At 43.4% G+C, this 72089-nt stretch overlaps 1 protein-coding gene across 1 annotated transcript; it reads right to left on the reverse strand.

Moving 5' to 3' along the window:
* Positions 1 to 3678: 3678 nt before the first annotated feature.
* Positions 3679 to 51036, reverse strand: GOLPH3 (golgi phosphoprotein 3). Its single transcript, XM_009902860.2, has 4 exons — positions 50555 to 51036; positions 21510 to 21641; positions 7586 to 7700; positions 3679 to 4313 (listed from the first exon to the last, which is right to left on the reverse strand). Exons 1-4 carry the CDS (start codon positions 50765 to 50767, stop codon positions 3889 to 3891), a joined length of 885 nt encoding a protein of 294 aa, XP_009901162.2. The 5' UTR covers positions 50768 to 51036; the 3' UTR covers positions 3679 to 3888.
* Positions 51037 to 72089: the final 21053 nt, after the last annotated feature.

The following is a 72089-nucleotide window of genomic DNA, read 5'->3' on the forward strand; positions in this document are numbered from 1 at the left end:
CAATGTGAGGAAACTCCTGATCTTATTCAGATTAACATGGGTAGCAGCTTCTTCCCCATCCAAAGGTTCCTCTCCTCCTACTCAAGAAGGCCACCTCCTACACAGAGATCATGCTTTGACACTCAAAAAGCTCTTGAGAGCATCTAATTTCCTGAGTAATTAAACCATTTTATACATTATGCATTACCACAGAATTAATTTTGTTAACTTTTCCAAGAAATCTGTACTTCTCTGCAACTGGAAACCCCCTTCCATAATGAAAGATAGATGGACAATAAGGGAAACCAGGACATAACAGGCTTTGACTAACTGAAGTGCCTGAAGTCCAGCAGAGGCTTTAATGGAAATCTTAACAGTTCTGTTTTCCAAACTGGTGACAGACAGAGTGTTGGGAAACACTGGAAATTACTTAGCAAAAAAATATATTAAAAATATACATATATATGAATATATTTAAATATACACACATATACATGTCTATAAATTCCTTCAGGTATTGCATGCATATGATACACAGTAACTGTATGCAGCCCACAGCTTGAAAGGGTGCTTTATTTTGTTTCAGTATAGATTCAGTCCAGTTCACAGAGAACACATCAGTTAATACGTATCTTTGTAGGAGAAATGGGCATGAACACAAGAGCACTCAGTCACCAGGCTTTTATGGGCAACTTCAGCAATTTTTTGCCTTGAAAGTATCATGTGTGGCACACAGGTATTACTAACATCCCTTACAGGAGCACTGTAACATTTTTCTATAAACACAGGAGGATGTAAATTTCAAGGACTATAAAACCATATATATGCACTACTGGAGGATTTAACTTTCAAACTCCTGGTTTGACATTAGCTTCCAAGTTTGTTTCAGAAAACTGTGACCCTGAACAATATACTTTCTTCCTTGAGGCACACATGAATTCAGGCTACAGATAGGAGTCTTTGCTTCAAGCAGCCATTGAGAGATCAGGACTTGGAGCAGACAAAACTATCTTAAAACCAGGTCTCCATGAGCTGCAGCAACAGCTGACAGGAAGAAGGGTACCTGAATCTCAGCAGGACAAAGCAGTTTCCCATGTTTAACCACCTGAAATAGCAACAAAGGCAAGGATGTTAGCAAAATCAGTTCCTGTTAATCTACCAAACTTATCCTCCTTGCTAGATGGTAAGGTCTGGGAGCACTCACATGGCTTTGGTTTTTTAAAGCATGTAACATAGGGCTCAAAGACTCCAAAAGACTCCCCTGCATCCAGGCTTATATCCAGGTGATCAAGAAAAAGACACTGCTGCTATTCACAAACCTGTCATTACTTGCATTAGAGTTCTTTGACACAACTGCTCATCACAGAGGTTCTACGTTTAACAAAATAAAGCTTATAAATACTGTAGGAGAGGGGAAAATTCAACCACAAAATCCAAAATTCTCTTTCTGGGGGAAATTTCTTTTTAACGACGTTGCCTGTTAAGGGTGACAAAACCACAGTACTCTGTACAACCTAACATAAAACCAGCAGGAACGTAGAAAACAATCTCAGCAGGAACATGAGAGGATAGAAAAGGAACTATGAAATATACTTCTGGTCTGAAGCATGTTTCAAAGCCGTTTAAAGTTTTGTGCTCTTCACTTGCTCCTGAATACTATTGCTTTTCTGATCTTTAAACCTAATTACTTTTCCTCTCCTCTCAAAGTGCAAAGCAGTGAGACAGCAATACTATTGAGTACATAAACTATTCTATAAACTGTCAAATATAAGACCAACACAGCAACTGATTTTTTTCCTCCACTTAATCACATTTTGTGATGTTTAAAAGATGTTCAAAGTCCATGCCCAAGCTCCTCAAAGTTTGTAATGCAGTATCTTACAACCGAGAGAACTTTGTTTCTTTTTATTAGTAAACTGAGAGTTCAAAATATCTTACAATATGCTTTTAGCTTCATTTTTTTCTGAAGAAACAGCATTTAAGAACTGAGAGAACAGCGTGTCGTTAAATGATAAGGACCATATTTTAAAAACCTTTATTAAGAAAAAGGTTATATTGGTATGACAAATTTAAGTTGCATTTTAAAGTCAACTACTTAAGTGTCTATAGGGTTGAAAATGAAGTGTAAAATTGGAAGTCCAGTCACATATGAGGCTGTAGAGTTGTGCTCAAGAGAAAAGTCTACCCACAGCAGGCACAGCTGCACACTCACAAGCTAACTCTGAGATTCCCGATCTGCAGATCATTCAGTTTGATCTGATATAAACTCTTCCTTTCTAATAAGAAGGATATTAACTAAAGCTTTCAGTTAAGCAATAAAACATTTCTAATTAGCAACAAAAAAACAAAAATGACATGCTTGCTTTGTTTCAGGCACTTTCAAGATCATAGTTTATTTACTGTAGGTAAAAAGCTAGTATACAGATTAAGGGATCCCTTAAATTTCAACTCTACAGTTATACACCATCTAGTATTCTTGCTCTGAATATTAACCAAAGAGATTTCTAAACACCTGTAAGCCCCATTGTCAATCTGCATTGTTATGAGGAAGAAAATAAAATCTAAACCAATGCTTAATTTTTTTCAACGTATATTATTTACACTGTGAAACCAATAGGAGGTAACAAGCAGTGGCAAAGAGGCAATAAATTTTAAAAAGCCAAAGTTATATATATTTTTTTTTGTTTTACAATAGTGTGCTAATCAGCATAATTGTATATATAAACAAAAATATAGCAGAGCATCCCATTACAGAAATCTTAATCATCTGGAGTCATTACTTGCTAACTGTTCACATGCAACACCTGCTAGGAATGACTTTTTGTTTCTGAAGTGTAAAATAGATTGAGGTCTAAGAGATAAATATTAATTTGTGTGCAAAATTAAAGACTGCACTCAAGAATTGTACTGGTCATGAGCACCTTCCATACAGGAGTGAAAAAATAACCTAAACAGTGACAGAAAATGGTTTCTTTCAGCACATTAATTATCAAAGGCAATGCATAGACTGAGAATACCTGAAACACTGGCAACAAACAGCTTTCAGATAAACACTCCTTACAGGAGGCCTTTCCATCAAAAGACAATGGCTGACAGCAAGTAAGGGGCACCAGGTGTACAACTAAGTAGATCTTGCAAAATACTAAGATGGGGTAGTAGTTAATATACATTTGAACGATATATACAGTACAATGGAATGTATCCCATCCCCAAACTGGTTTGTGAAACAATTGGACCTTTCTATACTAGCCATATGACTCAGCTATTGTTCTAACAAAAATGTAAGTACAGAAAAGACTTGCATGAAAAGTAAGATTTAAAGGGCATTTTACAGGAACTACTGACAAAGCTGCTTAATGGCATTTCTGTTTTTAAAGTAATTTTGTGAGATAAAACTGAAATGACATCTATGTATAAAATGTCCTGACAGACACTTCAGCACAGAGCTTTGGTGATTTTAAAAAGGCCCTTTTTGACATGTTATGAATTGTACTGCGGAAGTATTAATGCATGCACACATCTGTGTCATCTGAGACTAGTGATCCAAGTGCATGCACATTTCCTCCTTGAGGTGCTTTCCATGTTAGACCACTTCAGTAACAATACGATGAAAAATAGATTAAACAAAGTATTTCAGATAACTCAAACTGAATAGGAAATGGAATGCCAATATGGCAGGAAAACCTTTTTCTGTTTTTTTTTTTTTTTTAAACAGGAAGGTCTCTTGTACCAGCAGAATCCTGTATATAGATACACAGAGAAGGAGGGAATACGCCACTTAAAACTCCCATTAAACAAGAGCCAATTCATCATGTGAGAAGGTACAAATTACAGGAAACATGAATAGTCAATAGAAGAGAAACAACTGGTTCACATGAAAGAGGAGAGAACACTTCAGTCTGAATGCTGTTATTTTGTGAAAGCTGCTACAACAGCCCACAGCACCTCATTCGTGTTGGCTTTCATACATTCAACCTCAGGGTCTAAATCCAGAAGCTGCCGCACTCTCTTTGTGGCTAAATCATACTGCTCATCCAAAAGGGGGGCAAAAGCGTTCTCCAGAACATCTGAAGCATGGGCTAAATAAACAAGTGCTAGCAAGCGCTTGTCCATGCGGTGAGGGTCATTCACCCATTTGTCAAGAACGGCTTCTTGAACCTTCTTGATGAGGCGCTGTTTGATGTTGTTGTTGGTGAGAGGGTGTGTAGTCATGTCAAAAAGAAGGAAGTTCTGTTTCTCTGTTGTCAATACACCTTTCTCAACTAGATTTTTAGCTAACCGTTCACGGACATTTCGTAGTTGATAGTGCAGCTTCAGAGGGTTCCACGTTTCACCTAAAAGGCAATAAAAAAACCCAAGTAAGGTGAGCTGTCAAAGTCACATAGCTGACTATTACACCAGGATACTGCGCTGTCAGGACTTCTCTCGTACCTGACCTACCCAGACGTAAGCACAGAGACAGAGACCATGAAAGACATCTTGAAGGAGCTTCCATGCACGTGTACTGTTTGGATAAAACACTCTCTAAGCCATATCCTAATTAGGGACATGACAATCAAGCAGTCTTGTACTGAAGAAAAAAGGAAAATAACCCCCAAACCAGTCATGAAAAATGATAAAGGCTTTTACTTTTAATAATAAAAATAAGCATTCCCTTCAGTCTTGTGCATGTCTGCCTCCAGCCTTTTACTACTTTGGAGGCTGAAAGAAGCATCACTGGCTTGCTTTCTGACACACAGACAAGTTAACACACACCTACCCAGTAACACTTCGCTTTTTTTTCAGGTTTTGATTCTTCTCTCCCTTTCTGCCCCCACCAGGTGATAGGGTGGCCATGCACTGAGTGAGTATGTGTATGCAGGGGCTTTAATGCTTTCATTAAAAATATTTCTAACTATTTCTGTTTATGTGGAGGAACTGGGACCTTTGGAGTGCATGACTGTGCGTGCATAGAGGAGGGAACTAGAAAAAGCACAAAATCAGCATCAAAAGCTACTGACAAAGGCAAGACTGTTAAGCACTTAGAAATCTACCTCTTTGGCTTTACTTAAGAAGCCAAAAATTTTAAGGCCCAGCCTAAGTATTTATTCTAAGTATTAAACTGCCCCCCCCCCCCCCCCCGCTTATATTAAAGAGCGTATGCATTTTAAGAGGCAAGAAATAACAGGAAACATTCTTTAATTGGATGGGAGTTTTCTACAGATTATATAAAATTTTCTGTATCAATTTATTTCTATAATCAGAAAGCTCTTTAAAAAAAATCATTGGTTAACATGTAATAATAATATCACTAATAATAAACCCCACAGATGGCTTTAAGGTATCTCCCTCTGAGTAACAGCTAGGTTTAAGTAAACAAATGAGGTGACACCAACTACACGGTGAAAGGCAGAGAACCCACCTAGGGGTGAACTACTCAAGTCCCTGTAGGTCCTCACTTCATGGAATGTGGTTCTCCCAGTTTGACCATACATGAAACTATCACACACTCCACCGAAAAAGAATAGTTTCCTAGAGTTTGCTACATTTGTTAGGCGAATGCCACTATCTGGTAGTAAAAGTCAGTATTGTGGTGACACCTTGTGACCGATTCCCTCAATTACACAGCCAGCCACTTGCTTAACTAACCACAGACAGATCTTTGTTACATGTACAGAAGACCTGACATCCAAGCTTCTGTATTCACTACACTTCACAGAATCATAGAATCAAAAAGGTTGGAAAAGACCTCAAAGATCATCAAGTCCAACCTGTCACCCAAGACCTCATGCCCACTAGACCATGGCACCAAGTGCCATGTCCAATCCCCTCCTGAACACCTCCAGGGATGGCGACTCCACCACATCCCTGGGCAGCACATTCCAATGGCTTCCTTTCCTTAGAGGCTGTCTTAGAAACAACATCACTCTGGCAAACATCACCTTGTATGTCCATAGAAGTATTTCCATGATGGCTTTGAATTCATATGCACGGTAACTCCACATCACGGATAATTACAGATAAAGTAGCTATCTTCCAAGATCAAGCCCTAAAGCAAAATTCTTTTAAAAGTTTCTAAAAATAACAACCCAAACAAAACACAAAAATATTTTTATTCAAAAGCCAGTCTTCTAAACCATGGGAAATGCAAAGAACCCTTGTCATCCAAGAACTAGTAATTAACAATCATATGTAAAAATGATTGACTCAAATCTTAGTCACAGCACTGACCATAACTATCTTCCCAGAGCCAAAGCTCAGAAGGTCAGGAAAACCTCTGCTTAACTCAAAGAAAACCTACAACACTGTTCATTTATTAGCTGACCTTTTTTGAATCAGCAATAACTTGTGCTCCACACTGGGAAAGAAGGTGAAATGTCAGCACAAATTGTGTATTTAGGACAAGAAAAATGAATTGGTTTTGCAGGATGCAAAAACTGAAGTGGAGCTGAGCAAGAACTGAACTTACTGACAAGGCCTGCTGTTCTCTCTTGTCTCCCCCCCTGCCTCACAGCCAAGGAACAAAAGAGGAGGGATGGCAAGGACAGGCGTATTAATTGATGTGCAGGGAAGTCTGTTTAAGGTGATACAGGACAAGTGCAAAGAACATAAAAACAAACAAGAAGGCAGGGGAAAGTGAGAGATTCTGCTACATTTTAAACTCTTACTTCTCTAGCTGTTACAAGTAACAGATTCAGATAGATGACTTCAAGTCTCATTACCCTCTACCTCTCACAGAGTCATGTTGTTGACAAAACAGTGGGTTTTTTCTCCTGTACTGTTTGTGCAACTGAAGTACAGCTCTGATCTACTCCAAGGAAGCTGCATTTTATGTATTTTGTAAAAACAGTCAAACCCTGGTGATGAATTCTGCTATAGAAGGAAGAAAAGTCAACAATACAATAAAAGCACACTACATTCTAAAAGATGGCCACTTAATTTCAGTTGAATTTATGCATCCTGAGGATACAGCTGTTGGTGAGGTATATGGAAAATGTTAACTGCAGCTGTAAAGATGCACTCTAATTGCTCTTTTTTTTTTTTAAGCTAGCTTTACAGAAGAGCCATGTGCAAAGAACCTACGTTGACAATACAAGAAGTGAAATGTTTGAAAAGATTTACTATGTTTCTCCAGTTAATGGAAAAACAGAACTCCTGACTCTTTATTGTTTCTTTATGGTTTATAGATCTAAAACATGAGGATGATTTGGCTAAGTGGTGAGCTTTTTATCTTCTTTCTTCATAAAAAATTCTGAATACTGAATCCATATACCTATACTGCAAACTTCCACTAACTCACTTCCAATTACAGAGGAAGGCTGTTGTATGTCCAGGGTGCAACCCTGATTGACTTTAGTCTATGGAGGGCACCTCTTCCACAGAGCTGAGATGTCCTCTGACACTTCCATATAGATCCTTTCTGTACCAAGTTAAGTCAAAAGCAGAAGTTACTTATATATGATTAAAGGCTACAATTAACAAGAGACTACCCTAGAGGACAGACTAAGCAATATTTTTGCATACTTTCTCCAAAGAAACCTTATAGTATAATCTTTAGTGATGTCAAATAATTCTTTCTATGGGGGGGTAGGGGATAGAACCCAAACACATTAGGTCCAAAGCTTACCACTAAGCAGTTCAATCCAATTTTGTACTGTTTCAGGAGGTTGGGTCTCTTTTATGTGTTTCAGAGCTTCATCAAGCAGAACATCCCCTGTAGGAGCATCTGACTTGCAAATCACCTAGGACAGAATAAAATGCAGACACAGTGTTTTCACATAATTCATGTATCACAAACATGCACCAATAAAACCTACATAAATGTACCTGTTAGAAAAACAAAGAACATTAAAAAACAAAACCAAACCATCTTTAAACTATGAAACTTTAAAAAAACAAAACACCTAGTTGTTCAAAAAGACTATCTAGGATTTTAATTTCAAAACTATGTTAAGTCTTAGGTTATACTTCCCTCTCTACTCTGCCCTAGTGAGACACATCTGGAGTGTTATGTCCAGTTCTGGGCTACCCAGTTCAAGAGGGACAAGGATACATTAGTGAGAGTCCAACAAAGGGCTATGAGGATGACTAAGGGACTGGAACATCTGTCTTGTGAGGAAAGGCTGAGAAGAGGCCATTTAGTCTGGAAAAGACTGAGAAGATATCTTACTAATGTTTACAAATACCTGAAGGGCAGGTGTCAAGAAGAAGGTGCCATTTTCACCATTGTCCTGTGACAGGACAAGGGGCGATGGTTACAAACGGCAACACAGGAAGTTTTACCTCAACGTGAGAAAAAACTTTGTTTACTGTGAAGGTGATGGATCACCTGAACAGGATGCCCATAGAGATGGAGTCTCCTTCTCTAGAGACTTTCAAACCCCATCTGGATGTGTTCCTAGGTGATCCTGCTTCGGCAGGGAGGGGTTGGACGATCTCTGGAAGTCCCTTCCAAGTCCCCCATTCTATGATCTATAACTTAAATTATCCTTAACTGACTAAAACAATAGTATTAAAAATATGCTTAATAACTAAACTCTTCATGAAGGTAATCCACTAAACCAGCCAGGTCCTTCACTTTCTCCCCAAAACAAAGTATAGTACTGTGTTAACTTACACTCAGATGGCAATCTGTGTTACTGGGTTTGAGCTCTTCCCTCAAGAAAGCATAGCACAACAAAAATAATTTACAGTAACAAAATAAAATTTAAGAATTTGTGTGAAAGTAACTGAAAGCTCTTCTTTTTCATAACACTTCACAGCTGAGAAAGGTGTCCCAGGAAAACTTTGACTACCCTATTGAGGAGCACCCCAAGTTTAGTCTGGTTTCATAGTTCTAATAGCTCTTACTACACACAATAGAGGGGTACAACAGATTTTCACAGATGACACTGAAATAAGGCACAATGGTAAGACAGCGTCAATACTGGCAAGATGATCCAAAACTGGAGATGTGTACAAAATCAACACAATGAAATTGAAAGGAAAATTGCTGGAGAGAGTCACATAATTATTTGGACTGGAAGGTACATTGGAAATCCTCTAGTTTCAATCACCCTGCCATGGGCAGGGACACTCTCCATTAGACCAGGTTGCTCAAGACCTCATCCAACCTGACCCTGAACACCTCCAGGGACAGGAGCACCCATGACCTCCTTGGGCAACCTGTTCTAGTGTCTCACCACCCCTACTGAAAAGAATTTATTCCTAATATACAGTCTAAATCTGCCCTCCGCAAGCTTCAATCCATTGCCTCTCATCCTACCGCTACAAAGCCCTTGTAAAAAGTCCCTACCTGGCTTTCTGCTAGGCCCCCTGCAGGTACTAGAAGGCTGCTACAAGGTCTCCCCAGAGCCTGCTTTTCTCCAGGCTGAACAGCTCCAATCCTCACAGGCTGTCCCCAAAGGGGACATGCACCAGCAATCTGATCATCTTCGTGGCCCTGCTCTGGACCCATTCCAACAGGTCAATGTCATTCTTATGCTGGGTGCACCAGAATTGGACTCATGTGGAGGGCTGAAAATTCCCCCCAACATTAAACTGCCAGACCAGCCCAGTTGGAAGCAAATGAAGCTGCATTTACAAGCAAAACTACAATGTACAATGAAATGCAATGAATATGTACAAAATATACAGTATTTACAATATTTACAGGTACTTACAATTTCTAAGCAGCACAGAAGCCCCCTGGCCAAAACCAGGGGAGCTGCTAATAGCTTCCCACTCCCTGCCCCCCTCCTTACCCCTCTGGACACAAAGGGAGAAGAGAAAAGAGCAGAGAGTTATTTTTGTTAGGATACTCAACCAAAACAAAGAACATAGCCAAGGCTGAGGAAGTTCAGTATTCAGTATCACTAAGGTTGGAAGAGACCTCAAAGATCATCGAGTCCAACCTGTCACCACAGACCTCATGATTAGAGTAGGGAGGACAATAGTGCCCCCTGCAGGCTTGAACTCACAAGCTTCCCATTAAGGGTCTTATGTGCTACCAAAAGGCAAGTTAGTGTCACCAGAGAAAGGAAGCTGAAAAGGGAGAAAGCTTACATTACCAGCCTTACAATTTATTAACTATACAATGGAGTTGTTTAGAACTGATCATTACTTTCCTTTTTACACCCACTGGTGATTTATTGACATTCTATCACTTTCTGTTCAAGATCTGTGGAAAATTTTGTAGGTACAGCCTAAAAATACTACAATGCAGTACACCAGGAGGGACCTCGCAAGAACAAATTAGAAGGGAGAACCGCCTCACTGGTCCTGATGGTCACATTTCTTTTTGAAGCCCAGGACACAGTTGGTCTTCTGGGCTGCAAGGGCACATTGCCAGCTCATGTTGAGCTTTTCATCAACTGACATCCCTAAGTCCTCCTCCTTGAGATTGCTCTTGAGCGACTTCTTGCCCAGGCTGTATTTGTGCTTGGGATTTCCCCAACACAGGTGTAGGACCTTGTACTTGGCCTTGCTGGACTTCACGAGTGGCTTGGGCCTACCTCTCCAGCCTGTCCCAAGTCCCTCTGGATGGCATCTCTTCCCCCCAGTGTGTCAACTGAAGCACACAGCCTAATTTCATCTGCAAACCTACTGCAGGTACACACAACTCCACTGTCCATATCACCCAAAAAGAGGTTAAACAGCACTGGTCCCAGTACCAACAGCAACTCTGAGTGTGACCATCCAGGCAATTCCTTATGAAGTGAATGGTCCACCACTCAAGTCCATGCTTTTCCAATTATGGTGACCAGAATGTCACGCTGGACAGTGCCAAATCACATCATTACACAGAATCAACCAGGTGGGAAGAGATCTCCAAGATCATCAAGTCCAAGTGATCACCCAACACCATCTAATCAACTAAACCATGGCACTTACTGCCTCATCCAGTCTTTTCTTAAACACCTCCAGGGACGGTGACCCAACTACCTTGCTGGGCAGCCCATTCCAATGGCCCATCACTCTTTCTGTGAAGAACTTTTATTCTGAGAGTAAACCTAAACTTCCCCTGGCACAGCTTGAGACTGTGTTCTCTTGTGCTGGTGCAGGTTGCCTGGGAGAAGAGACCAACCCCCACCTGGCTACAACCTCCCTTCAGGTAGTTGTAGAGAGCAATAAGGTCTCCCTTGAGCCTCCTCTTCTCCAGGCTGAACAATCCTAGCTTCCTCAGCCTCTCCTCATAAGGCTTGTGCTTGAGACCTCTCACCAGCTTTCTTGCCCTTCTCTGGACACATTCCAGCACCTCAACATCTTTCTTGAATGGAGAGGCCCAGAACTTGACACAGGGACTCAAGGTGTGCCCTAACCAGTGCTGAGGGGCACAATGACTTCCCTGCTCCTGCTGGCCATACTATATCTGATGCAGGCCAGGATGCCATTGGCCTTGTTGGCCACCTGGGCACACTACTGGCTCATGTTCAGCCTACTATCAACCAGTACCCCCATGTCCCTTTTTGTCTGGTCACTCTCCAGCCACTCTCTCCCCAGCCTGTAGCACTGCATGGGGTTGTTGTGGCCAATGTGCAGAACCTGGCACTTAGGTGCCATTGGACTCTGCCCATCTGCCCAGCCTGTCGAGATCCCTCTGCAGAGCCTCACTACCCTCCAGCAGATCAACTCCTGCCCCCAGCTTGGTGTCATCAGCAAATTTCCTGATGATGGACTCGATGCCCTCATCCAGATCATCAATAAAGATGTTAAAGAGCACAGGGCCCAGCACTGATCCTTGGGGCACACCACCAGTGACTGGCCGCCAGCTGGATGTGGCACCATTCACCACCACTCTCTGGGCTCAGCCCTCCAGCCAGTTCCTAACCCAGCACAGAGTGCTGCTGTCCAAGCCATGGGCTGACAGCTTGGCCAGGAATTTGCTATGGGGAACAGTGTCAAAGGCCTTGCTGAAGTCCAGGCAGACTACATCCACAGCCTTCCCCACATCCACCAGGCAGTCACCTGATCATAGAAGGAGATCAGGTTGGTCAGGCAGGACCTGCCCTTCCTAAATCCATGCTGACTGGGCCTGATCCCTTGGCCATCCTGTAAGTGCTGTGTGATTGCACTCAAGATGACCTGTTCCATGATCTTGCCTGGCACTGAGGTCAGGCTGACAGGTATGTAATTCCCTGGCTCCTCCTGCCAATCCTTCTTGTGGATGGGTACCACAGTGGCCAGCTTCCAGTCATCTGGGACCTTGCCAGTGGCCCAGGTCTGCTGAAAAATAATGGAGAGCGGCTTGGCCGGCTCATTGGCCAGTTCTCTCATTACCCTAGGATGGATCCCATTTGGTCCCATAAGCTTGTGGGGATCCACGTGGCTGAGCAGGTCTCTAACTTCTTCCTGAATTACCAAGACTGCTCCCTGATTCCATCTGCCAACTCAGGAGGGCCAGTTGTCTGGAAGACAACATATCCTACTATTGAAAATTGAGGCAAAGAAGGCATTAAGTACCTCTGCCCTTTCCTCATTTCATCCATCAAATGCTTTACACAAGTCCAGGTACATGATATCAGTTGCTGTTCCCTTATCCACTGATGCTGTAACTCAATCACAAAAGGCCACCAGATTCATCAGGCATGATTTACCAGTGCTGAACTCTTGTTGGTTACCACAATCACCTTTTCTTAATTTTCTATATGCTTTTTTAAAGCCTTCAGGATGATGGTTCCACAATCTTGCCAGGCACATAGGTGAGACTGACTTGCCTGTAATTTCTGGGGTCTTCCTTTTTTCCCTTTTTTGAAGAAGGGGTTATGTTTCCCTTTTTCCAGCCAGCAGGGACTTCACCAGATATATGTGTGTGACTTTTCAAATATGATCTAACAGCTAGAATACTATTTCCCATTTAGATGTTATGCATAGCACAGAAATTAAAATTTCCAATAAAAATCCGTAAGTCCATGATGCCAGGCTAAAAAGGACAAAGTTTAGACTCTGAAAGAAAGCATAGAAGATATTTTTACCAAGAGGGTATCAAACAGTATTTCAGAATATTTACTCTGAGAAAAATAAAGATGCCCACTTATTCTGAAAGTATGGAAGATGCAGGATGTACAGATCAACACTCAGGCAGCTGCTGCATTGCATTCAGTAGAGAATTTTAAGACTAAGCGTGTGCCAGAGAGGGACCAGAGAAACCCCATTATCTGGTATTGCATCGAGATTACATTGTCTCTTGAGATACTGCCCATGACTCCATTTTGGGGTCCTGAAGACCAATCCAACTGTAAAAATTGGAATTTTGGTTCTAAGAACACAACTACATTTTAATCCTGATAACCTGTACTTGAAACTAAACACACAGCAATGCATATGATTTACAAGCTTGCACACCACAGCATCACTCACAAACTCTATTGACCAGATAAATGGCAACACCCATCTTCCAGTTTTACCAAAAGATTCTTAGGTTTTTGAAGTTTCTGTCATCTAATTACACAGGTGAGTACTTCAAGTTCGTTTTATTTAAGATGTTAGATCGTGGCTATTAATAGCCACCTTTCAGATATTCCTTTAGTAAGCACGAATCCAGCTTATTTATTTTTACGTCTTTTTAGAACTGACACTCCAGCAGTATTTTAGTTTCTTTGAAGTGTCCCATATGATTAGTATCTCAGTAATATTAGCTATATAGGATAGCTCCAGCCTACTGCAGTTAGTAACCTACTACTTGCTAAGAGGTGAAGTCATCTTTTTGATCTATTTTTAAGAAACCAAGCAAACAAACCTCACTTGAAGAGATTTAAAAAACGCTTTTAAGTGTAGGACATTCATAAGGGCTTTTTGTTTGGTTGTTTTTTTATTTTTTAACTTTTTGGTGGGGGTGTTTCTGGGGATTTGGGGGGGGAGGGGGGAAGAGGGGGAAGAGGCACTGTTTGCCTTTTTTTTTATTTAGAAAACATATTTCCTTGCTTATTTGGGCTTAAGATACTTTTCTGTACCACTGAAAAGAAGGTAAGAAGCTAGCCTGAATATAAGGCACCATGACCAGGGCATTAGCAGCCTAAAAACTTAAGCATTTAGAGGAATGAAGTGTAAGGACCATAGATGCTCCCACTCAACTCCACTGAGACCTCATAAGCTCTTGAGAAGCCACAATGCACAGTGATTGTGTTTCTAAGTTTACTGTTCTCTGCAGCCAGGCATACAGCACCTTCTTCTCACTTCTCTGATACACTGAATTTTCACTGCACAGATTATCCTTGCCCTCAAACAATAGTAGTTTGGTTCACATTTCCATGGTATTTCTCTTCCTCTCCCCCTTCACAACACATGGAGACAGGCAACAACAGAAACCCAGCAATGAAACCCAGACATCTCCCTCTTCACAACCTGGTCTTTCCTGAAGTATTTACTGGTGAATTCTACTTGCCTAACTTTCTTCTTCTTCATAAAAGCACAGGAAGAGTGGGAAATCAAGTGGGTAGGGGATTCTATGAACTGAATAACCACAGAAGATTAAGCATCCACAAAGAGAATTTGTTTTCTTTCTGATAGAGGACCCAAGGTAGAGAAAGAAGCTCAGAGGTTGGCTTTTCAGAGATGATGGATGGCCTCTAGCCCTTTTGCAAAAAATCTTTCTTTCAAATTTGCAGTGATTTCTTTGCATCCAACCACTAAGGAAATTTTATTACACAGAATACTTAATTTGCATTTACCACCATGCAGCTTTATGATTAAGCAATGGTAAAGATTAAGAATATTTTTGCACTGACATTTAAGTGGATTTATAGAATCATAAAATTGTTTCAGTTGGAATAGACTTCCAAGATCAATGAATCCAACTGTCAGCCCAACACCACCATGGCCAGTAAACCATGTCCCAGATTGCCATGTCCACATGTTTCCTTAATACCTCTAGAGATGGTGACTCCACCACTTCCCTGGGCAACCTGTTCCAATGTCTGACCACTCTTTCAGTAAATAAAGTCTTCCTAATATCCAATCTAAACCTCCCTTGGAACAATTCCAGGCCATTTACTCTTGTTCTGTCACATGATACTAGGGAGTCCACCTCACTCCAACCTCCTTTCAAGAAACTGTAGAGAGCAATGAGGTCTCCCTCAGCCTCCTCGAAACAATCCCAGTTCCTGCAGCTGTTCCTCATAAGACACTTTGTTGTCCTGCAACGTAACAGAAGTTCTTCTGTTACTGAGTATTTATGGATGACAAACCCCACTCAGTTTAAGGAGACATCACCAAAACCACTGCAGCCTTTTGCAGATAGAATAGAATAGACCAGACCAGGTTGGAAGAGACCTTCAAGATCATCACGTCCAACCCATCAACCAATCCAACACCACCTAAACAACTAACCCATGGCACCAAACATCCTGTCAAGTCTCCTCCTGAAAACCTCCAATGATGGTGACTCCACCACCTCCCCGGGCAGCCCATTCCAATGGGCAATCACTCTCTCTGTATAGAACTTCTTCCTCACATCCAACCTAAACCTCCCCTGGCGCAGCCTGAGACTGTGTCCTCTTGTTCTGGTACTGGCTGCCTGGGAGAAGAGACCAACATCCGTCTGTCTACAACCTCCCTTCAGGTAGTTGTAGAGAGCAATAAGGTCACCCCTGAGTCACCTCCTCTCCAGGCTAAGCAACCCCAGCTCCCTCAGTCTTTTCTCATAGGGCTTGTGTTCCAAACCCCTCACCAACATCGTTGCCCTTCTCTGGACTCATTCCAGCAAGTCAACCTCCTTCCTAAACTGAGGGGCCCAGAACTGGACACAGGACTCAAGGTGTGGCCTAGCCAGTGCAGTGTACAGGGGCAGAATGACTTCCCTGCTCCTGCTGGCCACACTGTTCTTGATGCAGGCCAGGATACCATTGGCCCTCTTGGCTGCCTGGACACACTGCAGGCTCATGTTCAGCCTACCAGTGACCAGTACCCCCAGGTCCCTCTCCACCTGGCTGCTCTCCAGCCACTCTGACCCCAGCCTGTAGCTCTGCATGGGGTTGTCGTGGCCAATGTGCAGAACCCGGCACTTGGATGTGTTGAATCTCATGCCGTTGGACTCTGCCCATCTGTCCAGCCTGTTGAGGTCCCTCTGCAGAGCCTCTCTACCCTCCAGCAGGTCAACTTCTGCCCCCAGCTTGGTGTCATCAGCAAATTTGCTGATGATGGACTCAATGCCCTCATCCAGATCATCAATAAAGATGTTAAAGAACACAGGGCCCAGTACTGATCCCTGGGGCACACCACTAGTGACTGGCTGCCAGCTGGATGTGGCACCATTCACCACCACTCTCTGGGCTCGGCCCTCCAGCCAGTTCCTAAGTGTGCTCCCGTCCAAGCCATGGGCTGACAGCTTGGCCAAAGATAGCACCAGACAGGTGGTGGAGTCTCCATCTCTTAAGTCACTGAAAAACCCTGCCTCCTCCTGCTTAGTCCCCTTGGGCCTCCTCCTGTTGCAGCTTGGCCTGTGACCACCTGAGAGGCTCAGTTCTGTCATTCAGGATCACCCAGAGCTGGCCAAGGCCTGCCTAGGAAATAGCATTTACAGACACCTTTCCAGGAGCTTGGGCACATCTCTCTCATTTCACCTTCTCAGGTCTTGAGATCTCCATTATAATGTATGTCAAAATGGAGGATGCCACATACCCAGTTCTTTACATCTCCTTACTGATGTGGACATAGATGATGCCACCTCCCCAGAACTTGATATCAGCCTGGACACAGATGTTGCTATGAATGATGGCACCACCCCAAGCACAGCCACCTCCTGGGTGCAACTGGCATTAATTCACATCAGCTCATCCACCAAAGATGATGGCCACTACAAAGCCATACAGAGCACAGATCAACTCACAACCACCACTAAGAAGCTGGAACATCCATGGCAGCATCCAAGGAAAAACCAACCACCAGCCCTGATCAGTATGTCCCAGTACAACAGGCAGCAGAAGCATAGCCAGGGGCACCACAACAGCTCCTGACCAACAACCGGCCACAAGCAACCAGTGCTGGAGCATGAGGTAGGGGTTAGGGTGAGGGATTAGGCCTGTTACAGGGATCAGATGTTTTTAGGGAGAGTGGGTGGGATTGTTGATGCTATATTCACTTTGATGAATGTTTTGTTCTCCCTTTTTTCATTAAATCTGTTGTCCAGGCCCCCTCTGTGCCTGCCTAGGACGGGGAGGAAGGGCAGGAGGCAATAGGGTACAATCACCAAGGGAAAATAATTGAGCTTATGCCAACATCATGGGTCCAACAAGACCAAGTGCAGTGTCCTGCATCTGGGTCAGGGCAATCCCAGGCACCAATACAGGCTGGGCTGTGACTGGCTTGAGAGTAGCCCTGAAGAAAAGGGCTTGCGCAGGTGCTGGTGGATGTGAATATAAGCCATCAGTGCACACTTGCAGCCCAGAAAGGCAACCATATCATGGACTGCATCACAAGAAGTGTGGCCAGCAGGTCAAGGGAGGTGATTCTGCCCTGGAGTACTGCCTCCAGTTCTTAAGCGAAATTGTGTCAGCTTTGTGTCTGGTGGGATTTTGGTAGCAGGGTAGGCACTAATGAATGATAGGATGAATGGATTTGGATGATAGGTTGGACACAATGATCTTGAAGGTCTCTTCCAACTGGGTTTATTCTATTCTATTCTAATGAGGCAGCTCCTATAAGGAGCTTCTAGAAGTACTCCTGAGTCCAAGTTGGACGACTTCTGGCCTCTTCAAGAAACACATTTAAAAGGAGAAAAACCTACTGGGCAAATTCTTGGAGAGGAGAGGGATGTGAAAGAACAAAACTACATGGACACTACGATGAGTGAGTAAGGAGGGGTGGAGGTGTGCAGAGCATCAACTCCCCTACACTCTTGGCGAGATGTCAGGCTGACCCTCCGCAGCCCACAGAGATCGAAAGTGGATCAGAACCCCACCTGCAGACTGTGGAGGATAATGGTGGGGTTGATGTCCACCTGTAGCTCATGGAGGATGCTACTCCAAAACAGGTAACTGTGCCCAAAGAAGACCATGACTCTGAGGGAGGTCTGCACTGGAACGGTCTGTTCCTAGGAGGACTAAACCCCGCAGAAGGGACTCATACTGGAGCAGTTCATGAAAAGCAGCCCTTGGGAAGAAGTAATTTGTGGAGGACTGTCTCTGGTGGGAGAGATATGTTGAAGCAGTGAAAGAGTGTGAGGAGTCTTCCCCCAGAAGGTGAGGGAGGGGCAGAGACAAAGTGTGATGAAATGACTGCAATCTCTATTTCCAGTGTCCCACTTACACCATGCTGCTGTGGGGAGGGAAGTAGACAAGGCTGAGAGTGATGCTGAGACAGGGAAGAAGGCAGGGGTGGGGCCAAAGTGTTTGTACTATTTGGCTGTGTTTCTCATTACCTACTCTGATGTGATTGGTAAATTGCTGGTGCTGCTGTTATTTAAATTAAATTGATATTATTACCCCAAGTAGAGTCTGTTCTTTGTTCATGACTAACTGGTGACTGTGCCCTTCCTGTCCTTTTCTCACCCTCTGTTATAGTGCTGCCTCTTCATCCCACCACAGGGAGGCAGGTGGTGTGGCTTCATGGTGCTTTGTTGCCAGCTGGGTGGGCCTAAACCATGACACAAATTTATGAGGATATGGCAGCACAAAATATATTCAGAAGATTCACTAGTATCCTTGTCTGCCATTTTTCAGTCTCATTCTCTCTACGGCATTCAATCATGGGCTTAATGCGTCTTTATCTGAAGTTCTATCCCAGAAACTGCAGAAAAATTTTCTGCAAAGATCCACCTGATTTAAGGCTTGAAGTGAGAAACACTGTAGCTAGCAGCTTTTCAAGTCAGTTGTATGACCAAGGCCACAATTAACTGGTTATAAAATTGTACTACTTCCCAAAGCATTAGGTTCTACCCTCTTCTTGTTCTTTCCTTATTGCTTGTGCTAGCAGTCCCACTTGATCCCCACCTGATGACAAGATCAAAAAAGTGGTTCAAGTGAAAACTAAACTGGTCAAATCGATGAATTAGTTTTAAGACAGAGAGATTATGTGACAAGGCTAGTAACAACCCAAGAGAGACTTCAGTAAGTCTTTTCACAATGTAGGAATATCCTTGTTAGCTGCTACATGGGCTGAAGGGATAGAAACCTTAAGTCCTCCCTTCAGACCATAGCTTGAAGATACAGGGTTGATTCACAAATCAAAACTTGTGAAGTTTTAAGGAGGTTTTTATCTTCCCACAAAATCTGAGGATGGACATGGTGCAAGGAAAAAAGAAGGGCTAATCTGAGAGGCAGAAACTACAGAAAATAGTTTGCCACTGAATCACAACCTTGTACATCTCACTCAACTCACTAAGCACAGTATTGAATGCACAGTGAAAGCTGAGGGCAAGACGAGCAAAGCCTGCAAAAGGGGGGACAAGAAGAACAGAAATAAAACTGGAATTTGGTGTTAATGCACAATTTCAAACAAGGTACAAAACAATGAAAGTCATTCATGAGAATGTTTTCTAAATTGAGATGGTACTGGGGGAGAAGAAACCTCATCTGTATCAGCTATGTATCAGTACTCAGGGATTTTATTTGCAAGAAATTACTTAAGCAGAAACCAATCTTAATTTGAATTTCAAATTAACATCTTTTTCATAGAATTCTCCTGTCTGGAAAGAAATCTCTTGATTGCCTTATAAGAGCAGAAAAGACAAATTCTTTAATATTGGGTAATTTTCAGATCTTCTTTAATGAGGGGCAGGGGAAGGGTGTGTATGATAAACTAGCCCACACACATCCCTCCAAAATTATATGATCAAATCTAACTAAAAGACCCAAACAAACAAAAAACCAAATAAAACAACCAATAAAAAACTACCACCAAAACAAACCAACACAGACAAAAACAGAACACAAAACAAGCCACCATGAAAGATGGCAATAATTTTGCTTGTACTTTACTGAAGATACACACAAGTTATTTTAATTGTCCTAAAAAAACCTCAGTCACAATTTCAGGTGGTTAGACCAGGTTTACACAGAATGAAATTAACTGCTGAAGAATATTCCTGAATGTCTAAGCCACCAAAAGCTCTGGAGAGAAAAAAAAAATAAATTAATTGTGTACACTAATCAATGATGAATATGCTTAAATGGAGCTAAAAGAATTAGGAGCTGTTTTGTCTGAACAGAGGTTGATTCTTTAGCAGAGGAGGAAGCAAGAAAAAGCTTGGGGAATCTGTAAGTTTTCCTTTAAAAATGTGAGCAAAAGATAATATTGACAGGGAAATGTGTCATAAGAGAATTTATCTATGGAGGATGGACAACACTTGGTCACATTTTCAATAAGCTTACTTAGAAAGTAACCTCTAATGCTGAAAAAGTAAAAATTTTTCAAGCAGTGTGATTTTGCACATTTTGTAGTAAGCAAAAATCCAGCAACAGAAGTAATAACTTACATTCTCAAATCTCCAGTGTAATTCAGTAAAGGACCTTAAAAGTGTGCCGATCTTAAAGATCATTGAGTGCAGCCAATTTAATACACTGGTGGCATTCTTAAATTAGATGTGATTTTGTGTTCTCAGGAGCCTACAGTACAAGGATCCCTGCCTTTTCATGTGCTGCAAAAACAAACTGTAACACAGCAGAGCAGGGAATTAAACTGGAGGCTTGCTGGATGCACCTGGAAGGCTCTCAGCCGTTCCTTTCACTCTCATCCTACATCTCACCACCACTGCAAAAGCCAGTTCCTTCTGCAGACTACAACTGGTGTTACCGGCTCTCTGCAGCAATTGCTGCCAGTGCACCCTGGCTGGAGGCACTGCCAACTGTTTATGCAAGGTTCCCAACAGCAGGAGGAATGTGTCAAGAGAACAAACAGCGCAGAAAACAAGTACAGAAGATTTTCAAAGTAACTTCAGCTCACCATCTTAACACTTGTCTACCTTTTGCCTGTATCCAGGGCTAAACTATAGCAGCTGCTGTATCACCCAAAGAGCCCTCCACAGCTAGGAAGGTAAAATCATGAAAAGGAGAGGAGACCCTTGGGTTGACATGAAAACAGATTTCATAAAACAAATATTAATTCTAATACCAATATAAGTATGCAAAGTTATCCTTAGCCCAGTGAATGAAAGTCAGTTACAATAAATGGGAAGGCAGCTCTCAGGAGCAGAACAGTAAGTGAGCCCCTTCAGGGATGGGGATAAGCAGAAGGAAGAGGAGCCCAGAAAAATTTCTCAGAAAATTTCTCCCTTTATAATGAGCATGATATTTATGGTATGTGATGTAACTGTGAACCATCTTCGGTCAGCTACCCTGGCTTGTGTCACAGTCATCATCATTGCTGTGTCCACTTGTGCCCCCTGCCCAGCTTAAGCTCCTGGCTGACTCAAAGCTGATAACAACCTGTGTACCGTGATGGGACTATGATTCTATCCCAGCAAAACCAGGACAATGCTTTTAACTCTGTATATACATAACTTAGGCCGCTACTCAGAATCCTTATCTTCACGTAAGAAGAAAAAATAAACCTGTCTTTTTCTTGCAATTGGCTGCAATTCAGAACTACCATATTGCCTGGATCATGACACTAAGTAAATGTGATTTCCCTCCACTTACCTTTCTTGTTAATAGACTTTTGCGCCTCATTCCACAAGCCTCTAGCTGAAGACGCCCTCGCAATGCCAATTCGATTAACATACAGCCACGCAATCCTGAGGAGATGCAATCATTCCAGAATGATGTGTAACCCTGTGAAGAATTAAAGGCAGTTAAGATATCTCCATCTCCACCTGAACGTAAATAGAAAAAGTCCACTACATTCTCTAAGCAGCTCTCCTGCCTTTATACACTTCTGAAGTAGCATCACCAACCACCACTCTTGTACTGAGAACATGGGAGAAGAATACCTGCCCCCTACTATTTCTGACACCTAGTCTCTGTTCTTTGAAGAACAGGGAAACCTCAGGAAAATGAAACAGTGATGTTAACATTTCAAATATGTTGGTTTCTGTGATTAGAAAAGTCATGGCAATCTGGTGAAGCTCCAGCTGGCTGAAAAAGGAGAAACACAACCTGCTTCTTCAAAGAGGGAGAAAGGGAAAACCCCAGAAATCATAGGCCAGTGAGTCTCACCTGTGTGCCTGGCAAGACCATGGAGCAGATCATCTTGAAAGCTTTGCAAAAGCATGTGGAAATGCATGAACTTGAGGGATGGCCCACTCACTGGATGAGGAATTGGCTGTATGGCCATACCCAGAGGGTTGTGGTCAATGGCTCAATGTCCAAGTGGAGCCCAGTGACAAGTGGCATCCCTCAAGCATCAGTACTGGGACCATGCTGACCTCTGTTGATGATGTGGACAGTGGAATTGAGTGTACCCTCAGCAAGTTTGGGGATGACACCAAGCTATGTGGTTTGGTTGACACACTGGAGGGCAGGGATGCCATCCAGAGGGAGCTGGACAGGCTGTAGAGGTGGAGCCAAGCCAATTTCATTAATCAAGCAACGCCAAGTGCAACGTCCTATACCTGTGCTGGGGCAATTCCAAGCACAAACACCAGCTGGGTGAGAAGTGGCTTGAGAGCAATTTCAAGGAGAAGGACTTTGGGGTGTCAGTTGACAAAAAGCTCATCATGAGCTGGCAATATACACTTGCAGCCCGGAAGGCCAACTGTGGCCCGTCCTTCATCAAAAGAAATGTGACCAGCAGGACAAGAGTAGTGATACTCCCGCTCTGCTCTTGTAAGACCCTATCTGGAATACTGTGTCCAGTCCTGGTGCCCTCAGCATAAGGAGGACATTGAACTCCTGGAATGGGTCCAGAGGAGGGCCGTGAAGATGATCCAAGTACTGGTTCACCTCTCCTTTGAAGACAGGTTGTATGTGTTGGGGTTGTTCAGCCTGAAGAAGAAAACGCTCCAGGTAGACCTTGTAGCAGCCTTCCAGTACATGGAAGGGGGCCTACAAGAAAGACGATGAGGGACTTTTCAGTAGGGTTTTGTAGAGGTAGGATAACTGGGAATGGATTAATACTTGAGGAGGGCAGATTTAGACTGTATATAGACTGGATATTACAAGTTCTACAGAGCATGGGGGTGAGACACTGGAACAGGTTGCCCTGGGAGGTTATGGGTGCCCCATCCCTGGAGTTGTTCAAGATCAGGCTGGATGAGGCCTTGAGCAACCTGGTCTCCTAGACGTCCCTGTCCATGGCACAATGGTTGGAACTAGATGATCCTCAAGCTACCTTCCAATCCAAACCATTCAATGAGTATCAAGAACTGTGAGAATAGTACACAGTCAAAAATACACTTACTATATTTTTAGGACCACAGGGGGCTGTCATTACCAACATCACACAAGCTTACTTGAGTTTTCCAGCAAATACTTGCAACTAACTATTTTGTCATTGAAATTCTTTGAATACACATGTTCTAAAGTTCATACTGATCTTACGCAAGCTCAGAACTGCAAACCACATGCGTTTTATGAACCACACAACTACCATTTCTGTCTGTTTCAGTGGCAAAGCACTGCATTTGACTCTACATTTGCTCATTAGCTGGAAATACATGTATGGACTTTTTACTACACTGCTTATTACAATAACAACAACAAAATCTTATAAAAAGGTATCAACAAAGTAACCAACGCAGCTCACGCATATTTTTTAATTATCTAAGACAAAACAAAATAATTCAGAAAAATGTTTTGGCTTTTGAGAAATGACTGCAGAAACACTTGGTATGATCCAGAAAGACCTCCCAAAATATACCTCCTTAGTGATGCACTTCTGAAAATACCCACTTTGGAACACTTTAGAGAAAACTGCTGCAAACAAGAGAACAAAAAGGAAAAAAGAAGAGAAAGCACTCCCTCTTATAACACTTATCTTAACCATTAACAAAGACTAGCTTAAATCAAGTGCAATTCAGTATTACTCTATTTCCAGATAAAAGGTGCCAATGTACAGAGATATAAGATACACATCTGAACTCCACAAACCTTACAAACCAGTCCCTAACAAATGCATGTCATTAAATATAGATTTTTCAGAAACTCGATATGTTTCTATTTAGCACTTAACTATTTTCAGGAACCATATTATATAGGTAACCAACACTTCTGCAAAGTCTACAAAAGCTCAGAACTCAACAAAGTAATTACTGAAGTATGTCACAGATATGATTCTGTGATATTTATTTAAAATATCACAAATATATGGTTGGAATGGCATTTGAGAAGTTATCTAATCAGCCTTCTACTAAGAGAGATACTTTGCAAGTATCAGCTCTGAAGTCAGCCATTCTGTAACTTAAGGTTTTGATTGACACTAGACATTTCTTTGATGAAGAACAAACAAGATATGGTACAGTGTATGCTTGATAAATAAAAAAGAGATTACTCCTACATACCCCCATTTCAAATCAAACAATTTCTTTACACAGTGATTTTTAAATCAAACAACACATACACAAACTAAAAATCTACTCCACGAACTTATGGCTGTGGCATGACAAATACACTCTTCTTTCTATTCACAAGAATAATCATTTTGCAAACAACTGAAGCAACCTTTGGCCCACCTTGTTTAGTAATAAATACATACTTTAAAAATAAGTTTGGTTTTCATCAATGAAGTGACACGAACTACACTGCTCATGGCAACAATTACCAGATGTAAGCTCGCCTGCTCCAGCAGTTATTCAACATACATTGCAACAAGCTGTAGATTGCAGAGAAATGAGGACCGTTGAATAATTCAGGTTGGAAAGGACCACAGGAGACATCCAATTCAACCCTTTGCTAAAAGCAGCTATGAAGTCAGGTCAAGCTGCTCAGGCTTCTATTCAGGCAAGCCTTGGAAACCTCCAAGGATGTAGACTGCACAAATATCCATGAGTTTTTATTAAAGTGATTGTGAAAGATTGTATTTTTCATAAATGGAACTGCTTGCTCTAGTGGGGTAGATGACATTAAAGTCGTGAGAATGTATACTGTGTTACCACATTTCAAGTTTGCAGGTGATCCAATAGAGAAGGAACCTTTCAATACACTGAGATTATACTGCTGCTAACACAGTGAGGAGGGAAATATTGTAGAGTATTTGATGTTAGGCTGAACATTTTTCAGTCCATTATATGGGCCTTTCCAGGTAGTTCAGGTAGATGTATTCATTGTATTTGGCACTTACTACCAAAAAATAAAAAAAATGAGGGAATGTTCACAGAAGGTTAGTTTAGCACACAGCAACAGTGTAACTAAAGCATCCTTTAAATCAACTCGAACCTCCTGGTGTTAATGAAAATTGCTAGAAGCAGTTATTTATCTTCAACGATGCAAACAGCTTCTTGACACATATTTTAAATGGCATAAACCATGACCAGAAAAAGGTGCACTAAAGAGCAACAATAAGGCTCAGATTTATAAAGTTAATGCCTGTGAAAGAGCCTATAGATAGACAGTGAAGAAAATGAATGAAAGGGGTAGAGAGATTAATAATATATGGAGAGGAAGAACATCAATATGAAATGACATACTATTTGCACAGAAAATATTTTTTCTTTTTTTCCACACACATGGTCTAAAAGGAGGTCAATAGTGAGCTCACTATGTCAGAAACATCAAAAGTCAGCTTCTTTTCTATGTTACTATTAAACTGCTTTTATGGGCAAGCAATTTTTAAAAATTCATTTTAAAAAAGAGTAAGAATAATACTTACATTCATAGGAGACTAATAAAGCAGTCTGACAGATAGCAATGGATCTGTAAACTACACATGGCCTGGAAATTCCCACCCTGCTGAAGTCAAGTGTATACTGAAGGAGGAGTTTTAATTCTGTGCACACCCACTCCCTGAACATTCCCTGGCTATTGCTTGTTACAGGTTATGGAACAAGAACTTCATTTGACCTGTTCTTACTGTCATTCCAAACACCTAACAGTCTCAAAACACTGAGATTGAAGATGCTGTTTAGATATACACGTCACTGCACTATTTAATGCTCTCAAACCACACTGGTTCTCTCACAAATGCAACATCAAATATTTTCACTTTATCCATCTTCCTACAGGTCTTTCATAACTGCAACCATCCTAATCCAATGAAATACTTATTTCATGAAAGTTGCTAAGCAGTGTATGTGTGGGGAAGTCTTACATGGCAGGGAATTATTTTTAAGCTATTAATAGCCTGGAAGACAAGATCAAAAGAATGCTTACAACTTTCATGTCTATTTACAGAAACACATTACAAAAGCATTTTTCATCAGAGCTGACCTAGAAATTTTCAGGTAAAACCCAGTTTTGCTAGACAAGCACAAAGGAAAATGAGAAAGTTTGTAAAGGAAACTTACGACCACGTTAACTTTGAAACTTCAGGCTTCCCATCCAGTCATGATGAAGCATAGAGCTAAGTCAAAGATCCTCTTTCTGTTAAGTTATCCCAAATCCACGTTTATTTGGCCTTCTCTCTCCCACCATCTCCTGCAGCATTTATTCTTTCTCCTCTTCCCATGTCCCTTACCCAGTTTCCAGCCCACACAGGCCCTTCTCTTCAGTTAGCCATTAACTGCCTGAAACTCCATCTCCTTACAATGGATTTCTGCCTCAGTGCTCATTTTCCAGTCCCTGCTTTTACCATGCCCTTTTAATTGTCCTTGTTGAACTCTGACACCGTCTCTCCTACAGTGCCATTTTCCTCACCTCATTTCACTGTGACATACGGTGCATTAACTTACCACTTCCAGATTTATAAAGAACTGAATTTCAGTGACCGTCATGGACTTCCTTGGATCTGTTCACACAGATGGTGCAGACAAGATAGCATAAATATGGTGAACAGCCATCTTATTCTTGTCTCTGCTCCAAGAGTCAGACAAAGCCACATGATGGATGAAGATGAACCAACAACCAATCCTTGCTAACATGCTGGGTCTAGCTCTGCTGAGCAAAGCACAAGCTCTCACAGCTTCTTCCCTACTTAGTGTAGGAATACCCCAGCTCAGATCTGAGTACAAAACATCAAGAACTACTAGTCTCCTACGGATGCTGGCATGCAGAGTGCAACAGCAGGCAAGATGCATACATGTACCCTGCAAAGAAAGAAGGGACAGGGAAGAGACCCTGAGTGAAAACATCCAAATGCTGTCCCTTAAAACTGGAACTTAACATTATTCCCTAACAATGCCTTTTCCCAGCTTGCCTCCAAGACCCCAATTCTCAAACTTTTCAAAGCTATACTTACAATGGAATAGAGCCCTAAGACTTTCAAAAAGTGTTGGTAAGGATGGCTGGAAACTATGGGAGCTCCTCACAGACAAAGAAATAATGTCATCCAGCAACTTAAAAATTATTACCCAAGCTGCAAAAAAACCTAACAGGATCATCTGTTTATACCATAACAAAGATATAGGTAGGTGGGAAAACGAGAGAGAAAATGCACGTACACATTAGTGATGATAATAAAACAGTATTCTGAATACACTAATACTCCAATATTATTGCTGAAGCACTCAATACTAAGCATGGCAGAGCTAGGGCTGCTGCAGAAGTATTAAGATACACTTCTACAGGATACATTGATACCCAGCTTTTCAGGACACTCAAAATTTAAATTTCTGGATATTTAAAATCATAAGCTACTCAACAGACTTTATTATTCTAAGATTATTTGTAAAACTGTCTTTTAAAAAAAGACAAATAAAACTTTCTCCATCTCTGATCCAAAAAGCCACTGCAGTAATTCCCACTATAATTTACTAAGTATGCAAACAAATATGTAAAACATAAGCATGAGGCTCTAATGCTTCCAGATGTAGCTGAAGGTATGTATATGGCAAAGATCAGTCCCATGTATGTCAGCAATTTCTGCACAACTGATGCTGCTTTTAAAACTTGCACAAAACTTTCAAAACATTTCTCTTAAGCACAGACCAACCAACCTTCATGGAGCAGTCATTCAGAAGTTAACCTATAGCTTTGCCCTATTCAGCTTCCAGGCAATTGTCAGGATAGCTATAGAAGCAAAACAAACCAACCAACCCTCCCACCCACCCCCCAAAAAAGCCCCAAAACCCCAAACCCAAACAACCACCACCCAAAGAAAAACCACAAACAAAAACTACACAACACCACAACTCCCACATTTGCACTACCCCTCCCCAGCAAACAAACAAAAAGACCCCACACAAACAAACCTCATTCTTTTTTGTTTCTCAAGTGCAAATTGAAGTCACCAAGGAGAAACAGTGCAAAAAAACCCTACAGATACCATTCTACCTACGTGGCCAAGAAGGCAAATGGTATCCTGGCCTGCATTTGGAAAAGTGTGGCCAGCAGGAGCAGGGAAGTCATTGTACCCCTGTACTCTGCATTGGTTAGGCCACACCTTGAGTACTGCATCCAGTTCTGGGCCCCTCAGTTTAGGAAGGACATCGAGACACTTGAATGTGTCCAAAGAAGGGCAACAAGGCTGGTGAGAGGCCTCGAGCACAAGCCCTAGAAGGAGAGGCTGAGGGAGCTGGGATTGTTTAGCCTGGAGAGGAGAAGGCTAAGGGGAGACCTCATTGCTCTCTACAGCTAACTACCTGACAGGTGGTTGTAGCCAGGAAGGGGTTGGTCTCTTTTCCCAGGCAACCAGCACCAGAACAAGAGGACACAGTCTCAAGCTGTGGCAGAGGAAGTTTAGGCTGGAGGTGAGGAGAAAGTTCTTCACAGAGAGAGTTGTTCGTCATTGGAAGGGGCTGCCCAGGGAGGTGGTGGAGTCAGCATCCCTGAATGTGTGCAAGAGGGGACTGGACGTGGCACTTGGTGCCATGATCTAGTCATGAGATCTGTGGTGACAGGTTGGACTTGATGATCTTTGAGGTCTCTTCCAACCTTAGTTATACTGTGATACTGTGATCTAGAGCCACAATCTAGGTTAAAGACATCTTTGTCTTTAGTAAAAAGTAAATTCTGATTTTACAGGTAATTTTCCATTAGAAGAGTATTTCAGAAGAAATATTTCAATCAGCTCTACTTGGATGCTGAAAAATAGGAAAACACGACTTCCCAAACTCTGATGGCCATACTAGTACTTAATTTCTACATGGGTGACATTCAAAGTGTGCTTTATTTATACACAAACAAATGTCTACATTTTCTAAACAGGTCGTCTTCTTTGCCATCTATTCTTTCCAGTATGCAGCAGACTGTTTTTATGGTATACTCCCTAAATCACAGATGACAAACATTCTGGAAAATATTCTACGCTTGCTGGCATTACAGGAAGTTATTGAGGATAGGTTATCTCCAGGTCCAATTAGTCACTCTCATCAACTTCATATGGCAGAGCAATAAAAATATAGTTTGGAGAGCTGTAAAACATACACCATTCAGTCTGAATGAGAAGAATAGCATAGCATAGAATAGCATAGCATAGAATAGAATCAGACCAGACCAGACTGGAAGAGACCTTCAAGATCATTGTGTCCAACCCATCAACCAATCCAACCCACCTAAACAACTAAACCATGGCACCAACCACCCCATCAAGTCTCCTCCTAAACACCTCCAATGATGGTGACTCTACCACCTCCCCAGGCAGCCCATTCCAATGGGCAATCACTCTCTCTATATAGAACTTCTTCCTAACCTCCAGCCTAAAACTCCCCTGGCACAGCCTGAGACTGTGTCCTCTTGTTCTAGTACTGGTTGCCTGGGAGAAGAGACCAACCTCCGCCTGTATACAGCCTCCCTTAAGGTAGTTGTAGAGAGCAAGAAGGTCACCCCTGAGTCACCTCCTCTCCAGGCTAAGCAACCCCAGCTCCCTCAGCCTCTCCTCATAGGGCTTGTGTTCCAAACCCCTCACCAGCTTCGTTGCCCTTCTCTGGACTCGTTCCAGCAAGTCAACATCCTTCCTAAACTGAGTGGCACAGAACTGGACATAGGACTCGAGGTGCGGCCTAACCAGTGCAGTGTACAGAGACAGAATGACCTCCCTGCTCCTGCTGGCCACACTGTTCTTGATGCAGGTCAGGATACCACTGGCCATCTTGGCTGCCTGGCACACTGCAGGCTCATGTTCAGCCTACCAGCAACCAATACCCCCAGGTCCCTCTCTACCTGGCCGCTTCCCAGCCACTCTAACCCCAGCCTGTAGCACTGCATGGGGTTGCTGTGGCCAATGTGCAGAACACAGCACTTGGATGTGTTAAATCTCATGCCATTGGACTCTGCCCATCTGTCCAGCCTGATGATGGACTCAATGCCCTCATCCAGGTCATCAATAAAGATGTTAAAGAGCATGGGGCTCAGCACTGATCCTTGGGTCACACCTCTAGTGACTGGCTGCCAGCTGGATGTGGCACCATTCACCACCACTCTCTGGGCTCGGCCCTCCAGCCAGTTCCTAACCCAATGCAGTGTGCTCCCGTCCAAGCCATGGGCTGACAGCTTGGCCAGGAATTTGCCATGGGGGACGGTGTCAAAAGCCTTGCTGAGGTCCAGGTAGACTACATCCACAGGCCTCCCCACACCCACCAGGTGGGTCACCTGATCATAGAAGGAGATTAGGTTGGTAAGGCTGGACCTGCCTTTCCTAAATCCATGCTGGCTGGGCCTGATCCCTTGGCCATCCTGTAAGTGCTGTGTGATTGCACTCAAGATGACCTGTTCCATAATCTTGCCTGGCACTGAGGTCAGGTTGACAGGCCTGTAATTCCCTAGCTCCTCCTGCCAGCCCTTCTTGTGGATGGGCACCAGCTCCTCTTGTTTGTTGCCCATGCTTTGTGCATTAGTATACAGGCACTGCAGCTGGACTGCTGGTTTGACCTCTGACTCTAGCTTATCGCCCCCAGACTCTTGCCTGAGGGGACTAGTTTCAGCCCCTTCCCCCTTCGAAACTAGTTTAAAGCCCTGTCGATGAGACCTGCCAATTCCCTTCCCAGAATATTTTTACCTTTGGGGAAGAGGCCATTCTCGTATACTGTGACCTTTCCCCTCCTCTGGGACAGTTGTACTCCATCTGTTGCCAGCTGATGAAACAGTTGTCAACAGATATATAAACTGAAAGGGACTAACTAAAGTGAATGTGAAACTTGGAAAAATTAGAACTTGAGAAGTCACCTCTAGGTCATTTGTAGAACCGGTCAAAGCAAATTGAGTAGTCTGATGGTATAAATTACACATTTTAGCCGATTCTTCATGATGCATAGTATGACTAGCAAAGAACCTACTTATTTTTAACATTCACGTAGCAGGTGACATGAAGGGAACTACTGAAAGTGAACATGCAGATATCTCAACACTGAGAAACAGAGTCATGTTTTGTACATACATAAATTTCTTAGACATATTTAAAGCTGCAGAAAGAAACATCAGGGAAAAAATGCTAGCTAGACAAACACACACCCCATCCCCAAAAACCCCCAAAACATAAAACACCACACACCAAAAACACAAACTAAGGAGAAAAGTACATCCCTGTGTTTGATTACTTTCTTAGCACAAGCACCATTTCCAAACCACTACTTTCTGCACACCAATTATTTTTCCTTTGAGAGATCTGTTTCAGTTTTTCCTGTAACAGATTAATTTCAGTTTTATTGACCTTTCCAATCAATGTCCCCGTATCTCATTTTAACCTTATTTAACGGGAGAAAGTACATCCCCCTTACGTCCTCATTTTTAGCTATCTGAGGACTAAACACAAAAATGTAGACCCAACAAAGCCTGAACTGCTGCTGAAGTATCTATTTCACCCTATCAAAAGCACACTGCTGTGCTCTCTCATAAGCCCACAGCAGTATATGCAGCCAGCAAGGTAAGAAATTGGTCTCTCTGAAAGTTAACAGTCAGTCTCCTCATGTGCTTCACTGTGCAGATGACCAAATTTTAGCTACAGTGCAGGAAAGGGAAGGAACATGGTTGAGACAGACTGCAAAAAGTCAGAGCATGCCCTTTAACAACAATCCAATGGACAAACCACTTTCAACACTTCAACAGTTTTCACTGAATAGTTACAGCTAGAACTATTCACTTGGTCTTTGGGATAGAGATATTAAAAAAAGACAAACCACAAACAAAAACCAAACAACCAAGGTGTTCCCCAATGGTCAGTACTGGATCCAGACTTGTTCAACATACTAAGAATAGAGTATACTCTTGGCAAGTTTGCTCGTGATACAAAACTGGGAGGAGTGGCTGTGCTGCCATTCAGAAAAGCCTGGACAGGCTGGAGAGTTGGGCAGAGGTGAACATCATGAAGTTCAACAAGGGCAAGTACGGAGTCCTGCACCAGGAAAGGATTAATTCCATGTATCAGTACAGCTTAGGGGTTGACCTACTGGAAAGCAGCTCTGCAGACAAGGATCTGGCAGTGCTGGTGCACAAGAAGTTATCCATGAGCCAGCAATGCATCCTTGTGGCCCAGAAGGCCAATGTTATTCTGTGGTGCATTGAGAAGAGTACGGCCAGCAGGTTGAGGGAGGTTCTCCTCCCCCTCTACTCTGCCCTGGTGACGTTGCCCCTATAGTACTGTATTATTTCTGGGTTTCCCAGTTCAAGAGGGACATGAAACTAATGGAGAGGGTCACAAGGATAATTTGTGGGATGAAGCATCACTATGCAGAGGAGAGGCTGAGAGACCTGCACCTATTTAGGCTGGAAAACAGGAGAAAGAGAGGATCTGATCAGTCCATGAAAATACTGAGAGGGTGGAGGTCATGAGGATGAGGCTGGGTTTTTCTCAGTGGTGGCCAGTGGCACCACAAGGGGTAACGGGTACAAACTAGAACACAGGAGGTTTCATTTGAACTTAAGGAGAAACTTGTTTACTTTGAGTGTGATGGAGCACTGGACCAGGCTGTCCAGAGAGGCTGTGGAGCCTCCTTCTCTGCAGACTTTCGTAATTCCTACCGAGGCGTACCCACATGAGCAGGGAGGGCAGAATTAGATTATCTCCTGAGGTCTCTTCCAATCCCTACCATTCTGTGATTATTTGGCTACATTTTCTGAAGCCATTCATGAGCACAACTTGCTCATAAAATGTAAAATGCTGAAAGCTTAAGGTACCGTGCACTATATTCATCACTGTCTTCAGCTCTCCATTTTGGACCTCAGCAATGATTACCCTGATCATCATAAATCTGAAGCTGTATTATTTAAATCTGATAGAACAGCCATAGCATCCTTTTTAAGTTTTCTGAAGCAAGTTCCTTCAGACATGCCTACTAGCCTACTGTTAGTCAACACAAAGCACTGACAAAGTAATAAGCCAAAATCATAACCTGTTACCCATTTGAAGCTTACTGCAAAAGACTGGGGGAGACAATTTATCTCAAAATAGGGCTATGGCAAGTTTATTTCCTAATGGGCTTAATCACAATTGCAATAGAACTTCACTTATTCAAAGTTTCCCTCTGAAGTAGTGACTTTACGATGTACAGAACAACTGCTGAGGAGGATAGAGAGGAAAGCAGCAGTACCATGCACTGCCCAGATACACTGCAGCTAGTTAAAACTCAACTGTGAGCATTGATCTGCTGCAGTTTTCATGTCAAAGATGGCCGTTTCCTCCCTCTTGCATCCTGTCTCCAACATAAAAACCAGTTGCAAAAAACTTTACACCTTTAATTTGCTTCGCATGTATGACTGTTGATGACAAACTGGTTTTAAGCATTTTGATGTTCATGAAGAGTACTCACTAAATGAGAAGCACAGGGCTACATATGCAGTCTGAGGAGTAGTACTTAGGAGTACTGATTGATGACAGGCTCAACATCAGCCAGCAACGCATACCTCCAGCCCAGAAAGCCAACCATATTCTCAGCTACACCAAAAGAAGCGTGCTCCCCTGCTCTGCTCTTGTGAGACCCCACCTGAAGTATTGCATCCAACTCTGGAGCCCCCAGCACAAAGAAGGACACGGAACCATTCGAGCAGGTCCATGAAGAGCGTAAGAGTGCTGGGGCACCTCTCGGGTGTTGCCCCATCTCCATGAGCGGAGGTTTGAATGGGGAAAGACAAAGGCGCGAAATTGCCTTCCCCTTCACCTGGGGACAGGTAATTAGAGCCCATTCTTCCCGCCCGGGCGGAGGTTCTTTCCCCATGGGGGAAGCCCACCGTTTTTGCGAGCTATGTTTAGCAGGGTGCTCTGCGCACATTATACATTGGCTTTGCACATTTTGCCTAGAAAGGCCTTAAATAGAGTGGCCAGAAAGCGATCGGTGCTCTCGCCATCATCTTTCTCCTGCCCCTGCCCTTGCTCTCGCTCTCCTACTCTGGCTCCAGCCTTCATCTTGCTCACTCCACTCGGACCTGGCTTCTCCCCAGACCCTGGTTACCCGAAGTCCTGCTTTCTGCCTGCCGTGGAGTGACCCAGCCTGCCGTGAAACCTGCGGCTTTCTTGCAGTGCTGCTGCTCACCAGATTGCCTCGTAGCAGCCATGTCTACGGACACGTTGATTGCAGCGGGTTCTCTCCTTTCGATCATGCTGCATTATCTACAAATTGGATTATAAAACCTGCGACTCCTGGAGCCTGCCATCGACGAGAGACCTAGACACCGAAACCACATTCCTGCTCCTTGTGAGTACAACCTGGCGTTCTCATTGGCTGTCCCTAAGGTTCCTGGCTTGCCTCAGATTAACTGGGGCACAGCTATTTTGCAGTTTAGCCTTTTCCATTTTCTGAATTCTCTAAATTGTACTGAAGTTGCCCATAAGCATCCTGGTAGAATTCGCAACCAAATAGAACCTGTAAATAGTTTAATAAGTTTTTATACCTAATTTTGGGGCGGGCTTTTGGGGAAAAATAAAGATAACTGTATTTTAATAATTCCCACCCCGTTAATTCAGCCCCTATCAAATCACCTCTGAAGACAGGCTGGGGGAGTTGAAGATTTTCAGCGTGGTGAAGGCAAGGCTCTGGGAAGACCTTATAGCAGCCTTCCAGTGTTTGAAGGGGGCCTACAGGGTAACTGGAGAGGGACTTTTTACAAAATCATGTAGCAACAGGACAAAGGGTAATGGCTTCAAACTGAAAGATGCTATATTTATATTAGACATTAGAAAGAAAGTCTTCACTGTGAGAGTTGTGAGGCCCTAGAATAGACTGTCCAGAGAAGCTGTGGAGGCTCCAACTCTGGAAGCATTCAAAGTCAGGTTGAACAAGGACTTCAGCATCCCTGATAGAAGGAGGTGCTCCTGTCCATGGCAGGTGGATTGGAACCAGATGATCTTTAACGTCCCTTTCAACTCAAACCATTCTATGATGCTCACAAAAAAACAAACCAAAACAAACAACCCCACTCCCCCAAAACAAACAACAAAATAAAACAACCAACCAACCCAACACACCACAAGAATCATCTCAATACACCGTTTTCTTTACAATTATCAATACAACTTTGGATTTTTTGGAAGCAGTTGAAATCACCTGAAGAACTTTAAAGCTGTTCCCAAATGGAAAGAGGTAAAACAACATTTAAGTGGTAGGTACATTCAAAGGATGATAGAAGTACTGGGTTGAGTATCTAGCACAGAATTTCCATTCTTTCTGTTGACTCAAAGCTTTACTTTATTAATTTCAAATACACCTACCAACCTGTACAATAGCAACAGTACATACTCCTGGATATTCATGTGAAAGCCATCTAATTTGAGATACCAGCATGCAGTGTTAGGAGAGGAAAAATACCTGAATGTCAGCTTCTGACACCTGCACATGGTTCTGTGGTTCCAGTCCTTCAACCTGAAAGTAAAATTGCTGACTACAAAGAAAGAAATACTGCCTGCTTTCACAGAATCACAGAAACAGTCAGGCTGGAAAAGACCCTCAGGATCACCAAGTCCAACCAATAACCCTACTCTACAAGGCTCACCCCTAAACCATATCCCCAAGCACCGCATCAAAATGACCTTTAAACACATCCAGGGTTGGTGACTTAACCACCTCTCTCAGCAGCCCATTCCAAAGCCTGACCACTCTTTCTGTGATGTTTTTTTTTTTTTTAACTAATGACCAATCTGAACCTACCCAGTCATAGCTTGAGGTCATTCCCTCTTGTTCTATCACTAATGACCTGTGAGAAGAGACCAGCACTGGCCTCTCTACAGTGTCTTTTCAGGTAGTTGTAGAGAGCAATGAGGTCTTCCCTCAGCCTCCTCTTTTCCAAACTAAAGAGCCCCAGATGTCTCAGTCACTCCTAGTAAGATTTATTCTCCAGGCCCTGCACCAGGTTCATTGCCCTCCTCTGCACTTGCTCCAGCAGTGCTGAGCTACTCCTGCTTTGTTGCAGGTAATTAAGTATCTTCTTTGCAATAATGCAAGTATAAGCAGATATCTCAGGCAGATCAAAGTCACTAACTGACATACTGTAGTAAGTTCTTTAGATTAAGAAAACTCTTAAAAGTATTTTATTTAGGAACATCATCCTTGTATAAGGAACAATTAATACTATTTCCAAATCTCTTGAAGGAGATGAAAGTCAGCAAGATGAATGCTATATATGCTTATTTCATATTAAGCATACTTTATGAAGTACTTGCCCAACAAATTTGATAGCTGACTTTTACAGTCAAACCTAAAAATTCCAACCACATTTTTTTCAGAGTAGGAAATTCTTAAACTTTTTTTAAAGTGTACTTTAATTCTAATTTAAGTTTTTCCTTACAGCACACTCTTGGAAGAAGCTTCTCAGCATAAAATAAGCAAATGGGCCTTGTAAGGAACACCACAAAGTAATTTTAGAAAAAAATCCACAAATTTTTCCACATTCTCAAGGATAAACAGAAATGCTGATCAATACCAGGAGAATTAACTACATATTTATCCTGATAATTTGAAGCCCTTAGATCTTCCTTTGCAGCCAGCATTTATTCCTGCTCAGCTAGGACCACAAAGCTCTGATTCAGCTTCAGAAACCTTGGGCAGACTGTTAAAGCCTCGATCTCCACTGAGAACCAATAAGAAGTCTTTTTACCAGCGTAACTAAACATATTTACAAGAAGTTAGATGAAAATCCAAACAGCAGAAAACAATGATGGAAGAGGAGAAAAATTAAAAGTTTCACTGCAACATTTATTGAAGATAGACTGGAATGCCTGAAATTATTTGAACCATTGAGTTATAATTAGGCTGCTGCCAACACAGATATTTTATTATATGAACTGATCCATTTTTACCTTCAGGGGACTAAAAAAAATTGTTCTTTTTTTCTCCAGTGCAGGCCATTTTCATTTTACCTGAGGATGAGCAGCACAGAAGCTGCAGCTGACAGAGAGCAAGTCTCAAAGAAGTGAAGCGGACAGCCAAACTATGCTTGTGCCCTACAGATTCTGTTACTTTCCAAAATGCATTAAATACACATACAACAATTAGTTAAGTCTAATAACTATCAATTTATTACTGCTAAGAAAATCTTACACTCCATGACACTATAGAACTGCACAATGCCAAACAGACTAAAATGCAACAAGCAATAAGATTCAGTAAAATTTATCTAGAAAAATACAGAAATACTAATCTTCCCATTTTTTACAAACTGTTCTCACATCCACTGACAGATTTTTCTTTTCCCTGCTTCTATAGACCATTCTGTTCTAAGACATATTTCATTACAGATATGACCCAGTTACACCAAACAGGAATGTAGTGCATATATATTATAGAGATGTCTAATATATGTAATAAACAAAACTGAGGTATTAATTTTTCAGCTAGCTCTTGAATGCATACAAAAGAATTCCAAAACCAGTAATAAAATGAATATGGTCCCATCTAGCTACATAACTGGGAAAAGATAAAAACAGGGAGGTTGTAGACAGACGGATGTTGGTCTCTTCTCCCAGGCGGCCAGTACCAGAACAAGAGGACACAGTCGCAGGCTGCGCCAGGGGAGGTTCAGGCTGGATGTTAGGAAAAAGTTCTATACAGAAAGAGTGATTGCACATTGGAATGGGCTGCCTGGGGAGGTGGTGGAGTCGCCATCACTGGAGGTTTTCAGGAGAAGACTTGATGGGGTGCTTGGTGCCGTGGGTTAGTTGTTTGGGTGGTGTTGGATTGGTTGATGGGTTGGACACGATGATCTTGAAGGTCTCTTCCAACCTGGTTTATTCTATGTATTCTATGTATGAAAAAATGCAGTTCTGAGGACAAAAATAATTTTAGGAGATATTCATCCCTCTTATCAGTCATCTCTCAGTAACAAAATAAGATGAAAATGATAGGCCCAGAGCTTGAGAATATTTGTAATATTGAAGTAAAACACCAGTTAGAGGAATACTCTGGAATTTCTCATGTGCCAAATGAAAACACTGAAACTTCAAGCAATTTGCACTTAAAGAGCTAGGAATGACATAGTCCTGCACACCACCTTCCATAATTTGGAGACATGGATTTGATGGCTGAGCTGTTCTGTGGATAAAGAATTGGTTGGATGGTTGCACCCTGTGATGGGTTAACGCCCATCCTGAAAACAGGGGGTGGAGGGCTTGTGAGTGCTTTGCCCTCCTTGCAGGGCGTTTTCCCCCTGGGAAACTGAGTCTGTTCACTCTCCCCTACCTTCCCAGCTAGGGTATAAAAGGGAGGACATTGCAGCCATTAGCTCTCCTTTTTAGCTCCTGCCTTTCCTGGACAAGAGCTACTGCAGCTGCCTTCCTGCTCCTCTGCCACATGGTTGGGCCTGATCCTTCTCCCTGCTGCCTCCACGCCTCTTCAGAGAGAGACTGGGTTTGTATTCTTGGGGTTTTTTTTTGTTTTTTTTTTTTCCCTTCCCCTTCCATCCATCCTTGTTCCTTGCCCTTGTGAACCTTACCTGTTATTGTCATATACGTATATATTTTAAAGAAAACCCTTTACCTCTCTACTTCCAAGCCGACTCCAAATTATTGCTTGGTCGATTTACTCCTTCCCTTTTTTTTCCCCTCTCTGTTGGGAGGGAGGAGGGCGGAGCAGGGGAGAGATTCTCAGCCTTGCCCCCATCTGAGCTCTTAACTCCCAGTTAAGGCTCAAACCACTACACATCCCAACGGCAGTGGTCAACAGCTTGATGTTCAGATGGATCAACTGGTTACCCTCAGCAAGCTTGCAGACCAACATCAAGCTCAGTGGTGCAGTTGACATGTCTGCAGGCCAGGATGCCTTCCAGAGAGATCTGGACAAGCTGGAGAGGTCAGTCTCTGTGACCCTCATGATATTCAACAAGGCCAAATGCTAGGTCCTACACCTCTATTGGAACAATCTCCATTATCCATACAGGCTGGGGGAGGATGTGAATGATTGAGAATAGCCCTGTGAAGAAGGACTTGGAGCAGAGGTGGATGAAAAGCTGGACACCAGACAACAATGTGCACTTGCATCCCAGAATGTAAACAGCATCCTGAGCTGCATCAAAAGAAGTATGGCCATCAGGTCAAGGCAGGTGATTCTGTTCCTCTACTATGCTCTGCTCAGACCCCACCTGGAATATTGTGTCCACGCAGTGAGGGTGCTGAAACTGGCACAAGTTGCTCAATGGGGTGGTAGAAGCCCCATCCCTGGAAGCAGTCCAGGTCATTTTGGACAGGGCTCTGAACAACATGGTCTAGTTAAAGATATTCTGGCTCACTGGGAGGGAGTTGGACTAGATGACCTATAAAAGGCCCTCTCCAACCAAAACCTTTCTATGATTCTAGAATGAACCAGATTGCTCTTCATCCTCTTCACAGGAGATTACGGGCCTATGCCAATATATACCTAGATTTACATTTCAAGTGAGCCATCACTCAGAAATTTGCAAGAACATTTAATGATACATCCCGACCTATACAACTTTGAAAACTAGCATCTTTTTATAAAAGAAAAGCAAACCAGAGTGACAAAGTGTTTATCATCAGAATACTACATTGTGAGGGCTTTAATGTCTGACTCTGGATCCTCTTGATCACCTCTTTTGATGCAACTGAATTCATTAGCCTTTTTAGCAGAATGTAGATTGTAGTCTAGTTACAAACAGAAGACAAGTTAGTGAGGAAAATCCGTGAAGTGTTCTGGCAGTCAAACACTAGAAATACTTTAGGAAAGCAAGAATACGTATTCTACAAAGCACAGTACTGTCGACAAGAAACCTGTCAGGTATTTGATTAACCTGCAGATGCATTTAAGAATAAGTAACAAACAGCAACTGCTATCACATACTGAGAAAAAACAAACACACACCACACCAGAAGTTTTTCTAGCAGGAATACAGGCACACATTACATAGACACATCTCTTAATTAAAAACAAGGTTAAAAAATTGTAACTTTGGTGAAAAGGCAGCAACTGCTGAACCCTTATCAGACTCCTGAACAAATCAACACTTGGAAGAGTCTGACTGTTCACTTAAGAATGACTTTTCACTTTCAGCATGGTGAAGTATGTACACTCACAGATAATTACTACAAACATTTGCATGGCTCTTGAAAAGCCACCTTCCATCAGGGTCTAATCTCTGTTTTCCATAATTGGTGCAAAGTAAGGTGCAATTACTTTGTTCTAACACCTGCAAACTGATTTCTACACTACCAACAATTATCAACGAGCATGAAATCTGACATTCACTTAAAGAAATGTTTAATTACAACTGGTGCTTAAGTCCTCCACATCAGGTATTTCACTCAGAAAAACACCCACAGCAGTAAGCAAACATAGCAGACCCAGAAAAATAGGTCACATTCTGCCTAAACCTATCAACCTATGATGGGGTGCTTGGTGCCATGGTTTAACTGATTAGGTGGTGTTGGATTGGTTGATGGGTTGGACGTGATGATCTTGAAGGTCTCTTCCAACCTGGTTTATTCTATGTATTCTATGTATATGTATAGCCAGCACAAACTTTGCCCATAATTATCAAGTCTCATAGTGCTGGGCTGACTGTGGCTGACAGCTAATTCCTACATAACCTCTCATGCAGGCCTCCCCAGCTGGATGGGGTAGAGAACATAAAGAGTGAAAAAATCCACAAAACATAGTGATGTAAAATACTCATCATCTCCCATAAGCAGACTGATATCCAGCCAGACCCCAGACAATGACCACCTATCCTCCATCCCCCTCCCTTTTTATTGCTGACCATGACAGTGTACAGAACTATCCCTCTGGTCAGTTAGGGCCTACTGTCCAGGCTGCCCCTCTCCCAGCCTCTTGGGGCCCTCTCCCAGCCTCTTGTGCACCCAATCTACACTGCTTTGGTTAAAACAAACAAACCAACCACCACAAAAAAACCTGGCAACCCACTGACTGGTATGAAGAAAATTAATTGTAGCCCAGCCAGAGCCAGTGAGTTTCTCAAAAAAAAACAACACCCAAACCCACACCTAAATTTGGTATGTCCCTCTAATACAGACAAACTAGGCCTAATATTGGCTGACTCAGTAATAGGCAGGAGTTCTGCAGACTTTGACCAAGGCCACATTAAAACTGCAATTGCCTCCTCTAGGCTTATAAACATACTGTGTCTGCCCCAGATACAACAGCTATCCTTCTATCTTTTCTTCTACAGTGGTCAGAATTTAAAACACTGTATAAATCACTATTATTTCAAGTTGAGGCATTGTACAGTGCTTCATTTTCAGAGATTTGTGTCTGGTCCTTAATGTGGATGGATTTTCAGAGCTCAGGATGTTTTAAAGAAAAGAAGTATACATAAAGCATAGGGATTCTTCTCTCCTTTGTCTACACTCTTCCTCGTTTCCTTTCAGATCTCTCACTTGTCTCATTTATCCAAATGCCAACAATTTTCAGGAAACAGACTAAGAGAGATCTAAAAAATTCCACTCGCTGCACTGTTCTCACATTAAAAGGATCAAGTTCTTCCATTTACACTGAACATGTACTAACTGTAAACTGTCTCAGCCACAGACTGCAGATGCTGCTAAAGCTGAAGTCGCATTTAAATATCCATCATAGACAAAAGAGATTTAATTAGCACTTCCTAAGTGATTAGCATAGATAGAACATCTACCTCAACCCAGTCAATAAATGCTATACCTGCCTTCTCCACAGTGCAATGCATTGAAAGGGCAATATGATATGTGCAGAATGCTTCTCTTGGGTACAGAATGTCCAGTAAGTGCAGAAATACCAATGTAAAATCAAGTGTCTACTGAAGCAAAAAAGAATACTGTACAGGAAAGACTGGCTAAACAGAAACCTCATGGTACAGACCATGCACAAAAGGCACCTAGCCTGGCAGCTAAGGACTAAATAATATTATGACATGATCCTATCTAGGAAGACCATAAAGACAGATGACAAGGAGGTATATAGCAATAAGCAGCTTACAAGTGCTTAGAAGAATGTCAGCAACAGAAGAATATGCAAAAATCCCCACAGACTAATTTGCCAGTATGATGAATAAGTCCTGTAGCATCCAAAAATAACTAAAGGGCTAGGAGTGTAACACATCTCCAATTACAAAGATCTGGCTTACAAGGCATACTATTTTATTATCTTAATGGCCCATAACAAAGAGGAGAAAAAAATGGAAGTATTGAAACACAGCTGTTTAGTATGGGATATACTGAGGGAGGCAGAAAAGACTTGGCATGTGTAAGAGTGGTCTGCACCTAGACTAACAACTAAGTCATAGTACTACACACCTTCAGGCTCCTTCTTATCCAGGCTTGCATACAATGCTCTTCAAGGACAAAGTCACGAGCTGTTTTATGTGCAACTTTGTAATTTTTATGTTTGAAAATATTGTTTTATGAATATCTCTGAAAGAAAATACACAATTTAGTGAACAATTTTTAAGAGCTGTTTGCAAGCCAGGAAAAACCCAGTGAAAAGTGGCACATGGTAAACCTGACTAGTGTTTTTTTCTTTAAGTTTTGAGAAAGATTGAGAATGTTGTCTACACAGAGGAAACTGCACATTTACTGCAGACTAGCCTCTTTCCCCCAGTAATGCAACACAGAAATGAGTATGTGCTGTAGTATTATTTGTTCTATGTGTAACAAACTCATTCTTGAATCTGTATCTGCCACACTTAGCCTGGTCAATTTAGCCTTGCAAAAAAGGCCCATTACATGTAGCTTTAACTCATCCAGATAAATGCTGCAGTACTTGGACTACTTTAGGATCAAAGAACAGCTGGAATAACACTTTTTCATTAATATGTTCTTTGCAGTTTCATGATTACTTTCCTTCTAGCAATTATGACAATACTTTCTTATATATCACAGAATCACAGTGTATTAGAGGTTGGGAGGGACCTTAAGAGATCATCAGGTCCAACTTCCCTGCCAAAGCAGGATCACTTAGGGTAGTCTGCACAGGAATGTATCCAGATGGGTTTTGAAAGTCTCCAGAGAAGGAGACTCCACAACCTCCCTGGGCTGTCTGTTACAGTGCTCTGTCACCCTCACTGTAAAAAGTTTCCCCTCATGTTGAGGTGAAATCTTCCATGTTCCTGGTCTCACCAGGGCAGAGTAGAGAGATAGAAGAACTTCACTAGACTTGCTGGACACACTTTTCTTGATGCATCCCAGGATACCACTGGCTCTCATGGCCACAAGGGCACATTGTTGTTCCATGGAGAACCTGCTGCCCACCCCAGCACTTCAAGGTCTTTCTCCATGGAGCTGCTTTCCAGCAGGGCAGCCCCTAACCTATACTGGTGCATGTTGTTATTCCTCCCCAGATGCAGGACCCTGAAGCTGTCCTTATTAAACTTCATGAGGTTTACCTGCACCCAGCTCTCTAGCCTGTCCGTGTCTCATTGGATGGCTGCACAGCCTGACAGGGTGTCAGCCACCCCCCCAGTTTTGTATCATCAGCAAACTTGCTGAGGGTACTCTCAATCCCCTCATCCAGATTGTTGATAAAGACATTGAACAAAAGTGGACCCAGTACCAATCCCTCGGGAGCACCACAGGACACAGGCCTCCCAAATTGACTCTGTCCCACTGATGATGACCCTCAGAATTCTGTTGTTGAGCAGGTTTTCAATCCACCTCACAGACCAGCTGTCTACACCACATTTTCTAAGCTTTTCTATGAGGAGCTTTACTGAAGTCAATGTATATGACATCCAATGCTCTTCCATCATCTACCCATTTGGTCGTAATTTCACAGAAGGCTATCACATCAGTCAGACAGGATCTCCCCTTGGTAGATCTATGTTGGCTACTCCTGATAACCTTCTTGTCTTCCATGTGGTTAGAGATGACCTCCAGGATGAGCTGCTCCATCATCTTTCCAGGGATGGAAGTGAGGCTGACTGGTCTGCAGTTACCTGGGGCATCTTTCTTGCCTTTTTTGAAGGCTGGAGAGACATTTGCTTTCTTCCAGACATCAGGCACCTCTCCTGTTTGCCATGACTTTTCAGAGGTGATGGAGAAAGTTTCAGCAACAGTATCAGCCAGTTCTTTCAGCACTCATGGATGTATCCCATCAGGGCCCATAGATTTGTCTTTAGTTGGCATAAGAGATCTTTAACCTGGTCCTGACTGACCAGCGGAATGTCCATCTCTCTCAAGTTCTGCTCCCTTGCTTCTAGAAACTGAGGTTCCTGAGGCTTGGTCTTAGGAGTGAAGACTGAGGCAAAGAAGGCATTCAGCAACTCTGCCATCTCTGCATCATCAGTTACCATATCTCCTACACCATTCTGTAGTGGGCCTACCTTTTGCCTGCTCTTCCTTTTATCACTGATGTATTTGAAAAAACTCTTCCTGTTCTCTTTCACTCCTCTGGCAAGGTTCAGTTCAAGAGGGCCTTGGCCTTCATTTTTGCATCTCTACATTCTCTGGTTATATCTCTATAATCCTCCCAGTTGACTAGACATTTTTTTCTACATATGTAAACCTCCTTTTTCAAGTTTTACTAAGGGTTCCTTGCTTAACTATACAGGTCTTCTGCCTGCCTTATGAGATTCTTTTTTTCTTTTCAAGAGAATACATTTCTCTTGAGCTTGGAGGAGGTAACATTTGAATATAAACCAGCTCTCTTGGGCCCCACTTCCTTCCAGAGCTCTAGCCCACTGGATAGTTCTGAGTCTTGAAGAGGGGAAAGTTAGCCCTCTTAAAGTCCAGGGTTGAATTTTTACTTATCACCCAGCTTATCTGTCTGTTGATACTAAACTCTAACATGTCATGGTCACTGCAATTAAGATTACCCCCAACCTTAACATCTACAACTAGTCCTTCTTTGTTTGTGAATACCAGGTCCAGCACTGCACTTCTCCTTGTTGGTTCTTACACTACCTGCAGGAGAAAGTTGCCATCAATGCACTGCAGCAACCTTTTGGTTCATATACTTTATGCAAATTTTAAAATAAACCCAGGCTGCTGTAAGGAGAAGAGTTACAGCTTCGGGTTTTTAAAAGCACTTCAAAGTTATAGCTTTACTTTAGGAGCGCTTTGAAAATGAAGAGGCATCACTAGAAAAACTCTGACAATGTTTCTGCCCTACATTAGACAGGCTCAACATGAAAGAAGGCGCTAGTCCAAACTTAAAGTTATCGATGAATAAGTAATGCAGCTTCCAAGTTAGCCATGCTGTAAGAGCAGGGACAACCACGCTAGCTGCATGCAGAACCATGAAATACAAACACCATCTAAACACAAAGTCAACTTGAATCCAAAATGCTGCTTCTTGAATCCAAAATGCTGCTTCTAAATCAGCATGTCCTCCATAAAGCCCAAAAGCAGGATACACTCAGCATCACGGTGAAGCGGCACTTTACTGCATCTTGCAACATGCAGAATTGGGATACTCCCTATACTCCTCTTCCCACACCTCTCTATCTTCTCCTAGCCTGTAATTTATGTATGGACACAAAATAAAAATAAAGACCACAAAACTGCAACTATGAAAGAATTTTTCAGCACAGACATTACACACTTTGTTGTTATTAAGTTCTGAGTATTTGAGACAAAAACACGTCTTTGTCAAGGTTTCAACACATTCATACATCATTCCTCAACTGAAATGTGAATTCCCAGTAGATGCCTCTTCATGTTTCACTACTTGTCTCAGAAATTTTCCAGTAAAACTTGGAAGCTTTCAAGTTGACATTCAGCGAGTTCCTGAAATTTAATGAGGGGAACCAAAGAAAAAAAAAGTAAAATCCTTAAACCTAAAATCGTATGAAAAAAGCTTTCCAAAACTTTAATCATTTGTTACACAGGCAAAAACCCCCACAATTCTGTACCATAACATGAATTTCACAAAGCCAAATCTTAGTATCATGGAAAATGCTACCTACATTTTGAATGCTTTCAAAATTAATCTTTCAGGAAAAAACATCTTCAGGATTAAAATATATAAATCAGTAACAGAGCAAGACCTTGTATTTTTAAGGAGGAAAAATAAAACACATTGTAGCACTAACCTGATCAACACATACCAGCACATCTGAATCAGGCAAACTAACTGCTTAATAACTTAATATAACAACAACAGAAAAAAATACGGTAAACTAGAGACAAAAAGCTAGGCTGCAACACTAAATCTTCAGCAATAAATGAAGGGCAAACATGAGTACCAAAGATCCAAGATAATTTCTGTACCTAATAAAGTGGTTTTATTTTCCTTCACTCTCAAAAATGATATTTTGGTGTTCACCAAAGAAAGGGTAAATAAAACCAGAAATATTTACTGTGGCAGTAGACTGTGGTACACAACAGTTATCTCTGCATACTTTGCTTGAATTCTCTTTCAGCAAATGAAGGATTGGTTACAGATCAAATAAATGTTTTAAGTTGTTAGGTGCCATGTCTCTATAGCTGCTTCAATTTGTCGAGTTGTAACAAGCACACTGCATGGAGGACAGGAGCAGCTGTGTGCATTGCCGTATCTGAATAGATTCCCAACATGTATAGAGAGAGCTCCAAAAAAGAAAAACAAATACATACACACCCCAAACCCCACAACCCCCCCAAAAATTCCTACAGGTACAAAAACTTAACTGAATTTAAACAGAGCAATTTACAGAGCACAGCCACCTAGCAACCTCTCGGTTTTCTATGCATCTGAGTTACAGGATGCTCGGAAGAGCAAACTGGCCTGTACCAATCTCTCAGCTTTGTTTTTAAATATGCCAACTTAATATTCCTCCCACCCTCCTGTTGGGAGTAATGACTTCAGATACTTCAGGGGTTCTACTGAATAGCCTCCCTTTTGCTGAGGGGTTGATCTATCCTACCACAATACTATTTCTAATGTAATACAGCAAAGTATTTGATTTCAGTGAGCATTTTTCATTCCATAGCAACAAGCTGTTGCTCTGCTCCAAATGGATGAACAAAACTCTCTTTCCCAGCTATGTTCCTGAAGGGTTTCCAAGTCAGAGTTAGTGTTCTTGTAATGCTCCCTGAAGAATTCTAGTAATGTATTTTGTTACCGTTTATTACCTGCTCCTCCAAGGACACTGCATCTGTCACGTTATGCAAGCATGCACAATTTTCAGCACATAACCCTCCAGCCTATCTTGACCTTGGAATACAGAAATAGTTGTCTATATACAGAAGATATCAGTGGAAAAGGAACCATTGGTGGGAAAAAACAACCAGTACGTATACATCAAGTACAATTTAATTAGGCCAAACAACAGGGGGAAGCCATATCCAGGAAGCATGTGCAAATAAGGGTCATGGCATTCACGCACTAAGAATGGGATTGAGGCAACCAGACATTCCCATCACTAAACCCACACTACTGTAACAACCAAGCTGCAAAAAATTTCACAGTTTTAGTGTGGTTGTTAACAACTATTACACTATTCTGAAAGCAGAATTCAGCTGAATATCTGAATCTCCCAGAAACACTGAATTTGTCAATCCATCACTATCTGGAACTTCCTGAAAAACTCTCTCCTAAGACTAAAGACACTGCCACCTATGCTTACAACTTATAAATGGTAACTCTCTACATTTTGTATACAGTTTACATGGTGCTAAGATATTCACCAGCCTTTATTTGGAAAAAAAAAAAATACTGCAAAACCCAAAAACTAACTTATCAGTGCATGTATCAGTGCTTTTTCCGAAAGAGCAGTTATTATGTATTTTATATATTTATATATATATAAAAAATATACAGAGAGAGTGATTGCCCATAGGAATGGGCTGCCTGAGGAGGTGGTGGTGTCACCATCATTGGAGGTGTTCAGGAGGAGACTTAATGGGGTGCTTGGTGCCACGGTTTAGTTGTTTGGGTGGGTTGGATTGGTTGATGGGTTGGACACGATGATCTTGAAGGTCTCTTCCAACCTGATTTATTCTATTCTATTCTATTTGTAGGGAAAGACATTCTTTGGCCAATTGAATCTCTTTTCTTAAATATGTTTTACTTAAATTATTTTATCCTGTTGGAATAAACAGGAAGGATGTTTCTGCTCTAAGTTTACTGACTTTCAGTTGAGTGTATGGCTCACACACTTGCTTCTGCCTTTCCCTTAGGACTTTCTGTGGTTTCACAACTATATTTTGAAGACCCTACATTGCTTTTCTCTGCTTCCTGTCGTGAGAAAATCTCACACAAATGCCATGGGTAATCAATTATATTGGAAGTAAAAACTTTGCAAAAAGTGTAAAGTTTTCCTGATTTATCATTAGAATAATTGGAGAATCACAACAAAAAAATCATCTTGGAACATGAGTCTATAGTTTTGTTTTCAGTTTTAAAAGGAAAACAACGGGATGAAGTGGTTCACCTAGTGTAGCTTGTACTCAGGGATACAGACCCAAAACCGAAGTACAAAGCCTAGTGATTCATGTATAACAAAGCTCAGAAACAGAGTATGCTACAGTTCTGCACCTAAGACCCCTACTCCAGAGATAACATTATCATTCTTATTGTCTGACATCTCAGCTGCAAAATCTCCAGAGAGCTATGGATATCCATGCCACTGTAAGCACTTGGTTCCTTTTTCATACAAAGGAATATTAGATTTTCTGCACTGTGTGCCACAGCCACACTTAGCAAAGTTAAATGATTAGCAATTTTGATGCATACCACAAGCTGAATTTTTAGGCCCAATGTTAGTAGCTTTGATATATGTAGGAAGATTTGCACAATATATTCTTTCTAGGCAGACACAATGCTCTCCTGAAATATTTATCATCACAAATTCAAAAGATTTAGCACACAATCCTGGGGGGGGAGGGGGAAGGAGGGAAAAAAAGAAAAGAGCTGAAAGATCATCCAGTTCATCCCACCTTCAAGGCTAGACCTCCTAGAAGTCTTCTCAGATATCTATATTGTCACACACAACTTTCCCACAACTATTCAGGCGTGTAGAAAGGAAATTATGCACATATGCACAAGTTTTCAATTCAACAGCATGCATCCCTGTGAATATCTACTGATTTTACTAGGCTGACACAACAAGGTCCATCTGAAGAAATGGGACTTCAGGAACATGGCCTAAAATACACAATCTGAGGAAGAAATAAAATGTTGTTTTATCAGCTATAAATACAGATATACCCACATGCTTTAAGAAAACTACATCTTAACCAAGAAAACTACCCTTTAATCCATTCATTATCAACCAGCAAGTTTATTTCATGTAACACACTATCAAAGAAAATATTGGTTTCCCTCCACCATTATTCTCTCTTCATGAGTATGTACAGTTTTAAGAGACTTCCCTCCAAATCAACAAACTGAATTTATTAACGTATTTACCACTGAAAACAAACCAAAAAAGCATGTAGTTTAACAAAATTCACATTATAACACATAACAAAAATTAAGGGGTATTACATATCACCATATACTACATCCTGTTTCTCCAACAGGACTGGACTTTATGCAGTATGCATTCTTTTTATACTGATTATCTCTTTAAAATTAAACAAAAATCTGACACACTGGTGAAAGTACACTCCCCTCAGTGACTGTTATTCACAGTATTATGATAATAAACAATAAATTCAGCACAATGACAAAATTATGCAATAACACTATTTCCTCCTTTCACACGCTTATTACTCAAGGTCCATATTTTGTCTTATGTATCTACCAATTTTAATCCATTTTTTACATGTGTTAGTCTGGGAAGTCTTAGCAGAAAGGGCTGCCAAGCATCCTAAAACACCTGAAAACTCAAGTACAACAGGGTTCAGTATGAGAAAATGCATAGGAAGGAACAGATCTTTCACATCGCAGTCATGGGTAAGTTGTGGAGGCCTGTAAGTGTCGTGTATTTACCCATGCCTTCGGGTCAAACCATCAACGCTGACCAGAGGCCCTGGCTTCACATCCATTGTCCTCGTCTTGCCCTAACCTCTAGGCTGCCTTCGAGACGCTACATATATCAAAAGGCCCTCTGTTACCACCAAATCCAAAGGACGATCCAAACTCTCTGCAAGGATCCCCCTCTTTAAAGTCCAAGCACCTTCCTCACCAAAACACCGGGCCTGTTCCAAGAGTCACTACCCCCAGCAACATCACAATGCCCGTTCCCAGTAACGCCTCTGCCCCAAACGCACAGCAGCGCCCTCTCCAGCAACCTCACCCTCACACCAGTTAGGCTCCCCTTTCCTTCCGTAGGCACCCAAGTTACCACGAGTCCCCTCAGGCACCCGGGCCGGTGTTTCTAGCGTCCCCGTTCCGAAGCCCCCTCCAAGTACGACCAGGCCTCAAACAAGCCCTGCTCAGCGCCCCTCACCTCCGCCCGCCCCTATCCCACCGCCGCGGCCCTGGCCGCACCTCACGGTCCTTGAGGCCCAGGAGCAGCACCTCCTCCATGAGGGTGAGCCGCGTTTCCTTGGAGTCGCCCTTCTCGTCATCGCCGGACTCGTCCCGGCGGCCTTCATCCTCCGGGCCACCCCCTGCTCCCCGCTCCTTGTCGGCGGTGGCGCTGCGGGAGGCCTCGGTCCGGCGCTGCACCAGGCCGGAGTTGCGCTGGGTCAGGGAAGTCATGGCTGGAGGTGGCGGGAGGGCAGAGGCCCGCCGCGGGGAAAGGGGCTCGGAGACAGCTCGGGACAGGGGGTAGGGAGAGCAGGAAAATGGACGGGAGCCGCTCTCGTCTCTGCCCTATCCGCACCGGGGCTGTGGCGGGCCCGGGGGAGTCATGGAGAACGAGGCTGGGCCGGAGCGAGGGAGGCGGAGGCAGCAGGGTCCAGCGTCCCCCCCCCTACTGCGGCGGCCAAGCTGGCGGAGGCGGCTTCTTCTCCAATATGGCGGCGAGGGCTGATGTCAGCGGAGGATGTGGCAGCGCCGGGCGCGGGGGGGTGGGGGCACCGGAAAGGGCCGCGGGCGGGAGCGACGCCCCGCGGGGCAGGGCTGGGCTGGGCTGGGCTGGGCTGGGCTGGGCTGGGCTGGGCTGGGCTGGGCTGGGCTGGGCTGGGCTGGGCTGGGCTGGGCTGGGTTGGGCTGGGCTGGGCTGGGCGTGTTGCTCCAGCAGGTCAAATGCCGAAGGAGAGCTTAAAGGTGTGATAGTGCAGTTACTTTATCAAATGAGCATTTGTCTAAAGAGACCGTAATAGCGTCACCAGGCCTGGTTTTTGAATATGTCTTTTCTGACCAGTAATTCCACAACAATTAAGTATTAATTTAGTCATATAGGAGCCACTTGGATATTTTGCCGAGGGTTTCAATTAAAATGACAGTCATGTAATTAAGCTGGGTCATCCCTTTTACCTTCTTTTAACACAGTCACTATATTCACTTTCTTCCTGTTCTTAGAAACTCGCAAGATTTAAGAATCATAACAAGAGAGCAAGGAAGCAGTTCCAAAAAGCTCTTTTGAAAGCCCCTGTGCAGGTTATCCTGGCTTACTGACACAAATTACCTAGCTTTAATACTGCCATTTAAAGTTGTCTTGCAGTACACCATTTGTGGAATGTGTTTGATCTTTGTCCCCTGAGATGGTATTTACCGATTTCCCTGGCTGTTTATTGAACACATTTATTGTTAACAATACTTAAATTTCTCTTTACTAATATAATTGTTAGAATTTGCCTTGCATCTACATTCATTTCCTTGTTTCTTTCTGCTGACAAACATTTCTCAAAACCACATTTTCTTTAATTTCTAGATTTAATTAACAAAGCAATATCATCTTCCATTTTCTTATCCATTTTCTGGGCTGTTACAATTATTTTCACTTTCCCACTACACTAGTGTGGCATTTTAACTAGGTTTGGTGTTTGTCCTGACTGCATTTTAAGGGTTATCTGATTGATGTTCATTAGCAACTCCTAATTTGTTGTTGGTTTGTGGTTTGTTTTTTTTACTTTGCTCCCTTCCTGAAAGGCCTCAAAGGATGTACTATTTTCACACTTCTGAAAATACTTTTTATAAAGTTACTGATTTCCCCACTTTTCTGATTTTTATCATAAAAGCAATAAAAATAGACTTTTTAATTTGGTTGATCAATTTCATCTTTATTTGGATGAGGTGTACTATGAAGTCCTCTATATTTGACTGTCATCTTTCTAACTTAAAACTTCATAAATTGAATGGTTTCATTTCAAGAAATTTTTTTAATGATTCACTTAATTCCTGATTCTTTATCTAATGAAACTAAACTAATAACCTCAGTGTGAATCAAATCAAGAATATGTATAACTGACTTTTGAGCCAATTAGATATATTTTTTTTTACACCAGTGTAATGCCAATAGGCAAAACCAATACTTAAATGCAAAGGATGGCAAACAACACATGGAAATCATTAGCGTTGATCCTTTCTATGCAACTGAGAACTCATGTGTGAGTTGGGACCACTTGGCTTGTTGGAATTTACCTAGGAAGGGCCTGGAGAATAAATCTTAGGAAGAGCGACTGAATGAGCTGGGGCTGTTTAGTATGAAAAAGGGGAGGCTGAGGGAAGACCTTATCACTCTCTACAATTACTTGAAAGGACGTTGTGGAGAGGTTAGTGCTGGTCTCCTCTCACAGGTAATTAGGAATAGAATAGAATAGAATAGAATAGAATAGAATAGAATAGAATAGAATAGAATAGAATAGAATAGAATAGAATAGATCAGGTTGGAAGAGACCTTCAAGATCATTGCGTCCAACCTATCAACTAATCCAACACCACCTAATCAACTACACCATGGCACCAAGCACCCCATCAAGTCTCCTCCTAAACACCTCCAATGACGGTGACTCCACCACCTCCTCGGGCAGCCCATTCCAATGGGCAATCACTCTTTCTGACTCCAACCTAAAACTCCCCTGGCACAGCCTGAGACTATGTCCTCTTGTTCTAGTACTGGTTGCCTGGGAGAAGAGACCAATCTCCACCTGTCTACAGCCTCCCTTAAGGTAGTTGTAGAGAGCAATAAGGTCACCCCTGAGTCTCCTTTTCTCCAGGCTAAGCAACCCCGGCTCCCTCAGTTTCTCCTCGTAGGGCTTGTGTTCCAAACCCCTCACCAACTTTGTTGCCCTTCTCTGGACTCGTTCCAGCAAGTCAACATCTTTCCTAAACTGAGGGGCCCAGAACTGGACACAGGACTCAAGGTGTGGCCTAACCAGTGCAGCGTACAAGGGGAGAATGACCTCCCTGCTCCTGCTGGCCACACTGTTCCTGATGCAGGCCAGGATGCCATTGGCCCTCTTAGCTGCCTGGGCACACTTCATGCTCATGTTCAGCCTACCATCGACCAGTACCCCCAGGTCCCTCTCTTTCTGGCTGCTCTCCAGCCACTCTGACCCCAGCCTGTAGCTCTGCATGGGGTTGCTGTGGCAAATGTGCAGAACCCGGCACTTGGATGTGTTGAATCTCATGCCGTTGGACTCTGCCCATCTGCCCAGCCTGTCGAGGTCCCTCTGCAGAGCCTCTCTACCCTCCAGCAGATCAACTTCTGACCCAGCTTGGTGTCATCAGCAAATTTACTGATGATGGACTCAATGCCCTCATCCAGATCATCAATAAAGATATTAAAGAGCACAGGGCCCAGCACTGATCCTTGGGGCACGCCACTAGTGCCTGGCTGCCAGCTGGATGTGGCACCATTCACCACCACCCTCTGGGCTCAGCCCTCCAGCCAGTTCCTGACCCATCACAGTGTGCTCCCATCCAAGCCATGGGCTGACAGCTTGGCCAGGTGTTTGCTGGGGGGGACAGTGTCAAAGGCCTTGCTGAAGTCCAGGTAGACTACATCCACAGCCTGCCCCACATCCACCAGGCAGTCACCTGATCATAGAAGGAGATCAGGTTGGTCAGGCAGGACCTGCCCTTCCTAAATCCATGCTGACTGGGCCTGATCCTTTGGCCATCCTGTAAGCGCTGTGTGATTGCACTCAGGATGACCTGTTCCATAACCTTTCCTGGCACTGAGGTCAGGCTGACAGGCCTATAATTCCCTGGCTCTTCCAACCGGCCCTTCTTGTGGATGGGCACCACGTTTGCCAGCTTCCAGTCTTCTGGGACCTCTCCAGTGAGGCAGGACTGATGAAAAACAAGAGTGAATGGCCTCAAGCTGCAAGTGAGTAGGTTTAGGATTTTTTTTTTCCATTAGGAATTTTGGTGGTTTTTTTCACAGAAAGAGTGGTCAGGTATTGGAATGGGGCACCCTGGGAGGTGGTTGAATCACCAATCCTGGACGTGTTTAAAGGATGTGGTGCTTGGGGATATGGTTCAGGGATGAACCACATCGGTTGGACTTGGCAATCCTGAGGGTCTTTTCCAACCTGAATGTTTCTGTGTTTCCTCTTGTAATGTGTTTTACAGTACCAAGATATATTTGAAAGTTATTTCAGAGTCATATGGCTTTATCAGGAGTTCAGAAGGCCATAACCTCCAACACTGGCACTGATTGTGCAACATGTGGTTCATGTTGTTGGGGTTACCACTGGGCATGTCACTGGGTACCGATTCCCCGTCCTTCCCAGTCCCAGTGCCAATGGCATCCAGCCTGACAGCTGAAGCCGTAAATCTCTGAAACATTCTGTCAAGAAGTAACAATGCAAAAGCACAGGACTTAGGGTGTAGTTAGTTTTTATTTGGCTTGTAATGTATCCTTTTTTATTCTTAAGCCCATATATGGCAGAATTCCTGTTAATGGTTGCTGGTGATTCTACAGATATCTTTACATCTTTACTAAAGATGTAGTGGAGAAGTCCTAGTGCTGCTCCCTCATCATAACAAGATACTGCTGAACAGCTCCACTGTCCATTCATTTCACCAGTCAAACTTGTTTATGATCCTGCCCCTCTCCTCCTTTCTCTCTCAGTCAAAGTTTACCACTCCCAGTTATGCCATTTAAAGACCAGTGTTGTGTTCAGAGTTGTGTTCTGAATCCCTGTAGTGATCTACTGTAAAAACAACAGTCCAAAAAAAAAAGAAGTTTACCTGTATCATTTCTGGGATCTATTGATAGGGCAGCCTCACACACAGGTACTGTGTCATTACTGAAGGAGCACTGAACTGGAGTACAAAATAGGGAGCTCAATGTCCATGAGCAAAGTGAGACAGGAACTTCTCAAGGCCAAACCATCTTTAAAACCACACAGATTTACAAGCATGCTCTTTGAGTGGTAGAGTAGGCTTTAGTGCCAGAAAGTAAATGGAAGTAACAAACTATCTTGCAATTTCAGTGTGATCTTCAAGAACACAATTTTCACTTCCAGTAAGAATAGAGGTGCTAAAAGGTACACAGCAACAAGAGAAGGAGGAACTCAGAAATATGGTACAAGAGAACTGAGTGGGCTAATGTGTGATGCTGTAAATCAGAAGAAACTAGAGTCAATGACAACTGACCAGTGCAGACCAGCTGGGATTTTCTGTCTGGTTTTAGGAGTGACACACATTACACACTTGTGGGAGAGCGGCTAGAGAGCTGCCTGGCAGAGAAGGACCTGGGGGTGCTGGATGACAGCCAGCTGAGTATGAGCCAGCAATATGCTCAGGTGGCCAAGAAGGCCAATGGTGTCCTAACCCATACCATGAATAGTGTGGCCAGCAGGTCTAAGGATGTGATTGCTCCTCTCTGCTTGGCAATGGTGAGGCCAGACATCACATACTGTGTTCAGCATTGGGCCCCTTACTACAAGGACACTGAGGTGCTGGAGGATGTCCAAAGAAGAGCAACTAAGCTGGTGAAGGGCCTTGAACAGAAGCCTTATGAGGAATTACTGAGGGAACGGGGGTTGCTCAGCCTGCAGGAGGCTGAGGGGAAACCTCATTGCCCTGTACACCTACCTCAAAGCAGGTTGGAGCAAGGCAGTGCTTGATCTCTTCTCACATACCATGATAGGACAAGAAGAAACGGCCTCAAGTTGTGCCAGGGGAGGTTCAGATTGGATATCAGTGGTTATCAAGCATTAGAACAAGCTGCCTGTGGAAGCAGTGGAGTCACCAGCCCCAGATGGTAGAGGTGGTGCTTAGGGACATGGGTTAGGCAAGTGGTTGACTTGATGATCTCAAAGGTCTCTTCCAACTTCAACAGTTCTAGGATTCTATAATTCCATGACCTTTCCAACACCAGCAGCAATTTTTTCTAAGTGCAATGCATTTACAAATATGTCTCATTCTGTCCATACACCAAATCCTTGGACAGATTTGGATGTCTAATAGTTAGACATTGTTTTAATTACCAGTTTACAAAATCAAGGCTAACCAATAATTTTGGCTTTTTTCCCAATAAGCCTGTTTTTAAGCTTCTCCCTTGGGATAATTTAAGGATGATGTTTTAGGCTTTTAAAAAATACAAAGAAATACCAGTTTCAGTTGCATTGCACCAGCTGTAAAAACCTAGCTCATATTCACTCAAATGTAACTTAATGGGGCTTAGAGTTACAAATACTTTCAAATTTTTAATATACAGACCAAAAAAAATGTTTGGTTTGGGTTTTTTTTAGGGACAGAGTGACATTCTAGGAATACCAAAGGCAGACATGTAAAGGTATTATTCACATGTGCTCATTTCAAAGAGGTTTTCTTTATTGCAGGTATTTGCAGATCCTCTTGTTTTTCTCATTTCCTGTGGAGTTCATATGATTGCTAGATCCTGAAATCTTTGCATTGTACTAGCATCTTCCCCCTTATGCCTATGTGACATTGAATCTGTACTGGTTATTTTAGTATTACAACTCTGGTACTGAAATCATAAGGGAAAAAAATTATTGGTCAAGGTGCTGTTTGTAATGAAGATGTACTTTCACTTCTACAGAGGTCCAGGTCAAGCGGTATCAGTAGGAAAAACACTTTCATAACAGGTACTCACCGAGTGAAATGAGTCCCATGAAGCCTCAACCAAATATGTCATTGCTGCTTTGGCCAAATTTAAGGTGTTTAATGCAGTGGATATCACACAAATTCGACTTTGCCAAATCTTTATTTCACTTCCTAATGTAACAAATGCTTTACTATCTGTTCCTTCTAAAGTATATAAATACTTATCAACGCATTAAAAGATACATAAAGCCAGATGGTGCAAAGAAAATGTTCCCATGGAGTTGCAATTTACAAGATAAATAGTAATTAGAACAGTATTGTTGCTGTCTGACTAGAGAGTACTTGTGCTCTTCAGAAGAGTGTGTAGAAAAAATGTTGATTACTTGTGGTGTGTTTACACACTGTTGTCATGACCAATGACCAACACAAAGAGGATCAAACAACAAGTGCTAATTTCAGCACAGTAAATGTGGGGCAAACAGAGCATTGGGGTCAGTCAGATTCCAGGAACTAGTGGTCATATCAACTCAGCAAAGATCTGTGAGCAGCTGGGACAGGCAAAATGGAAGAAAAATCTAGCAATAATTGGCAGCAACCATCTCTGAACCTCTAGAAAGACTGTTGTAGAGGATATAAAGATGCATTTTTTAGTTGCCTTGTTCCTGATAAACCAGGCAAGTGTGCTGCAGTGTCGCTTCTGCTCCTGGTAGAGCTTGCATACCCTGATTGGCTTTGTAGTTCTGACAGCAGCTGAGAGGTTGTGACCACAATGAGCACCAGAAGGCTTTTAAGTTTTACACAGTTGATAGTACCTTCCATAATGCCTTCTATCCAGGGAGAACAAAGCCTTGCTACACATACAAGCATCTCCGTAATTCATTCAGGAATCAAAGCTGGGTGAAAGCATGCCTGATTAGTTTGTTACATTTAAGCTAGCTTTGAAAAGATGAAATAAAATCTTGTGCAAGTCAATTCTTAGAGAGCACTATGTTCATCCTGTGGTGCACTTCTTTGCACAGTTGTTGCCATCTTGACCTGCTAGTCACTGACATGGATGTCATTATGACAAGGAGGAGAAAATTCCAGAGGACATTTTTGGAAGGGGACGCACTTGCTCTTATCTGGGGTTCAAGTGAGACTGCTCACTCAACAGCAGAATCTTTCACCAACACTTGCTATTTTTCTGGTTTGGCCCTTATCTTAGGGGCATCTGTTGACTGCAAGGCAGAAAGAGTATTGTCCTGTGAACATTTTCACATAGGGTTAAAACAAGTCAAATGTGGATGGATTTTTCGGGGGGGGGGAGGGGTGCTAACACTTAGTTGCAGTATACCTGTGCAACAACATCTATCTCTAGTATTGTAACATGGTATTACATGTGTATGCTAGATCATGGGACATGTGTATGCTAGATCATGGGACCAGACGGGATCCATCCTAGGGTGCTGAGAGACCTGGACGATGAGCTGGCCAAGCCACTCTCCATCATTTTCCTCCAGTCCTGCCTCACTGCAGAGGTCCCAGAAGACTGGAAGCTGGCCATCGTGGTGCCCATCCACAAGAAGGGCCGGTTGGATGAGCCAGGGAATTGTAGGCCTGTCAGCCTGGCCTTAGTGCCAGGCAAGATTATGGAACAGGTCATCTTAAGTGCAGTCACACAGCACTTACAGGATGGCCAAGGGATCAGGTCCAGTCAGCATGGATTTAGGAAGGGCAGGTCCTGCCTGACCAACCTGATCTCCTTCTATGATCAGGTGACTGCCTGGTGGATGTGGGGCAGGCTGTGGATGTAGTCTACCTGGACTTCAGCAAGGCCTTTGACACTGTCCCCCCCAGCAAACACCTGGCCAAGCTGTCAGCTTGTGGCTTGGATGGGAGCACACTGCGATGGGTTAGGAACTGGCTGGAGGGCTGAGCCCAGAGAATGGTGGTGAATGGTGCCACATCCAGCTGGCAGCCAGTCACTGGTGGTGTGCCCCAGGGATCAGTGCTGGGCCCTGTGCTCTTTAACATCTTTATTGATGATCTGGATGAGGGCATTGAGTCCATCATCAGTAAATTTGCTGACGACACCAAGCTGGGGGCAGAAGTTGATCTGCTGGAGGGTAGTGAGGCTCTGCAGAGGGACCTCGACAGGCTGGACAGATGGGCAGAGTCCAACGGCATGAGATTGAACACATCCAAGTGCCGGGTTCTGCACATTGGCCACAGCAACCCCATGCAGTGCAACAGACTGGGGTCAGAGTGGCTGGGAAGTGGCCAGGTGGAGAGGGACCTGGGGGTACTGGTCGATGGTAGGCTGAACATGAGCCTGCAGTATGCCCAGGTGGCCAAGAAGGCAAATGGCATCCTGGCCTGCATCAGGAACAGTGTGGCCAGCAGGAGCAGGGAGGTCATTCTGCCCCTGTACACTGCACTGGTTAGGCTGCACCTCGAGTACTGTGTCCAGTTCTGGGCCCCTCAGTTTAGGAAGGATGTTGACTTGCTGGAGCGTGTCCAGAGAAGGGCAACAAAATTGGTGAGGGGTTTGGAACATAAGCCCTACGAGGAGAGGCTGAGGGAGCTGGGGTTGCTTAGCCTGGAGAAGAGAAGGCTCAGGGGTCACCTCCTTGCTCTCTACAACTACCTGAAGGGAGGTTGTAGACAGGCAGGGGCTGGTCTCTTCTCCCAAGCAACCAGTGCCAGAACAAGAGGACACAGTCTCAGGCTGCGCCAGGAGAGGCTTAGGCTGGATGTTAGGAAGAAATTCTACACAGAGAGAGTGATTGCCCATTGGAATGGGCTGCCTGGGGAGGCAGTGGAGTCACCATCATTGGAGGTGTTTAGGAGGAGACTTGATAGGGTGCTTGGTGCCATGGGTTAGTTGATTACATACATAGAATACATACATAGAATAAACCAGGTTGGAAGAGACCTTCAAGATCATCGCGTCCAACCCATCAGTAGATGGTGTTAGATAATAGGTTGGACATAATGACCTCAAAGGTCTTTTCCAACCTGGTCTATTCTATTCTATTCTATCATTCCTATGTGATGGCTTTTAAAGAGATTTCACTGGCCAACACTTTACCATCCAGGCAAACATTTATTAATACATTTGATGAAAAGGAGCTGTTAGTCAAACAAATCTTTTCCGTGGGGATATGCAAGAATTTTTTATTTAAATCCACACTGAAAACTGCATTTATAGTTCATAATAAAGTAATAATCTGAATAGTTGTGGCAAAGATTATATAAGATGTTACCCACCTAGTATAGATGGATGAGAATTTAAGCATAAAACACAACATTGTCTCTAAGGTTAGCCAGTTATTTAAAAACTTGTTGCAGTCCAGTTGCAAGGCCTTTCACATGATCCCCCACAACATTCTTCTAAGGTGGAGAGATATGGGTTTGACAGATGGACTGTTCAGGGGATAAGGAATTGGTTGGATGGATGCATCTAGAGAGTAGTGGTCAATGTCATGTTGTCCAGATGGAGAGAGGTGGTAGGTGGTGTCCCTCAGAGGTCTATACTTGTACCAGTGCTGTTCAATATCTTCACCACTGATTCAGACAGTGGGATCAAGTGCACCCTCAACAAGTTTGCAGAAGACACCAAGCTAAGTGGTGTGGTTGATAAGCCTCATCTGGATGCCATCCAGAGGAACCTGGACAAACTGGAAAAGTGGGTTCTGGTGAACTTCATGAGGTTCAACAAAGCTGAGTGCAAGGTACTACAGCTAGATTGGGACATGAACCAACAATGTGTGCTCGCAGGCCAGGCCAGTTGCATCCTAGGCTGCAGCAAAAGAAGTGTAGACAGTAGATCAAGAGAGGTGATTCTGCCACTTTACTCTGCTCTGGTAAGACTATACCTGGAATACTGCTTCCAGCTCTGCAGCCCTCAATGCAAGAAGGACAGGGACCTGATGGAGCAGATCCAGAGGACAGCCACTAAGATGATAGGAGGGTTGTAACACCTCTCCTGCAAGGCCAGGCTGAGGGAGCTGGAGTTGTTTAGCCTGGAAAAGAGAAGGCTACAGGGATACCTAATAGTGGCATTCCAGTACCTGAAGGTGGCCTACAAGAAGGATGGAGAGGGACTGTTTACAAAGGTCTGTAGTGATGGGATGAGGAGTAATGGCTTCAACCTAGAGAAAAGTAGATTTAGATTGGATGTTAGGAACAAGTTCTTTACCACGAGGTTGGTGGAACACTGGAACAGGTTGCCAGGGAGGTAACTGAGGTCTGATTCCTGGAGATAGTCAAGGTCAGGCTCTACAAGGCTCTGAGCAACCTCATCTGGTTGAGGATGCCCCTGCTACCTGAAGGGGGGGTTGGGCTAGATGACTTTTGGAGGTCCTTTCTAACCCAAACCATTCTATGATTCCATGAGCCAACAATGCATACTTGCAGCCCAGAAAGCCAAACGTATCCTGGGCTGCATCAAAAGGAGTGTGGCCAGCAGAACAGTGGAGGTGATTCTGCCACTATTCCTTGCTCAGACCTCACCTGGAATACTGTGTTCCACTCTGGAGCCTTCAACAGAAAAAGGGCATGGACCTGATGGAGCAGGTCCAGACAAGTGCCACAAAATAAAAAAAAAATCAGAGGGCTGGAGGCTCTCCTGCAAGGACAGACTGAGACAGCTGAGGTTTTTCAGCCTGGAGAAGGGAAGGCTCTTGGAGATGTTATAGCAGCCTTCCAGTACCTGGAGGGGGCCTACAAGAAAGCTGAGGAGGGATTGTTTACAAGGGCTTGTAGCACTAGGACAAAGGGCAATGGTTTTCAACTAGAGAAAGGTAGATTTAGACAACATTAGGAAGAAGTTCTTTACTGTGAGAGTGGTGGAACACTGGAACAGGTTGATCATGGAGGCGGTTGAGGCCCCATCTCTGGAGGCATTCAAGGTCAAATTTGATGGAGCTCTAAGCAACCTAATCCAGTTGAGGATGTCCCTTCTTACTGGAGGAGGGTTGGACTAGATGATCTCTAGAGGTCCCTTACAACCAGTGCATTCTATGATTCCATCATTCTATGATTCCATGAGAATGTCTCAAAGTTTTAAATTGTAGTAATTACAGAGCAGAAACCTGACTGGCAGTCAACTATCAGAAACCTTAAGATAAAGCACATCTATAGCATGGTCTTTTTTCTGCTTTTCAGTGGCTTTTTCTCTCTCTCTGAAAGCTAGACTGAGAAAGAAGACAGGGGATTTAGGGCTTTACTGTTTAAGCCCAAAAGAGGTAGAACAGCACTAGAAGTACACACAAGACAGCTAGAAAGATTATATGACTTTTTCCCCCTTAGGGATCCTGGAATGAGGAAGGTCATACTAGACAAATGCCTTCCGAACGAGCTGGCAGCTGACTACATTTCTTTGCATGCACAGACAGGCAGCAGCACTAGGTGGAGAGCCAGTGAGTGTGACAAAAATATCATTGACAAATTTTGCATGAGATAAGTTCCCCAAAATACTTTTTTAGGGAAAAGTGTTCCCCCAAGGAAAGAAAGTGAGAAGCAAAGAGTGAAAAGAAAGAGTCAAGAAGTGCTTGCATTGCTTCTTCAGCTACATGAACTGGTGTCCTGCTGATGGCTCCTTCCTTTTGCATTATCTTTGGGGATTTTTTTAAAGGTATGAAGTCATTGCAAAAGTTAGCTTTGAACAGGGCAGAAGCAGCTTTCTTTTTCTCTTGAATCCATACTTAAAGGGAAGACATTGATATCTGTCTGCCTCAAAAACCTGTTCAGAGAGTAACAGTAATGTGGCAAGTAACCGTCAAATTACTTTCCCATGCTGATACAGGCAGTTGCAGGACTAGCTACAAAGCATAGCCTGCCTTCTGGGCCTCCCAAAAGTCTGCTTTTCACAGCTACTAGAGGTGGTCTGATGCACACAGTGATAAACTATGTCACTGAAGCCAGGATTAGACCTTCAAGGCTGTAATGACTTCCCCGGGGAGGAGAGAGAAAAAAGGATTAGCAGATAAATTATCACCAGTTGCAAAGATGGAAGTTAGAAGCAAAAACGTAGTGAGCAACCTAGTTGATGATTGGCAATAGAAATACATCCTGCAGCCTAAGAACGTGGTCCTGTCATGGTCCAGGAATCTGCAGAACCTGCAAGGAAGGCCCTTGGCTGCAGCAAGGAATGAGAGAAGCTACACAGCGTGTCAGTATTTTCACCTGCATAGACAGTAAGTCAGGATCTCTCTCTGAATTTTACGTTGTCTTTGGATGAAAAAACTAATCTCTACTTTTGCTGAGATACAGCAAATGAGAAATTAGCTTTCCATATTTAACACAGAATATGTCACACTGATGAATCAGCTATCTGCATCAAGGTGTCCTGCTTTGGTATGTATGGTCTTTTCTCACTAAATGTTTTCCTTAACGTTTAGTTAGGCACCAGTTTAATTATCTTTGCCAAAGCACAAACCAGTGATTTTACTTAACAGCTATTTACTACACAGTGAAGTCTTTCACAGAGGAAGTAATGTTTTTGTTGTTTTGTTTTTTTTTTCCCAAATCCTTTAAAAATCCTCCAAAAGCAAAACTACTCTCATTGTTCATAGGTTATGAGGCAACAAATAAAACTCTTGTGTTTCTGCAGAATGAAAACATGAGAAGACACTTAGCTTTTATTTGTCCTTAAGTGTCAAATGCACCTATGGCTGAAATCCAGCAAGGTGATCTCTTACTGCTTACCGTAGCAGACCAGGACCAGGCACTATGCCAAAGCAAAGAAAGCACTCCCTATCCTGGAGGCATGGTCCCACTGTAAACACAGTTGTGTAAAAAAAACATACTTTAGGACTTTTCCTCCTCTTTAAATCAATTGGGCTCTGTTTCCCTAGCTGCTGTTTTGTCAGCCTGGAACTGGAGAACCAACTTGGCATTTCATCATCAGTCATAGACATCCTGCATCCAAAAGCAAAGCATTACTTTCGACTACACAACCCCAGGAGTGTACATTTCCCCCAGACCTGAATGTCATGTTTGAATACATGTTCACTACTCATTGTTAATATAAGGTTAATACAAACTGCTAAGCTTTTCTGGCAGCCTGTTTTGTGACAGGAGCTATTTCTCATGCTTCACAGGCCCAAGTTGCTCTTCCCCACACTACTGCAACAGAACTAAAAACTCCAAATAATCTTTAGGAAGCTATACTTCATGATGACAGTAGCAGGGACTTTAATTTGCCATTAGCATCAGGAAATACTGCATGGAATATATAGGAGGACCAGAATTGTTTAAGGAAGAAGATGCCATTTTTACAACTTTCCCTTGGAAAGACCATATTTGAAAGATACTGCTGCACAGAATTAATTCTGAAATTTGAAAGCTGTTCTGGGTTTAAGGATGGATGTCTTAACCAGAGAGCACAGACCTCCAGAGAGACTAGATCGCCCAGGAAGCGAACACCAGAAAGGTGTAGTCTGTGTTATTTCATTCCCATAATTCCTGCATCTCCTCTTTATAAATGAACAGCACAGGCTGTTCAGCCCCTTCTTCTCCCTCTCTCTCCTTTCATGTGTGGACTTTCTTTCTCTGCTGCGTAGGGGGAGGTTTGCAGCCTGGGTCAGCCTTGGCAGGGCTAATTTTTACTGTGTCACTCAGGCCTGAGTAGGGAGGTATCCCAGGGGGAGACATTTGAGGCCTGTTGGTTTTTTGGGCCTGGTATGGGGGAGTCTGTGGAAAGCTTTGGCTGAATGAGGTTCTGTGGTAAGCCCAGACTGGAGAGCTGGGCTGAATATGCATTGCTGGGTATTGTATGTTTTTGTGTTGTTTTATGTAGATGTGAATAGTACTTCCATTTAAACTTCCAATTCTTTCCAATCCTGTGTGGAGCATTTTCCTTTTACTCCTTTGGGGAGGGGTAAAGAGCATCTGTCTCACTCAACCCAAGACAAAAGTACATAGACAAAGCTACTTCAAAGTAGACTTCTTACTATATCTTAACACAGCTGACAAAAAAAATAATAATTATCAAGATTCCAAATTCTGCCACTTCCCCTTCCTCGGGAAGAGACCTTTCATGATCTGGGCAAAGGGCCAGCTCAGAGTCGAGTAGGTCACTCCAGTTAGGAATAAAGCATCCTTGTTAGAGTTTGGTTTATTTACAAAAATATGCATCCCTTTGAGCACAGCATCAATCAAGCAGCTGGAGACAGTTTCTTTAAACACAGTTCTTCCAGCCAAACAGCTGACACAAAAGCTCCATTTGCAAGGCCTCTACCAGTTCCCCATAAATCAATCTGTTTCATACTCCTCACCTCCACTGAATACATCTGTGGTAGTTTTAGGCTATGCCTTCAACATTTTTTCACAGATCTTGAACAGAAAGTGGTAGAATGTAAATAAATCACCACTGGGTAAAAAGAGGAAAATAAGGATAATTCTAAGCAATCCCATTGGAGAGGTACCTACCATAAGATTTAGTCTGGTAAGCAAGCTTCTCTTGTCACTTCTTCAGCTCTGACTGATGCCTCTCCTGGCTTTACTGACCTTGACTGCACTGCATTGTTGTGACTGGTATTGACAACAACTTCTCTGCTCTTTTCTCTTGTCCCTTTTGTGTACAGGCAAGTAGGGAGAGGAGCAGGGGGTAGAGAAGCTGTTGCAGTTCCCCTGGGCTTTGGCCAGGGGGCTCTTGTGCTGTTTATCAATTGTAAGTACCTGCAAATACTATAATTTTTGTACATATTCATTTAGCTCTATTGTAGATTGTAGTTTTGCTTGTAAATACAGCTTCATTTGCTTCTAACTAGGCTGGTCTGGCAAAATTTAATGCTGGGGGAATTTTCAACCCACCACAACATCTCAAAAATCTGACCTCATTGACACACCAACATCACTTATTAGTAATTATGCATCTATTGCCTGCCTCAATGTGGGACAGACTTTTAGACTTGCTGTGCTGGGTTAAAATTTGCCCCCCCAACATTAACTTTGCCAGACCAGACCAGTTGGAAGCAAATGAAAGCTGTATTTACAGGCAAAAATACAATCTAATTGGCACAAGAGGAGGACAGGGCCAGCCCAGCTGAAGTGCCTCTGTGCAAATGCACGCAGCTTGGGCAGCAAACAGGATGAATTAAGGGCCACTGTGCTGCTGGGATGCCATGACAGAGCAGCTATTACTGAAACTTGGTGGGATGATTCCCATGACTGGAATGTAGGGATAGATGGGTATAAGCTCTTTAGGAAGGATAGGCAGGGAAGGAGAGGAGGAGGTGTTGCCCTCTATGTCAATAACCTGCTGGAGTCAGTGGAGCTCCACCTGGGGAAGGATGATGAGCTGGTTGAGAGTGTATGGGTTAAAATTAAAGGCAAGACAGGGGAAGGAGATATTACTGTAGGGGTCTCCTACAGGCCACCTGACCAGCAGAACCAAGCAGATGAGGCCCTCCACAGGCAAATAGAAGCAGCTTCCAGGTCACAAGCCCTGGTCCTCATGGGTGATTTCAACCACCCTGACATCTGCTGGAGGGACAACACAGCAAGGCACCAGCAATCCAGGGTGTTCCTGGACTGCACAGAAGACAACTTCCTCCTCCAAATGGTAGAGGAACCAACAGGAAAAGGTGCTATGCTGGACCTTGTTCTCACCAGCAGGGAAGGGCTGTTAACCAGTGTGAGGCTCAGAGACAGCCTTGGCTGCAGTGACCATGAAGCAGTTGAATTTAATATCCTCAGGGCAATCAGGAGGATGTGTTCTAAGCTTGTGACCCTAGACCCGGGACAGCTGGTCAGTATTCAAGGACCACCTCCTCTGTGTCCAGGAGCTATGTACACCAACAAAGAGGAAAGCAGGGAAGAATGCTAGGAGGCCTGCCTGGATGAGCAAGGAGCTGCTGGACACACTATCACTTAAAAGGAAACTCTACAGGAAGAGGAGGGAAGGACAGCTAGAACAGGGGGTATATAAGGAAGCTGCCCGAGCAGCAAGAGACCTGGTTAGGAAAGCCAAAGCAGAGTTTGAATTGAATCTAGCCAGGGAGGTTAAAGGGAACACTAACAACTTGTACAGGTATATTAATGGGAAGAAGAAAACTAGGGAAGGTGTGGGCCCCCTCAGAAAGGAAACTGGTGAAATGGTCACAAGTGATGAGGAAAAGGCTGAGGTACTCAATAACTTCTTTACCTCAGTCTTCACTGCAAAGGCCTCTAGCCACACTCCTGGAGTCATGGAAGACAATGCCAGGGACTGGGAGGAAGAACTGCCCATCGTAAGGGAAGATCAGGTTCGTGATCACCTGAAGAACCTGAAAGTGTTCAAGTCCATGGGACCCGAGGGGATACACCCATGGGTACTGAGAGAACTGGCAGATGAGGTTGCTAAACCCCTCTCTATTATATGAAGTCATGGCAGTCTGGGGCAGTCCCCACAGACTGGAAAAGGGGAAACATTACCCCCATTTTCAAAAAGGGTAAGAAGGAGGAACCAGGGAACTACAGGCCAGGCAGTCTCACCTCTGTGCCTGGAAAGATCCTGGAGCAGATCCTCCTGGAGGCACTACTGACTCAGAAGAATAGTGAAGAGGTGATTTGGAACAGTCAGCATGGCTTCACCAAGGGCAAATCCTGCCTGACCAAGCTGGTGGCCTTCTATGAACAGGTGACAACATTAATAGATGAGGGGTGAGCAACTGATGTCGTTTCCCTGGACCTGAGCAAAGCCTTCGACACTGTCCCACACCACATCCTGGTCTCCAAACTGGTGACACATGGGTTGGATGGGTGGACCACTAGATGGATAAAGAACTGGCTTGATGGCCGCACCCAAAGAGTGGCTGTCAATGGGTCCATGTCCCAGTGGAGGCAGTGACAAGCAGAGTCCCTCAGGGATCAGTCCTGGGACCAGCCTTGTTCAACACCTTTGTGGGTGCCATGGACAGTGGCATTGAGTGCACCCTCAGCAAGTTTGCTGATGACACCAAGCTGTGTGGTGCAGCAGACATGCTGGAGGGAAGGGATGCCATCCAGAGGCACCTTGACAGGCTGGAGAGGTGGGCACAAGCCAACCTCATGAGGTTCAACAAGACCAAGTGCAGGGTCCTGCATCTGGGTTGAGGCAATCCCAGGCACAAATCCAGGCTGGGCAGTGACTGGCTGGAAAGCAGCCCAGAGGAGAGAGACTTGGGGGTGCTGGTGGATGAGAAGCTCAACATGAGCTCTCAGTGTGCACTTGCAGCCCGGAAAGCCAATCAGATCCTGGGCTGCATCAAGAGAAGTGTAGCCAGCAGGTCAAGGGAGGCGACTCTCCCCCTCTACTCAGCTCTGGTGAGACCCCACCTGCAGTACTGCATCCAGTTCTGGAGCCCCTATTACAAGAGGGATATGGAGGTGCTGGAAGGTGTCCAGAGAAGGGCCACAAGGATGATCAGAGGGCTGGAGCACCTCTCCTGTGAGGACAGACTGAAGGAGTTGGGGCTGTTCAGTCTGGAGAAGAGAAGGCTCCGAGGTGACCTAATTGTGGCCTTCCAGTATCTGAAGGGGGCCTACAAGAAGGCTGGGGAGGGACTTCTCAGGATCTCAGCTAGTGATAGCACTAGGGGGAAGGGAATGAAGCTGGAGGTGGGGAGATTCAGGCTGGAGGTGAGGAGGAAGTTCTTCACCATGAGAGTGGTGAAGCCCTGGAATGGGTTGTCCAGGGAGGTGGTTGAGGCCCCATCCCTGGAGGTGTTTAAGCCCAGGCTGGATGAGGCTCTGGCCAGCCTGATCTAGTGTGGGGTATCCCTACCCATGGCAGGGGGGTTGGAACTAGATGATCCTTGTGGTCCCTTCCAACCCTGACTGATTCTATGATCTACTACGGAATGCAAGGAATATGTACAAAATATACAGTGTTTACAATATTTAAAGATATTTACAATTAACAAACAAAGCAAGAATCCTCATGGTCAAAGATCAGAGGAAGCTCCTAGCTTCTCCTTCCCTGCCTCACTCTGACCCCCCTGTACAAAAGAGGAGACAAGAGAGCAGAGGACCAAACCAGTGCAGCCAAGGTCAAGCAGAAGCAAGTGAGTATCTCTCCCCAGAGTGAAGAAGCGAGAAGAGAAATTGTTTTGAGAACAAGATCTTATGGTAGATAGCTCTCCAATGGGATTGTTCAGAATTATCTTTGCTTCCATTTGTTACACCCAATAGTAATTTATTTACATTTCACTACTTTCTGTTCAAGATCTGTGAAAAATTTTAAGGGCATAGCCTAAAACTACCACAACCCACAGCTTCCATATCTTAGCAGTGAAGATTTAGTGATAGCCACAGCGAGGTTACTCACTCTTGCTAAAGCAATGCACACGTTCACCAGCAGCACCACATGGCAGACATTCAGGAGACCTGGGAAATGCCAATCAGCAGATGATTTTAAATGAGCAAGACCCTCCCTGTAAGTGTAGCTGTCTGGTGGTATTTACTGGCAAACCAATAGTTAAACAAACTGAACAAAAGCTAACTTATATGCATGAAATAAATTTTCTACACCATTAAACTCAACCATACCTAAAGGGACAGAATAAATCTCGCTGTGAAAGCCTTCCAGAAATTCACACAGACAAACATTAAAACATGCAACTATTTAAGTGTGTGTGGTGGGTTGATTTTGGCTGGCTACCAGGTGCCCATCAAAGCCACTCTGTTGTTTCTCCTCTTCAACAGGGCAAGGAGAGAAAAATATAAGGAAAAGCCTGTGGGTCAAGGTAAGGATGAGGAGAGATCATTCACCAATTCAAGTCTGCTTTGCCTGTGACATTACTTGGGGAAAAATTAATTTATTGCCAATTGACATCAGAATAGAAAACAAGAATGAACCTTAAAACACCTTCCTCCCACCCCTCCCCTCTTGCTGGGTTCAGCTTCACTCCCAACTTCCCTGTCATCTCCTCTGAGTGGTGCAAAGGGACCGAGAGTGGGGGTTGTGGCCAGTTCTTCACACATTGTCTCTGCCAGTCCTACTCAGGGTGAGGACTCCTCACACTTCCCCTGCTCTGGTGAGGGGTCCCTCCCATGGGAGACAGTCCTCCATGAACCTCTCCAAAGTGAGTTCTTCCCATGGGCTGCAGTTTTTCACAAACTGCTCCAGCATGGGTCACTTCCACTGGGTGCAGTCCCTTCAGGAGCAGAATGCCCCAGCATGGATCCCACCCTCCCCCGCCCCGAGCCACAAGTCCAGCCAGCAAACCTGCTTGAGTGTGGGTTCCTCTGTCTCTGTGGGTCCACAAGTTCTGCCAGCTGGCATGGGCTTTGCAGAGGGTCATCGCCTAGAAAAAGCAAGGTAGTCTTTGGCAGCAGACCGGCCAGCTTCGTGAAGCAAGCTTTAAACTGGCAATGTCCACAATAAACTCTGGAATAAACCAGGTCAGCCAGAGCAACAGAAAAAGTTTCTTAGCTGTCTCCCAAAATGAGTGGCAGACGACCAATCTGGCAGGTACGACTGCCCCGACAAACACAAAGGTCAGAAGGGCTCTGCAGAGGGACCTCAACCGACTGGACAGAGGACTTTGGCCACAACAACCCCATGCAGAGCTACAGGTTGAGATCAGATTGGCTGGAGAGCTGCCAAACAGAAAGGGGTCTAGGGGTGCTGATTGACAGCTGCCTAAACATGAGCCAGCAGTGTGCCCAGGTGGCCAAGAAGGCCAATGGCATCCTGGCCTGCATCAAGAATAGTGTGGCCAGCAGGAGCAGGGAAATCATTGTGCCCCTGTACTCTGCATTGGTTAGGCCACACCTTGAGTACTGTGTCCAGTTCTGGGCCCCTCAGTTTAGGAAGGACATGGAGACACTTGAACGTGTCCAGAGAAGGGCAACAAGGCTGGGGAGAGGCCTTGAGCACAAGCGCTATGAGGAGAGGCTGAGGGAGCTGGGATTATCTAGCCTGGAGAGGAGGAGGCTAATGGGAGACCTCATTGCTCTCTACAACTACCTGAAGGGTGGCTGTAGCCAGGAGGGAGTTGGTCTCTTCTCTGAAGCAACCAGCACCAGAACAAAGGGACATAGTCTCAAGCTGTGCCAGGGGAAGTTTAGGCTCGAGGAGAGGAGAAAGTTCTTCACGGAGAGAGTCGTTTGTCATTGGAATGTGCTGCCCAGGGAGGTGGTGGAGTCACCATCCCTGGAGGTGTTCAAGAGGGGTTCAACCCTTACTGATACTATGATACTATGATTTGTCCATCTGCTTCACTGTGCTCTGCTGTAACCTCCATAGGCTGTAGAGAGCATCAGCTAGACACAGTACAGTGTTTCTCTTCCCTGACATGTCTATGAAAAGAAGATCTAATCCTCATTTCCTCACTTTTGAGTTCAAATAGATTTTAAAATAATTTTAAAATTATTTTTCATTCCTCTGGAACTTACCTTTTCTGCTCCAGTTTGTTACACTCCATTACTATTTAACTAACTGAATATAACCTGGCAGGGAACAGTGATACAAAATGCTCCTTGACAGATGCAAAAACAGAAGTCAGCTTTTTAACTCTGAGAGCATTCCAACTGGGGAGACATTTGCCCTGTGAAGGTGGAACTGCTAGGCAGGTTGTGTATTAGTAACTGAGAGAGAAAACGCTCAACAAGGGGAAGGATGTGTACTAGCCTAAACAGAGTACCAATGTCAGCAGCTAGCACCAGTAGGGCTATTATTATTACCTTAATAAAATCCAAAAATTATAAAGAAAAATTTATGCTTGGTCATTTCCTGCTGCCTAAGTGAGTCTGGGTCCCTGGTAATTGTATTTCAGCTCTTTCTGGCATCCATTATTACCTGTGGAACTCCAAAGGCTTTGCATATTCATGCAGCCTCTACTTAATACCAAGACATTAAATAATGGTTTTACTATTACTGCATTTCATTTTAGTAACTAGCCCTTTTATCATCATTTCTGCCAGATAGCTATTCAGCTGCGATTTGAACAATGAAAAGGACCACTACCCTAAAAAGTACACTAATGGATAAATTTCCCTGGGAAATTAGGGTCTCTCAATCAGAATGGAGAGAGCTGCACCCAAGACAGATAATAGGCTGCACATGGAAAACCACATCACTTGCATTAACTCTAAATAGAAACAACAACAACAAAAATCCTGAAAGGGGGGTGGTGAGTTTAACCAATAAGCTTAACTATGGTTG

This window comes from Dryobates pubescens, chromosome Z (genome assembly GCF_014839835.1).
Source record: "Dryobates pubescens isolate bDryPub1 chromosome Z, bDryPub1.pri, whole genome shotgun sequence".
Taxonomy (NCBI): domain Eukaryota; kingdom Metazoa; phylum Chordata; class Aves; order Piciformes; family Picidae; genus Dryobates; species Dryobates pubescens.

Excerpts from the sequence above, each read along its gene's own strand:
- GOLPH3 (XM_009902860.2), bottom strand. The coding sequence starts at position 50,767 with ATGACTTCCCTGACCCAGCGCAACTCCGGCCTGGTGCAGCGCCGGACC. Across the intron at positions 7,701-21,509 it reads AAAGTCTATTAACAAGAAAG|GTGATTTGCAAGTCAGATGC; the intron begins GTAAGTGGAGGG and ends ATTCTGTCCTAG. Across the intron at positions 4,314-7,585 it reads TTGGATTGAACTGCTTAGTG|GTGAAACGTGGAACCCTCTG; the intron begins GTAAGCTTTGGA and ends ATTGCCTTTTAG.